General features: G+C 41.0%; 4 protein-coding genes and 1 long non-coding RNA gene across 5 annotated transcripts; 2 read left to right on the forward strand and 3 right to left on the reverse strand.

The window, feature by feature from the left end:
• Positions 1–6,414: 6,414 nt before the first annotated feature.
• On the reverse strand, positions 6,415–8,760 carry LOC148907377 (uncharacterized). The gene is made up of 4 exons (XM_089036851.1): positions 8,279–8,760; positions 7,709–8,195; positions 7,441–7,578; positions 6,415–7,332 (listed from the first exon to the last, which is right to left on the reverse strand). The coding sequence occupies exons 1-4, from the start codon at positions 8,758–8,760 to the stop codon at positions 6,415–6,417; spliced, it is 2,025 nt and encodes a 674-aa protein (XP_088892977.1).
• An 8,814-nt stretch (positions 8,761–17,574) lies between these two features.
• LOC148907378 (uncharacterized) lies at positions 17,575–33,307 on the reverse strand. Its single transcript, XM_089037030.1, has 2 exons — positions 33,229–33,307; positions 17,575–18,186 (listed from the first exon to the last, which is right to left on the reverse strand). Exons 1-2 carry the CDS (start codon positions 33,286–33,288, stop codon positions 17,575–17,577), a joined length of 672 nt encoding a protein of 223 aa, XP_088893156.1. The 5' UTR covers positions 33,289–33,307.
• On the forward strand, positions 24,492–25,070 carry LOC148907379 (uncharacterized; the record flags this gene model as incomplete). Its single annotated transcript, XM_089036414.1, has 2 exons — positions 24,492–24,657; positions 24,889–25,070. Coding segments are annotated over exons 1-2 (348 nt in total), but the record flags the coding sequence as incomplete, so codon positions are not given.
• On the forward strand, positions 25,124–26,319 carry LOC148907380 (uncharacterized). The gene is made up of 2 exons (XR_016121161.1): positions 25,124–25,496; positions 26,237–26,319. It is a non-coding gene; the product is annotated as an uncharacterized LOC148907380 (long non-coding RNA).
• An 8,723-nt stretch (positions 33,308–42,030) lies between the features above and the next one.
• On the reverse strand, positions 42,031–48,087 carry LOC116292530 (uncharacterized). Its single transcript, XM_089037029.1, has 3 exons — positions 47,952–48,087; positions 45,025–45,706; positions 42,031–43,238 (listed from the first exon to the last, which is right to left on the reverse strand). The coding sequence occupies exons 1-3, from the start codon at positions 48,009–48,011 to the stop codon at positions 42,868–42,870; spliced, it is 1,113 nt and encodes a 370-aa protein (XP_088893155.1). The 5' UTR covers positions 48,012–48,087; the 3' UTR covers positions 42,031–42,867.
• Between the last annotated feature and the right edge of the window lie 20,655 nt (positions 48,088–68,742).

Here is a 68,742-nt window from a genome sequence, read left to right on the forward strand (position 1 = left end):
ATGGCGGTGTGCACGTAGCCGCTGCTTTCGAACTTTCCCGCCACAAATGCATCCAACATTGCAGCCGTAGCCCAAGCCACCGACGCTTCCTTGCCGCTGCGTAGGACTACGCGGTGCCCTTTGCAGGGCCAATCGGGGTCTTTGTTCTTTGGTTCTACGTATCCTAGTATTTTGTAGTCGCCCGGGGGTATTTCCTGCATGCGGTGTACCTTCGTATGTGTTTCGAACAGCAGCTCGCACAGCTTGCGGCTACGCCGGCGAGTCCTATCCAACAGCTTTTTGTGCTTTTCCAACTCTTTTTCTATCTTTCGCCTGTCTGCTTCTTTTTGCCGCAGGATGTTTTGCCGCTGCTCCTGCAGCTCTGCGTGGTATCTTTTCGTAGCTTCGACCCACTCGTCGCCTTCCAAATCGTCCCGTATGTCTTCCAAGCGCTGCTGTCGTTTTCTTTTGGATAGGAAGGAGATCCTGCGGTCCGTAGGCACTTCCAAGATGCCGAAGGGACTCTTTTCTACTCCGATCCTTTGTGCCTTCTTCGTACGCCATATCCACTCCACGTGTTCGGTTGCAGGTAGAAAGTGGGCTATCGTAGGTGCGTTCGCATGCACGCGCGTAGGGAACTTGGACTCCGCTAGCACCGTAGGGGCATCTTTGGTGTAGCAGCGCAGCGGAGCTATTTCCACCGGATCCAATTCTTCTACGTCTATGAGAAATATGGGGCATCTGCGCAGACCAAACTCTGCTATGGTCCAAAGTACACATTGCTCCCATTTGTCGTTGCCCCGCACCCGTAAGCCGGCTATCCTACCCGTTCCTGCGTGGCAGTACCAAGCTAGGAATATTTCTTTTGTTTCCTCGCAGCAAATACACAAACATCTATCCAAGTGTTCGGCAAGTGCCAACCACATGTTTTTTGGCGGCTGCACCACAAATATGTCTTCTAGCGGTGCTATGGTTTCCACAATGGCATTGGTGTGTTCTTTGGAGAAATCCTTCGAGTAGATGGATATTTCCACGCGGGTACAACCTCTTTTCTGCACATCGGGGTGCAGGAATGTTCTACGCAAATGGTCGTTCGGACAATCCACGTACTCTGCTAGCTTTGCGCCTACGGGGTTTTGCACTTCTCCAGCTTCGAAGTTGGAGACTATTTTGTTGTATATTTTCGTTCGTTTGCCCTTTTCTACCCAAGTACAAACATGGTTGCCCACCGAGTGCGTGTTGTCCAAAATGGTGCCTTCGCGCCAACCAGCTTCTCCTTGTTCTTTGTAGCCCATTTGCCGCAGTCTGCGCACCAATGCAGCTCTATCCAAAGTACCAGAGAAGTCCTGCGTGTAGTCGACGGAATAGATACCATATCCGTGCGCTTGTAGCAAAGTGGCAAACTTGGCAATGCCTTTCTCTACGGCTTCTATGGGCAACTCGGAGGTGTCTACTTTGGCTACGAATGTGGCTGCGTGTTCGCCGTGCAGGCTATTCCACTTGTTGGACAAATGGGAGACGCGGTCTACTATGTTTCCTTTCCTGCATGTGTGCGCCATGTTGGTTGGTAGAAATATCCCAAACGCTTCCGTGGCTGCAATGGATATTTTGGATACTATTGCCTTCGCATTTCTACACACCCGCCCATACAAATCCTCTTCCGCGGCGAACCCATACACGAATACGTCGTCTACGAATGGCGGCAATCCTTCCAGCGGCTGCAAACTGGTAGTACATTCGTTGTTGCGTAGGTAGTCGCATTTGGATATGTCCGGTAGTAGGTTTCCGTCGTGGGCATTGTCCAGCAGCAAATGTGCTAGCAGCCTACTCTTCGCACGTATGCCCATCTCTTGCAATGTTGTTGAAATAGTCTTTTGGGAGTCCATCTCTATATATAGGGGGAGAAGCAAATACTACGAATGTGGTCCTCGTTGGACAACTGTCGCACTCTTTTTTTGGAAGGGCGGTGAATCGCCTCCCTTCTATAGACATCTTTTGGGGTAGCAATACACATCTTTTGGGACACGCATACACTCTTTTGGACAAAAAAAAGGTAGTCGAGGCAGTTACACAACAAGCAGCCCATATCGACAGTATCTTAGCCTCCATTTACATACTTAACAAAGATTTAACCTTATTGTTAACATTCTGAGACACTCTTTGAAATAGTTTCCAGGCATACTTAACAAAGATTTAACCTTATTGTCAACATTCTACGGGGGATATCCGGATCGACTACCTTTTGGGACGCGGTTGCGAACACAAAAAAAGGTAGTCGAAACATGGTTGTCGAGGCGCGGACAATCCATACACTCTTCTAAATACTTTATAAATGTTAACTTCAAACGGTATTCACCTTCAGGCATCAAATTGATTATCCTTTCTGCTCTTTCATATGTCATTGTCTCGTCCGTATCGCCCTCCATAAACGTTGTAAAGGCAAAGTCAGCATCCAGGCGATCCAACACCTGAGTTCTCAGTTTGCGCACAGTTTTATTTCTAATGCTCGTGATGGCGTCCATCTATATGTAAAGGATATCTTAACCTCCATTTACGGTACCCATCGTTTCGACAACTAGCAGCAGTAAGGGAATCAGCGCGCGGGTAATACCCGACTCGGACGCTGTTACGTGAGCACGGGGAATATCCGTGTAATTCCGAGGGGTGACCGCGAGTCCCCCTTACTGCTGCTCATCAGGCCTCCTTTCGAACTTACTAGCATCCGCGTGCGGAAACATCTTCCTCAAGGCCCTCCAGTTCCAGTAATCCCGGTTGTCGTGATGTGGCTGCTCCTCAATATCATTCCCAAAAGCGTCGTACATTAGTATATATAATGGATGTTATACCATCAGCACCTAAGTTGTACCCAGATGTTCCCTATACTACACCTAACGAACTAAACGCCGAAAACTTTCGTCTGAATAAAGCAAACTTAATCCTGGCTTACTTGGAAGGGCAGACAAAACACTATGAAAAAGTTAGAAAAAAGTACGTCAGAGCCCGGAGTACGCTACATAAGATTGCGATAACTTCAGGATCCATATCTGTCGTGTTAACGGGCTCCGGCGTTGCTACTTCGCTTACTGGGCCGGGAATAATCGTTGGAGTTCCTTTGGCCGGCGTTGGGGCAGCCTGTGGTATTATTTCTGCTGTTGCTACGGGCATTATGAAACAGTTGTCAAGCAAAATATCCAAGCATGACACGACAATAGCTCTGTCAAGGGCTAAAGTAAATACAATTACCGATCTTGTCTCAAAGGCTTTGCGTGACAGAAAGATAGACGACGTAGAATTCTCGCTTATTCTGGCCGAAGAAGACAAATACGAGGAATTAAAGTCGGACATAAGGAATAAAAAAACAGTCGTAAAAGATCTTTCCGAGGAATCTCGCAAAAAGATTTACCAAGAAGCGAAAGAAGAGCTTCAAAGAAAGCTTGCTCAGTAAACATCTGCTTTGAAAAAAGCGTGACAGGATTCTATTTACATATCGAACGTCAGTCTAGAAAATATGCAAATTAGAGTGTAAGACATAAATATAATAATTTTCACATACATAAGCGTCCAGATGTGTCTGGCGTTCGCTTGTGATCGTGGACTTTGGAGCTGGGGAGGCCTAAAGTCCCGAGTTCGAGCCTCGCTGTAGATGCATTTGGACCGGTTGCTGTGAGTGAAAAAAAAAGCCTCCCCCACTCACAGCAACCGTGGGGGGAGGGGTAGAAAGTGCGATTCAACCCCGCGATGGGGGGTTTCGCGATTGGAAAAGTCAGGGGGTGTCTCGGGACGCTGTTCGGAGTTCACCCTCTGGTGGGTCGTAAGAAAGATATATGTGTATGTACTAGAGGGCCTCTGGCGCGGGATGAAATAAGCCCCGTAAGCCCAAAATGCAAAAAACCCCACTGGGGATAGCTTGGTGTTCTGCGCGATGCATTCCCCAGTGGGGTTTCTGGCAAAATAAACGCCAGTTTTGCATTTTTATTTTCTCGGAATCCATCCTAACAGGGGGTGGTTGGGGTCTATTTTGTAAAATATTTCGTAAATTACGTCAGGATAATAAGGAATATCCTTATCCAGCCGACAAAACATCCACTCGGCTCTGCTCATATCAGAAACCTCGGGAATAGACTTACCGGTAATTTCAGACAAAAGATAGGGAATAGCTTTGTAATATTTCCCTAGTTTTAATTTTTTCAGCGTTTTCCGTAGACTTTGTGGGGTTGGCTCTTCTAAATGGTCTATGATTTTCTTCCTTACTTCGTTGTCTAAATATACCGGTCGATAAACTTGGATATGACTCATCCAGTCCCTAAAGTATTTTATTCTCTTATATGGCGTTTTCGTACGACCTCCATTGGCGTAATACTGCTCTCTGGTAGCATTTGGTACGGCATTACGAATATTCTTACCACACTCGTAACACTGTGCTGACGTGTCGTCTTCTATTTGCATTTTCTTACCACAACACCAGAAACCCTTGGGTTTTGGAATGTTAACTTTGGATCTTAGGCAAATTATGCAGAAGTCATTGGTGAACTTTTTACATTCATGCATCGTATATCCAACAAAATATCTTAACCTCCATTTACGGTACCCATCGTTTCGACAACTAGCAGCAGTAAGGGAATCAGCGCGCGGGTAATACCCGACTCGGACGCTGTTACGTGAGCACAGGGAATATCCGTGTAATTCCGAGGGGTGACCGTGAGTCCCCCTTACTGCTGCTCAAAGTAATTACGCAAATTCGTAACGAAAAAGCTGTTCTATTTGTTTATCATTATTCTGGGTCCAACTGCTCACAAAAACCACTAAAATAAAGCAAAAAACGTATTCAATGACTTTTTAAGTCACAAATGTAAGTTTTCACACTTTCTGATTGGTCGAGAACCGTGGTAAATAAGAGTTCGACATACCAACGAATTACGTCAACAAATTACGGTTCGCTCGCTCATGCATGGAGCCAGCGCGCGCTAAAAACCGGGTGCAAGTAGATATTTTTATATATTTCTATTATCATTTTTTTCTTACTTTTTGTTGAGTTTTCACGAGGACTTTTAGACAAGATGGCGGAACCACGTTTATTCTTATTACTATTGACACGTGATAACACAGGCATCCCAATACTCTACAACTCCTCCCCCCTTAGCTACATAACAATGGTTTTCCTAGTGAAAACAATACATGAAAAACTCAACAATGTTCGGTATTAAGTGTTCTTATGCTCATCGTCCAGAACAGTCAAAGTCCTTGAACCTAACTGGGGTCCTAATAACCCGACCAGAGCGAGTAGTCTTTAGACCTTCAGCTGCTTGACTCTGCTGCGGCCTAGGAGCATCAACGGGTTGACTGACATCCAAGGTAGTATCAGCGGTTGATGGCGCTCTTTCACCCTCAGCTCGGCAGTCAGTGCTGACCTTGACATCATGACCACTCAAGTTCACGGCGTCTGTACTAGCCGGGGGCTCTTGCCTAGGTGACAACTGAGACTGGTCACGACGCAGATGTTCAAAATGTCTCCTCCACACTTTCTCCTGTGTCTGGACTTTGTATAACACCGGCCCCACCTGCTCCAGAACAGTACCATGAACCCACTTGGGACCATCTCGATAGTTCCGTATCCAGACTCGGTCACCCTCGCGGAAAACCGACAAAGGCCTAGTTTCATCTTGTAGGTTCTTTCCGTCTACAGTGCTCTTGACACTCGGTTTAAGGAGATCTAACCTGGTCCTTGGATTCCTCTGGAACAGCAACTGCGCTGGACTTATACCGGTAGTAGCATGCGGCGCTGTGCGATACGCCAGCAAGAACCGATCGATCTTGTGTTGGAGCGTTCTATTCGACTTATCTGCTTTCACTGCATGCTTAAAACTCTGGACTAGTCTCTCAGCCAAACCGTTGGTTGCTGGGTGGTAGGGCGCTCCTGTAACGTGACGGATTCCGTTCCCTTCTGTGAACTTCCTAAACTCTGCAGAAGTGAACTGCGGCCCGTTGTCGGACACTATTTGTTCTGGGAGACCCAGTCTAGCAAACATTGAGCGCAGAGCCTCCACAGTCCCTTCCGCAGTAGTGTTTTTCATGACCACTATTTCCGGCCATTTCGTATGGGCATCCACGCAGACTAGGAGCATTCTCTATGTGGAATCGCTGCCAAGGTTGCGCGGGGAACTCCCAACGATGTAGGGGTGCAGATGATGGATTTCTTGCCAGTTCTTGGCAGCCCTCGCACTGTCTCCCAACACGCTCGATGTCTTTATCGATGTTTGGCCACCACACGTGTCCGCGCGCGAGGCCCTTCATTTTAACCACCCCGATGTGTCCCTCGTGAAGGGTTTGCAGAACCCTGTCTTGCAACTTCTTCGGAACAATAACTCTGGTTCCCCACATCAGGATCTCTCCGTGCAGTAAGGTTATTTCATCCTTGCGGTGATCATAAGGGGCGATTTACGGAGTAATCGTATCGTCCTCCCATCCTTTCTGCACTGATTCGAGGACACGGGCCAGAACTGGATCTCTGCGAGTGTGTCTCTTGAGCTCCTTCTCTTTCACTGGGAGATCCTCCACCACAGTCATGAAATAAACTTCGGTTTCATCATGTTTGTCCTTAGGGCTTTCCGCCAGCGGTAGGCGAGAAAGTCCGTCACAGTTCGCGTGCTGTTTGGTGTTTCGGTGTTGGATGGTGTACGTGAAGGCTCCCAGGAAAAGGCACCAGCGTTGCAGCCTTGCGGCAGCGGTAACTGGTACTGCCTTCCCAGGGTCCATAATATATTTCAGCGGCTTGTGGTCCGTTATTAGCTCGAAGCTCCTCCATTCGAGGTATGTCTGGAACCTTTTCACTCCGCACACGATGGACAACGCCTCTTTCTCGATCTGCGAATACTTTTTTTCAGTGTTTGACAATGAACGAGAAGCGAACGCGATCGGCCTCTCGTTTCCATTCGGCAAACGATGAGATAGGACAGCTCCGAGACCATACGATGAGCTGTCGCTGGCCATAACTAGCGGGAGGTCGGGATCGTAGTGGGTTAGTACTTTGTCCTCCAGCAGCATCTTTTTAACAGACTCAAAGCAATCCGCTTCCTTCTTCGACCAGGTCCACTTAACATTTTTCTTAAGCAAATGATGAAGTGGCGCTAGGACCGTAACGAGATCTGTTATGAACTTTGCATAGTACTGGACCATGCCTAGGAACGAGCGCAGCTGTGCTACGTTCTGGGGTGCTGGCATCTCTACGATGGCTTTAGTCTTTTTGGGCGATTGGCGTAGACCCTCCGCAGAAATCACGTGACCCAGATACTCCACGGAGTCTTGGAGGAACTTGCATTTCCTTTTGTTGGCCTTTAGCCCATACTCCTCAAGCCTCTGCAACACCTTGTCCAGCACATCCAGGTGTTCTCTTTCAGACTTACCGGTCACTACGATATCATCTAGGTAACATTAGTACTGTACTCCTGGGAGGCACTGTAATACCTGATCCATCGCTCTCTGCCAGATGGCAGGTGCCGAGGCCACACCGTGCGATAAGCGTTGGTATTGGAACAGCCCTCGATGAGTATTGACGGTAAGGTAATGCTTGGACTGTTCATCAACCTCCATTTGGAGGTAGGCCTGGCGCAAATCAAGAGTTCTGAACTGTTTACCCCCACTAAGACTGGCGTAGATGTTTTCTATGCGTGGAAGGGGGGTATTCGTCGATTTCTAGTTGCGGGTTAGTTGTTACTTTAAAATCCCCGCATACCCTGACGCTGCCGTCTTTCTTTACTGGAGTCACGATTGGCGCCGCCCATTCGCTATAATGCACCCCCACTATCACTCCCTCAGCCTCTAGCTCATCCAGGGCTTGTTCCACCGCCGGCTTGCGTGCTAGCGCTACGGGTCGAGGTTTCCAAAACTTGGGCCGTGCATTTTCTTTTAGCTCGATGTGCGCTTTGAAATTCTTCAACTTCCCAAGACCCTCTGAGAAAACCACTTTGTGCTTATCGAGCACGTCGTCTAGGCTGTCTACCGTTCCCAGTTTTAACAGAGGCCAATTCAAGCGAATGCACTTTAGCCAGTCCCGGCCAAACAAGGTGGGTCCTCCCTTTTCGACAACATACAAAGGGAGAACATGTATCTGTTCCTGATACCGTACTCTTACTTGGGAGACCCCAACGGGTTTTACTACCTCCCCTGTATAAGTGCGTAACTGGAGGGTGGTACTCTTGGTGGACACGCCCTTTAGGTACCTGTGGAAGGTTTTTTTACTTATCACCGACACGGCTGACCCAGTATCAAACTCCATTGATAACTCTTGGCCTTCCACAAGTACCGTGCAATAATGGGTGATCTATCCCCTTTTGTAGACACATGTTTCATGTCTCCAAAATCACTATCCGTCTCTTCTCCCTTCCCATCATCCTGCATTGTGTTCACAGGGGTCTTGCCTTTCTCTTCACCCCTCCTTTTCCTACAGACCTTTTTGATGTGCCCCACCTTCTTACAGTAGTGACACTTTTCGTTACGGAAAGGGCAACTTTTGGGGGCATGCTGCCCATCACAGCGATAGCAGTTCACTTCGCTGGGCGCGGATGTCGGGTTGGGTTGTTTGCTTGCTTGGGCTTTGGGCTGGGTTTTCCTTCCAGGTTTCTTTGCATGTAATTTATTTACTTGCTCTCTGGGGTCAACAGACCCGTTTGCATCGCCCTTCAATGCACTGACGTCTTTATTCACTTGTTCGATCGCCAAGCATTTTCGCATTGCAACCTCAAACGTGAGGTCTGAGAGCTTGACCTTGAGCAGCTCGCTTATCATCTTGGCGTCGCGAATTCCCGAGACCAATCTATCGCGAAGACGTTAGGCTCGCACCGCTTCATTAAAATTGCACTCGGTAGCTAAATGCTTCAGAACTGCGACATATTCATTGACTGACTCACCCAGTTTCCTGGCTCGATTGTCGAATTCATACCTGGCTACCAAGGCAGACTACTTTTGTGGTTTTAGCTGACCCGCAAGCCGCTCGACGATAACATCGTACGTAACTGAATCGCTTCTTAGTGTTTCTGGAGCCACTAAATCCTTTATAAGCTGGTATGTTTCCGTCGGAATATTTGTTAGGAGGATAGCTTTCTTCCTATTTGCGTCCTTAATACCATTGGCCACGAAGTAAAAGTCTAGCTGTTCAGCATACGACTCCCAGTCGCTTCCAACAACATACTTCTGGACTTTCCCAACGGCTTGTATTGGACTCGCTTCATCCGGCATTTTCTCCTTTTTTCCCTTACACACAACTTATATCCTGGAAGCTTTCAGCCAATTTTCCACTCCAGGGACTCTCTAGGATTGTTTTCCTGAGTTTAAGCGAGGAAAAGATCCCGTACTCGTCACCAATTTGTTGAGTTTTCACGAGGACTTTTAGACAAGATGGCGGAACCACGTTTATTCTTATTACTATTGACACGTGATAACACAGGCATCCCAATACTCTACACTTTTTGCCAGTAACGGATATATTTAACACTTATTTACTGGGACCGAAAGAAACATCATGTTTTGTGGTCCCGAGACCGCTGATGTTTCACGAGGCGGAGCCGAGGGAAACATCAGCGGTCGAGGGATCACAAAGCATACTGCTTTCCCGAGGTCCCAGTAAATAAGTGCTTTATTATCACACCAAGTGTCAAAGAGAACAAGAAAATCGGAAAGACTCCATGTTTAATCTGATGTTTCGTGAAAGAAAACGTGTGAATGAATTTTGCAAACGCGCGCTCAAATGTGTTACTTTCTGGTTTCCGGTTTTTATATTTTTTCAATCACGTGACTTCCGGTTTTGTTATTCCCGGTCCATAACATAATATTCCCCTCCCAGAATGGTCGCCAGGAAACAGTCGAATTTCTTCACGTTCACGTGACACACTCTCAACCAATAAAAATTGAGGAAAATTGAACTTTGACACTTGGTATATGATAAACACACATTTATTTTCAAGTAATTAATATTTCAAAAACGAGTGAGAGTGTTTCATTAGGGTTTCCAAACACGAGAAAACATCATTTGATTGAAATTATTTTATTATTTTTGAGTGTTAGGAAACCCTAATGAAATACGAAGCACGAGCTTTTGGAATTACTTCTCTAATGAGTTAATAATTTATTATGCAATATAGATCCAATCCAACTTTATCAGCAACTTTATCCTCGTTGGCATAATTGGTGAATCACTAGACTATAAAGCAAAGGGAAAATTTTTTTCGAAAATGAGGTTTAGGCTTTCATTTGCTTATTTCCCATATATTTTCTATGAAAAAGCCTGACAAAGCAACATTCTAACACAAATGCAACAAAATATCTTTGTACAATTGAAAATCCCGCTACAAACAGGCATTTTATCATAGTACATCAGTTTCTAACTGTTTAAAAAAGGTTTTGAGTGTTTAACCCAAAGCGAAAATTGGGATCAAAACTCATACGAAAGTCTAGTTTTTTGCGCTTTTTGCCATTATTGCTCATTATTGAAAAAAAAAATTTCTCTTAAAATGTTAAAACTCCAATAAGGGAATTCTAGAAGTGTAGGCTTGAAACGTCATAATGCTGGCGTTCTATTCCGTAGGGGCGGTCGAATCGAATTTAAAAATCCGCCATTTTGTTTAAGCTTCCGAAATGTCGAACCAAAAAAAAATCCTAACGAACCCGGCATTACGTTTTATGTTTACTGAATAAATTGAAAACCACTGTATATTCTAAAAAGCTCTCATTTTGTTGCCTCGAAGGCCGGGGAGGGGGGGACTGTTCCCCCCTGCAGAACTAGGTCGACTCCGTCTGCATGTAGCTGCAAACTTAAGATGTATAAGATACTGGCTCAATCTAGTTACACATACATCGAGCCATAAAATTACATTCTTAGTATATAAAGAAATGATAAGCTCCAGCCGTAAAATTTGCTGGAGCCAAAAAGTAAAAGAGTCATTATTAAAAAATGGGCTGGGTGATATATGGCTAGAAGTAAATTCCAATACCTCTCGCCAGCCAAACGCCTTTGTTACTATCAAAACGAGATTTGAAGACATAGAGAAACAAAACTAGCTCTGGGAGATCTTTAATGATAAAAGGGACACCCCTGGCCAAAAGAACAAATTAAGAACGTATCGCCTCTTCAAAGTTAGTTATATGTTAGAAGGTTAACTAATAAATGTAAAAAGTTCAATCACAGAAGAGCCTTAGCTAAGCTAAGAATAAGTAACCATGACCTAGAAATTGAAAGAGGCAGATACTCTAGTTACAAGAAGGCAGAGGAAAGGAAGTGCTTTCATTGTACTGATATAATAGAAGATGAAAGACACTTCCTAATTAAATGTCCTCTATACTCCAAACTTAGAGAAGAATTTCTTATGCAAAATAACATAAGTAACTCCCTTACGGAGGACCAATTGTTCCTGAAGTTGATAGATCCTCCCCATATTTTACAATCAGCTGCAGCAAAATACGACAAACAACAACAACAAAAGCAACAAAACAAAACAAATAAAAATCAATACTTGATATTGCATAAAGATGATTAGGATTAGTAACGCATTTTATTGAAATAATTATATGAACATTTATATATACAGAATATATATGTACGTGTGACGTGTATGTGTGGAATATGTGAATATAGATATTATGCACATACATAAACATACGTATATATTGTAACTTATTTGGAACTAAGTTGATGTGCAGCTTTGTACAAAACGCCAAATAAAATATGTTTGTCTGTCTATGTCGGTCTGTCTGGACTTGCATGCGCTTGAATTGCGTCGCTAGTGTAAGAACCAGGCTTGACACTACTACATGTAAGAACATGCGTAATAGGTAAATCTACCTATTATTACGCATGTTCCTATATGATTTCCGAGCTCATCCCACACGGGTTTCTACCTCATCTATCTAGTATTACTTTTCGTGGGATTCTACCAGCTCACTAGATACAATGTGCTGATGAGGCCCAATACAGGCCGAAACAGCTGTCCACGATTTCTAGTTGAGCTGGCTCATATTTTACGCGACTTGAAGTCGTGAAAGGCCCATTGCCACTCTTCTTCAGTCGTTTCATACAAGGCTCGTAATTTACCTATTACGCATGTTCTTATTTGATTTCCGAGCCCATCCCACACGGCTTACTGCCTCATCTACAACCTTCGCAATTGCAGTTCTGCGACCTGATGTATTCTCTAAGCTCTCCAGCAGCATCATCCCTGCCAATGGAAACCAGTTTTTCCAGAAGATATTCAATACTGTGATGTCCTTGAGCACGCAACAGTTCCTCAGTTGGTGACCCATTCAATGGGTTTGTCATCAAAAACTTAAATTGATTACTGGTGTACCCGAATGCATCAGCGAGAGACTCGATGTCTCCCCCTAAGGGCTTTGGACGATCAAGCAGGATTTTTAACCTTCTCTTTAAGTTTCCTGCATTGGGTGCCTCTCCAATTGTTGTTTTCAAGATGCATCTTATTGGATTCGTTATGTCTAAGCATTCATTCGGTTCAGCTAAATACACAATAATGAGATATTAGAGTTTGTTTGGGCTGGAATTAATATTGACAGTTGTCATAGAAACCAACCAGGCTTTTGTTCAGCTAGGTTGTACGCGCTTGGAGTTGAATTGTGGGTTCGATTCCCGGATAAACCACTCACACACGTGACTTGGGTTTGTTTGATGCGTTGTTCTCTCCTTTGCCAAGAGGAATTTTCTCCCGTAAGATCAACATGTGAGTTGAGTGCTGTGTGTTGTAATGTGTAAATAGCGACTATGTGATGCGGTAGTGTTTGTGAAGCGAACCTCACGGAAGAGCCCCTTACAGGGAGTGATGGCTTTAAAACATAAATCAATAGCCCATTTACATGATGGCGTCATTTGATTACCATTCCCAAAATGCTTAATTAGGCCTAATTAGGAAATACAAATTTGAATAAGAAAGAAAATTCATAAAAAATTTTGTGAATGGTAGTCAAATGACGCCATCATGCAAATGGCCTATTCCGTGGCTTCTTAATGCCAACTCCTTTTAAAAACTCATGAATATATATTCAGGCCCCGTTTACACGAAGTCGGATATGTTTTTATCCGGGTAAAAAAAAGGGCGTTTACATGCGGCTTCGTGTAAATGCTCATTGTTTTCGCATGGCTTTCGACCGTTTACACGAAAACGCTCCAACGACTCGAAAACGCTCATAGGAGGTAAATGAGCATGCGCATAGTTCCTGAGCCTGCGATCTCCTTTGTTTAGTGACGTCAGCGTTTACGAAAATATCCGGTTTCAAGTGTTTACACGGAAACACATAGCCAGCGTTTTCAAAAATATCCGCTTTGAAAAGCGTTGTCGAAAATAGCCGGCTAAAGACCGTCTCCGTGTAAACGGTAGGCCTAAATTGGAAGCGAACATACACGTCACGTGACTGGACCTTTATACCCAATAGTTTTCTTCTTTCTTAGTGTTCCTTAAGTAAAGAATGCATCCAAGTTTATAGATGAAGACTTAAAGTGCAAATGAACCCTTCGACAATACTTTCAGTACTGGTTCTGCATAAAGTAAATAGTTGAATGGTATAATATTTCTTGATTTGAGTGATGCGTCTCTAAGTTATGAAGGGTTATACTTCCAATATGTTAATGATGATGACGTCAGGTAAGGTATTTGAGTGTTTTTGTTGTAACTAGTAATACTAAATGCTGGCCATTTTGAAAATACAAATTCAAAATTGCTTTCATGTAAAACATGAGTAAAATAATGATGCTTTTTAAATACCGTTTCTATGAACCAGTTCAATTTTGTATATTTAATTAAGCCTTAATAGACGTCACACTTATTAGCATATTGGAAGTATAAACCTTTATAACTTAGAGACGCATCACTCAAATCAAGAAATATTTTACCATTCAACTATTTACTTTATGTAGAATTACTACTGAAAGTATTGTCGAAGGGTTCATTTGCACTTTAAAGCCTCATCAAGGTCAGTCTCACAACCCACAAAATATCGTGGACTAGTGCCCCTGTCTTGAGTATTGCATTTTGTCTTAGGCCTTTTTTGGACTGATTGCGAATAACAGTGACGTAAAAACCCCTACTGAAATTTGTTTTTGGAGCCGTTCGATAACCGTTCATGAATTTCTTAATATTCTTTTAAGATCGTAAATGAAGCAGTACAATAAACTCGCAGCACTTATTTTATCGGGTCTAAAACCACACGGCGCAGCGCCTTGTCGTTTTTAACACCATAAAACACTGCTGCTCGGTTATTAATTGCAACGGTTTACCTGACGAAATGGCGACCATGTCTATTTCCTCTAAATCACTCCTTCTTCTACGCTGTACGCCGCGACGTCTTCCACTTGCACGTTGTGGTGTATTTGTGTTTTATTATGTACGATCGTCATATATAATTACATGTCAATCAATGCAAATCTAACATTTCCTCCCTTCTTAGTTATGAATCACTGTGATAGAAAAAATAACTCAATAATAATGTCTCTGAATGTTCATATCTCTTATGACTGTCCTAATATTGTTCATACATATAACGTTTTGGTGGGCTTCTGTGCCTTGTTGGGTATCGATGTCCTTTGCCTTGTCCTTCTTGCGTCATGTTGCTCTTAGCGGGGGTAACTTTCTTGCTTGTCTGGGTTGTGCTGACTGATGGCTGTTCTACTGCTGATGGGCAGACATCTTCTGCTGGTCTTGGTTGAGGGTCGCTTTGATTTTCATCATGCTTCCTTTCTTGGATTTGGTCTGTGTGCCTTCTCCAATAACTTCCAGCTTCTGTTTTGACTTCATACATCAATGGTCCTAGTTGTGTGTTGATGGTTCCATTAACCCACTTGTCTTGTCCTCTGTAGTCTCGAACTGTCACTGGCTGTCCATCATCAAACAAGCGTATAGGTGTTTTCTTCTCAAGTGCTTTCTTCATTTGTTTCTTCTGCACTGTGCTTTTTACATCTGGCTTCATCAAATCCAGACGTGAACGTATGTTTCGACCAAGGAACATTTTGGCTGGGCTGAAGATGGTTACTAGTGGTTGATGATCCGTAACCAACGTAAACTGTCTTCCGTAAAGGTAGGTGTGGAATCGTTTGATTCCAAAGATGATTGCTAATGCTTCTTTGTCAATTTGAGAGTAGTTTTTCTCTGCTTTCGTTAAGGTGCGAGAAGCGAATGCTATTGGTCTTTCTTGTCCATCGACGATATGGGACAGAACTGCGCCGACTCCATATGGTGACGCGTCGCATGCTAAGCGGATAGGCTTCTTGGAATCATGATGACACAATACCAAATCTGACGTGACCATCTCTTTTACCTTCTCGAAGGCTTTGTCACATGCTTTCGTCCACTGCCATGCTTTACCTTGTTCCAGTAGCTGGTGGAGTGGTCTCATTACCGAGGCTAGGTCTGGTAGAAATCTGTGGTAATAATTTACGAGGGCAATGAATGCGCGAAGCTGAGTGACATTCTTTGGTGCTGGAGTATCACGCACTGCTTTAATCTTTTCCTCTGTCTTGTGTATGCCGTGCTCGTCTATCTTGTGTCCACAGTATTCGATCTCATCTTGGAAGAACTGGCATTTGTCTAGGTTGACCTTGAGTTGGTACTGTTGCAGACGGCTCAACACACTATCCAGATTGTTAAAATGTTCGGTATTGTCCTTACCAGTTATTATCATGTCATCTAGGATGCATTGGACTGATGGTATTCCTTGCAGAATCTGTTCCATAGTCCTCTGCCATATTGCTGGTGCAGAAGCGATTCCAAACAACATCCGGTTGAACTGGTATAGACCCTTGTGCGTATTCACAGTTAAATACTTCTTTGAGTTTTCTTCCATCTCCATGTGTAGGTAGGCTTGCCTCAAATCGATCTTTGTGAACTTTTCTCCATCTGCTAACGATGCGAACACATCTTCTATCCTGGGTAACGGGTACTGGTCCACTGCAAGCTGGGGATTAACTGTGAGCTTAAAGTCTCCGCAGATTCTTACTCTTCCGTTTTTCTTGAGTACGGGAACTATGGGTGTGGCCCATTCGCTTGTTGCCACCTTGGATATTATTCCCATTTTCTCTAGCTCGTCTAATTCTCGCTCCACCTTTGGTCTCAAGGCATATGGTAGTTGTCTGGCTTTCAGAAATACTGGTTGCGGTTCCTCTTTGAACTTTAATGTCGCCTTGATGTCCTTCACTTTCCCAATTCCTTCTTCAAAGACTGTTGGATATTTGTTTAATATATTGTCTAGTGCGTTGTTGGTACTTGCAGGTTCCTTATTCAGTGTTAACACGTTGTTTATCTCTTTCCATTCTAACTGTATCGCTGCTAACCAATCTCGGTCAAACAGTGCTGCTGTGCCTCTCTCGACTAGATATAATTCGAGGTTTTTCTCTTGATTGTTGTACTTTACCTTGACGCGTGTGATTCCTAACGGATGAATTTTCTCTCCTGAGTAGGTTTTTAAAACAACTTTTGTGGGCTCAATTTTAGCCTTGCCGACTTGCTTCTCAAATTCATCTTTAGACATAACTGAAACTGCTGATCCTGTGTCAAGCTCCATTGATACTTTCTTTTCATTAATATTTAATGGTAGTTGAATAGGCTTAGTTTTCTTCTCTTTTATCGAATTAATGTCTAAGCTTCCTACGGGAAGTTCATTGTCGCTGTCCGACTCGTCTTCGCTATCGGCATTGTTATCGAGGGCGTGTACATTCCGGCGTGTATGGCGGCGTGTTTGTTGTCTGCGTTTAGCTAAACATGCTTTCTCGATATGTCCTTTCTTCTTGCAAAAATAACATGTAGCTTCTTTATGTTTACATGAATTAGATGAATGACCTGGTTTATCACATCTAAAACACGTATTATCTCTTGGTTTAAGCTGATTTTCGGTTGGTTTTCTAGGCTTTGCTTTAGCTATCTTGTTTACACCAACTTCTTTGTGCTTACCTTGTAATTCAATGGCGTCTTTCGCGGCCATTTCCGTTGCTACGGATATTGCGATAGCTTTTTCCAGTGGTAACGTAGATTCTGAAAGCAATCTTTTCTGTATTCCGGTATTACGGATTCCACATACTAATCTATCTCTGAGTGTGTCGTTCAGGTTATCGAAGTTGCAGTGAATCGCCAACTTCCTTAGTTGTGCTACATAGTCGTTTATAGTTTCTCCTTCGTCTTGCATTCTTGTATGAAATCGGAAACGTTGAGTGATTACAGACGGTTTAGGCGATAGTTGTCTCTCCAAAAGGTGTACGATGGTATTATACTCAAGCTCAGAAGGCTTTTCTGGAGCTGCTAAATTTCGTAAGAGATTATAAGTTTTACTTCCAAGTAGCGTAAGAAGCGCGGGAACTTTCTTCTCTGTTTTGATCTCGTTGACTGTAAAATATTGTTCCAAACGCTCGATGTAGGCACTCCATGTTTCTGTAGCTTCGTCGAATGGTTCTATTCTTCCAATAAAGGCCATTTTTGTTTGTGAAAACCAAGGAAATCTCACATTATTTCAAGAAGAAGTCCTCCGAATTTTTACAATGTGGCCATCCTCGTCGCCAGTAATTGTGGTGTATTTGTGTTTTATTATGTACGATCGTCATATATAATTACATGTCAATCAATGCAAATCTAACACACGTGCTCTTTTTATTATTACGGTTATTACGATTATCACGATGATTTCAAAGACAAGACTTATTAAAATCAAAGAGGTTTTCTGTAGAGAATCATGGTTGTTAGGTTGCAATCCACCGGGAGATGAGGTAGTAGTACCTTCACGTTTCTTGCAATGTTGACTTTGATGAACAGAACACTGCTGCGACAGTGGCATGTCATGTTTCTTGCATTCCTCAATTCTAATGCCTTCACCATTGCCACAGCATTCAGAGCATGGCTGACAGTCATGTGTGGTTGTATCATAGTAATACCCCCGGACACATGCTTTGGAACAATTGGTATTTTCGAATGCCGTGCAATTTTTATTTACTATTTCATGGGACGAGCAAATTCCACACGACTTACAAGAGCTTGGGCCATACTCGTCTGAATAAGTGTTTTCACTGCAGGGAACACAGTCTATGTCAGCAGTGTGGTACAGTTTGCTACCACAAGGAGGAGAGAGACCTCTTCCAATAAGACAATTGTTACACATCAAGCACGATTTCCTCCCCTGAGCATCAACGATGACGTATTGGTTCTTGGAACAGGTCTGTTGTTTGCAATCGACAAGCTGCAAGAAAAACATGCATTTTTACGGAGCCATCCTTTTTCAAACACTTTTGGGATAAAATAAGTAATTTTTTTAAACAGTATTTACAGTTTTAAACACTAACGATATTTTTTCAGTTGAACATGTTTTGTGAAATTTGAAAAAAAATTAAACATTAAAAAATTAAGCAATGGGGGGGGGGGGGGAATTTTGAGAGAGGTTTTGAGCAAATATTAGCCTGTATTTACGTTTTATGAAGCATTTTGATTTTAAAGCGAGCCGTGCGAATTTGCATGCTTTTGAAACGTAGTTGCATAACAAGCTAATTACGTATGCCAAAATCCAGATTGAGTTATTCGATGACTTGGATGAGTATGACATAAACGCTCTGCCTACAAACGGCTTTTAACACTTTTTTTACTTCGAGACGTCACGAAATACTTTATCAGTATTTTTGGAAGCATAACCAACTAAATCCTCCATGCATGTTGAAACCAGGCCTTCCAGGTATCCAGGTATCCCAGCTTACCCTGGAACCAGGGTCTTGTTAAGTTTAGTAAAAATACACAGGCAAAACTTTTAGTTTGCACGTGGAATGTGCGAAATTTTATCTAGTCTCATTTGTTGCAAGATGGCGACGGCAAAGGTTAAAGTATTGCACGGTCCTTCCTATGAAAGATGCAAAGTTTTAAACTTTGATCGAATTGAGTTGCTCGCCATGGGCTTTGATTTAATTCTTTTTTTCAAAATCTCCACCGCGATTAAATTAAAGATTATTCTTCATAGCTTTCACAAAACTGCTTCCAAATTTTCCTTACTGTGTAAATGATAACTTAAATTCTTGCGCAAATGAAGTGAAACTAAGTGGAAACAAGACCCTGGTTCCAGGGTAAGCTGGGATACCTGGAGGACCTGGAGGACCTGGTTTCAACATGCATGGAGGATTTAGTTGGTTATGCTTCCAAAAATACTGATAAAGTATTTCGTGACGTCTCGAAGTAAAGTATTTCGTGACGTCTCGAAGTAAAGTATTTCGTGACGTCTCGAATGATAAACCAGACCCTGGTTGGGACGGTTTACTAGTATCAGAGTCTCTAAAATTCTAAAGGAGAAGAAAAAATAAGATGCAAAATTTCGAACGATAGTGTTAAAAGTTGTTGCAGGCAGAGCGTTTATTGCCATACTTATCAAACTCAATCTGGAAGTCCAATTCCAGTTTCCGGGTTCCCGATTTTGGCATACGTAATTAGCTTGTTATACAACCACGTTTCAAAAGCATGCACATTCGCACGATTCGCTTTAAAATCAAAATGCTAAATTTAAAACGTAATTACAGGCTAATATTTGCTCAAAATCTCTCTTTTATAATTTATAGCTACATTTCGATGAATCGCCATTTTTTTGAAGAAAAATTAAAGAGATCATAACGCTTCGAACGGCAAAGATCAAACCCTGGAATGAGCGTAGCAAATTATTTATTTTGTTTATTAAATCAAATAGAATCTTAAAATAAATATTGATATGTACTTCATGTTCCTTTGTGAGTAGACTTTGAAGCCAAAACAGTTTATATAAATACCTAAATATAGGCTATATATAAGACTATATTGTCAAGTTCAAGAGAATAACGAGTCATACTGAATGAAATATTTGTTTACTATCGCTTATCGTAATTCTGACTCTTGAAACCCTGTTCTCCTCATCGATCTTCGCTTGTTCGTGCAGAAAATACAGTTCGAGTAGATGAATTATGAATAGATAAACCAAAACAAGCTCTTGCCCATGAAGTTCATTGAAAATTCTTAGAAATAATCGCTTCGAAATCATAGGGCTATCTCCTCGGCTTGAAATCCTTGTTTACGAAATTGATAAATATTTCTAGTTCGGCTGTCTTGAATTACAGCAGTCAACGAAATAGAGCATGCGTAGACATAAAACTGTGCCACGTGATCTGCCCTCTCATAATCACTTGACAACATAGTGACATTGATTGACATCTGGTACATGATAATTGATTGGACTATAGACGGGAACCCTATAGCAGATACCCGCAAAGCTAGGTCTCTTGGGTAAGTTCCTGAAGACCCCTGGGTAACTATTGCGCAACTTTGCCATTTTGTCGAGGAGAAAAATACAAAAAAAACAACAAAGGCATTTTATAGCTGGTATACCACAGGTATCCCAGCAAAAATCCTGTATTCTGTCTCCTCCTCGCAGTAAAATACGATCAATGACCAATCTTCTTATATCGTTGGAGAGGGAAGCTCCAGGTAAATATGACCTTCCAAATTTGTCAACTCCATATTTTTTACTTCGCGCTCAAATTGTCGAGAGTTCTGATATGAAACCAGGGCGGGAGGAGGGACCCTCCCTCCTCCCGCCCTTATAAAACTTAAGAACATGCGTAATAAGTATACATACATACAAGTATAGATACACTGTGCTGACGAGGCCCAATACAGGCCGAAACAGCTGTCCACAGTTTCTAGTTGAGCTGGCTCATTTTTGACTTGAAGTTGTGAAAGGCTTGTATGGCACTCTTCTTCAGTCGTTTCATCTAAGGCTCGTAATTTACTTATTACGCATGTTCTTATTTGATATCCGAGCCCATCCCACACGGCGCACTGCCACATCTATCTTATAAAACTTAAAGGAAGAGCCGCATAAAACTTCGCACATTCCACGTGCAAACTAAAATTTTGTGGAGTGTTGGCCTCATTATACCTATCCACAAAAAAGGCGATAAAATGAATATAGAAAATTATCGAGGTATAACATTACTATCAACACTAAGTAAATTATTCACGAAGGAATGCACTGACAGTTGTGTCAGGAATATATTAGCATAAGCTTATGAACCGCGAAAAGAGACTGTAGAGTTCTTGCCTTGTGACTTCCCAACTTCAAGGACCATTTTAAAAATATTAGAATGAATCAACCGACATGACCTTTTGCAGGTACAGATCATATATCCTTGAGAAGACGTAGCTAAATTTAAAAAACAATCGTTCGAGCCGTTTATGAGAAATCGTGGAAAATACAAAACTTCGAAGATTTGCTAAATCTTTACTTAAAAACGCTCTTCGAAAAAAAAAAGTGTTCTCAAGACCAGCAAGGAAATAGTTGACCAAACTTACACAGTTTAAAAACAAGAGCAGAAGCAACAATTTAGGATATTTTTGAATAATTTTATTTAATAGCAATTTTTTAAACCGAGTGCGCAAAAGCGATAAACAAAACTGAGAGTATTGAAATTTTCTCGATATTCTTGCGTTGAAGACTTTGATTTTAATAAAATATACATTAGTACAAACTTCAAACCAAGAGCAACAACGTCAACGCAACGATTGAAAAAGTTCTGTTTGGGGATCATGAAACTGTATCGAAACACCTTAATAAATGTAAAAAAATTCAATCACAGAAGAGGCTTAACTAAGCTAAGAATAAGTAACCATGACCTAGAAATTGAAAGAGGCAGATACTCTAGTTACAAGAAGGTAGAGGAAAGGAAGTGCTTTCATTGTACTGATATAATAGAAGATGAAAGACACTTCCTAATTAAATATCGTCTATACTATAAGAATTTCGTCTATAAGAATTTCTTATGCAAAATAACATAAGTAACTCCCTTACGGAGGACCAATTGTTCCTGAAGTTGATAGATCCCCCCCATATTTTACAATCAGCTGCAGCAAAATACGTTTACAATTGTTTTGCTCTGCGTAGTGAAAAAAAGCAACAACAACAAAACAAATAAAAATCAATACTTGTATAATATTGCATAAAGATGATTAGGATTAGTAACGCATTTTATCGAAATAATTATATGAACATTTATATATACAGAATATATATGTACGTATGACGCGTATGTGTGGAATATGTGAATATAGATATAATGCACATACATATACATACGTATATATTCGTAACTTATTTGGAACTAAGTTGATGTGCAACTTTGTACAAAATGCCAAATAAAATATGTCTGTCTGTCTGTCTATTTTCAACGTCCCCCCCCCCCCCCCCCCCCCCCCCTTGGGACGTAATAAATGATCGGTCCCTAAAAATGACGATAGATACCCACAAAAATATGTTGTACGCTCTCATGTTTAAAAGAAATGCGTTTTTTTAAGTTCACGAAAGCTCAGAGCAAACCAGTGATCGAAACACCTCTATGTTTAAGGTGGCTGCCTACTTTTGAACGTTCGATTTGAGCCCACGATGTGCGCGCGCTCAAAAACCGCTGAAAAATCTACAAGATTTTATTGAAGAACCATACGCGTTTTGAGCTTCAACAGGGCAAAACCCTCAAATTTTGCACGGGACTATATTTTTTGATAGCTCATTCGAAAAAACTCCTAAAAATCTAGGTCATATCAACATTTTAGGAAAAGTTTAAATCAGGAACACGTGAAAAAATAGATTTTTGTAGGGATTTTTGTTCGACTTTATGAGATTTTTTAAGAGCACCGAAACTACAAAATATGACAAATCAATGTATCTCTCTTTCTTTTTGTCGAAAATTTCCATGTATTATTGTAGAAGGATTGACTAGCCTTCGTTCGTGCAATCATATAGTCTGCAAATAACTATTATCTTATGAATCTTAATTTTTTTCTTATCACTTCCGGTGGCGCAATTTTTACTCCAAAAGCTCGTGCGTAGGCTTCCATTAAATGCTGATTATCTCAAAAACAAGCTCGGGACACACTATTTTTCTTTCCAGATTTGGAATCAGCATTAAATTTCAATTCGGAAAATCGAAGTTTTAAAAAAAGCTTAAATCAATTTCCAAAAGTAGGCAGTCACCTTAAGTAATCCTTGCGATTACAGAAAGTTGGCTAGCTAAAAATATTGATGACAGTAGTATTACTGAAATTCTGAATACGCTCAAGAATTATTCATTTCTACATGTCCCAAGGGAAACTGGCAAAGGTGGTGGTGTCGCTGTATTTTATTCGAATCAATTAAGCATTACAATGAACTCGGATCATTTATTCAGATTATTTGAGCACATTAATCTAACTGTTGTCTATGGTAAATTCAACACGCGTCTTATTGCTGTTTATTTATTTTTATTTATTTCAAAGGCCACCGTATACAATTTGTACATTGGCACATGGCCAAAGAAAATACATTCAATCAAAATCTTATAAATCAAGATCCTATCATATGTGATAAATAGTTAATATTATTGTCCTCTTACAGTCAAACAAGCTCACGCGTTGACCCCTAGAGAGTCGACTAATGATTTGAATTTTCGAATTTTGATTTCATTATTCAGTTGACAAAAATTGACAACGTCGAAAACGAAGATTTGAAAATTCCAATCAACTTTAAATTCAATATACGATATTTTGATTGGTTAATCAGTGCTACCACAGCCGGAAGACCAAGAAAACATGGCGGCCAGAAATAGTCTTGGCCGTGTTTATGTGCCGTGAAAGCCTTTACCTGATATTATTCGACAGGAAATTGTTCATCTCAGCAATAGAGGATTGTCCAATAAAGCAATTTCGCGACAATTGAAAATTTCTAGTTGGGGAGTTCAGAAAATACTTCAACTTTATCGACGACATGGAACTGTGTCTCCATTTCGCTCAAGGCGGGAGCGTTCCGTACAAAATTACTGATGATATCCTCCAAGTAATTGAGGCATGGAAATTAAAAAACCTAGTTTGTATGCTTATGAAATAAGAGAGCGACTTCTGCTCGAAGGTATCTGTAATTTAGGTGATTTACCTTCTTCATCACGAGTCGAATAATGAACTGAATTTTCATTTGAATATTGCAATATTGCATTATTCCGGTTTGTACATATAAAAGGAATAATTGACTAATGATTTCATTAATCGAATCTAGGGGTCAACGCTTGAGCTTGTTTGACTGTAATCACATATTTGCAAACGAGGCTTTGGATTTTTTCTGGAGGGTTAAACAAATTCTGGAAAAAATAATTTTCACTTTTTTTTTCTTTCTCTTAATTCATTAAATTTCTGCTTTGCATAACATCAAACAAATTCTTTCTCAGACTCTCATAGCGCGGACATTTCACCAGGAAGTGTCGCTCGTCCTCTATTTCCCTAAGTTCACACCTAGTACATATACGGTCTTCGGGTTTCTATACGGCCTTTTACAACGCCCCACTTCTATCTCTAGATAATGACAACTAATTCTCAGGCGTGTGAGAGCGGTTCTATGCTTGATGTTATGAACGCGGAAGAGATATGCTTCAGGGGAATAATTACATTTAAAGATACGATATGTCCGGAGTTGTTATATATAGACCTTCACCATCCAGGAGAAATAAATTAACAACAACTATGCTTTTCAATGAATTCCCTGATCTATTGGAGTCAATATCAAACCATAAACAGCCACTCCTTATCGCTGGTGATTTCAACTTTCATCTTGGTGATACCTCGAACAAAGATACGATCAAATTCATCGACATCCTAGATTCTGCTAACTTAGTTCAACATGTGTCTGGTTCTATACACCGCAAAGGCCATACTTTAGACCTGTGATCATCACACAACGTGACAGTAACCTGGTCAGTAATGTAAACATACTCAATGATGTCTACTCTGACCATCAGGTAGTGACTTGCAAACTCGACTTTCCACGACCACCACTATCCAAAGTGCTTTTAATGTTCAGATCTACCAAGAAACTAGATGATAAGGTACTTACAGACACTATAAAGAACTCGGTCATTAGCAAATCAAGATCTCTCTGCTATAACAAACACTAACTCAATGGTTGGCGTTTACAACTCGACATTAAAGGATATTTATGACAAGCTTGCTCCTGTCCAAACCAGATTAGTGAACCATCGTCCATGGGCCCCTTGGTATAATGATGATCTACTTGAAGGCAAGAGAGACAAACGTAGAGCTGAACGGAAATATAGGAAGTCAAAAATTACAGTTGACAAACAAATGTACATGTGACAGAGTCAAAAGACACTATTTCGGACAGTAATTATTTAGTCATAAATCTATATTTTTAATTAGGAATGCCTCGTGTACACATAGGAATGTAATTCTTTAGTTAACTGTTTGCGTGGAAAATGCGTAAGCAAGAAATAATTTCCGTACGTAATTACATTACAGTGAGTCATGCCTAGGTTTGGCGCTTGTTTACGTAAGTTCGTGTTTGGGACATCCTGTTTGCGCCTAGGGCGTGCAACATTGCATAGGATGTGTAAGGTCTTAAGAATGCAGGTTTTTCCATAAAAATAGGCCCAAACTAAGCTTAAATCAGTGTAGTAAAAGTTCTTGAAGACGTTGCACATATCAAGACAAGGAATTCTCTACGATGTAAAGGTATGAATCTTTGAAGCCTTTTACACTTATACCTAGGATAGATTTAGGACAAATCTATGTTCATATCGTTAACTAGCCATTATATTTTATAGCTTAGATTATTTATATATTTGTTAAGCATTCGTTTCATGTTGTTGTAATGCTAGTCGCATTAGCGCGTAATTTAGTACAAAGTTATTCACGCAGTAGTAATTTAGTAATCACGCTGAGTGTATCTTGTCTTTTAAACTCTTTAAAACGTTTACTATAGGATCGCTACCGCCTTACTCGCTTGTTTAACCTTTTTACTACGATAAATAGCCTTAACTGCGGGATAAAAGACCTTTTCTTTCCAACCTTTAATTTGTTCGCTACTTAAACTCTACACTCAAGGTCATTGTCGCGACCGCGTGTTCAGTAAACCGTGTAATTCTTAGTTTGTCATAAACAAAGGTTAAAATACTTACCTAAAGCCATAGTTAACCTCTAGTCAATTTTTCCTATTGCTTTTTCCATTGGTTTAGTTCATTTTAAACGGTTTACCGACTTGTACATTAAACTTTGCAACCTAGTAATTTTCACTCGCGTATTGTAAACACTGCTAATCAGTATGCAATATTCAAATTACCTGTGACGTAATTTACGTATTTCCGTTTCTATTTATATCTAGCAAGACTGTATTCTATTCATAACTTTTAGCTATTTAGATAAGCTACAAATTTATTTTATCTCATTGTAAATATTTTTCTTGTTTTCATTAGAGATATCCTGTAATCTCGTTCCCGTTTTTTTTTTCATGTATTGTAAAGTTGTGTGAATTTTTCAATAAATTCTTTTGTCAAAACCACTTGCAATCTGATTCATAGCTGAGCGCCTTGCCGCCGGTTACATACATCGAAGCTTGTGAACGTTACAATCGATTACTAGAGAACTGTAAGACGGTATATTACAGAAAAAAGATCGAAGGAGCTGACCGCAATAATCTGTTTCGACTTGTCAAAAGTCTATTCAAAAATAACAAAAACGTTTTACCATCACATAACTGTCAAAAACTTCTTGCTGAGGAATTTAATGATTACTTTATCACCAAGATTCGTTGCATACGGGATGACATAGAAAAACACAATCCTGTTAAACCGACTATAGATACTATGTCTTCAACCTTACCATCCACTCAACTTAGTGAGTTCCACTTACCTGACTACAATGGTCTTAAGAAACTTATTACTTCCATGTCATCAAAAACCTGCTCTCTGGACCCAATACCGACTCATATTATCAAAAAACATCTCGATCTACTATTACCAGCCTTACATACAATAATTACATCATCTCTATCTAGTGGCTTATTTCTGACCCTACTAAAGATTTCTCAGGTCAAACCTAAGGTGAAAAAGAGCGTTTCCGATAAAAAATCTATATCTTAACTATCGACCTATTGCCAATATAGCCTTTGTAAGCAAGATACTAGAGAAGGTTGTTGCCAGTCAAGTACATGTTTATCTACAAGAGATGAACTTGTTCCCTTCATTACAATCAGCAAATCGTCCGTACATCACTCTACTGAAACATCTCTAGTGAAAAATACTGAGAATGCATCATCATGTATCATCTTCTTCAAAACAACTGGAATTTGGTGTGCCTCAAGGGTCAATACTTGGGCCACTTCTATTTGTATTATATATGGCTCCTTTACAAGACGTCATCTTAAAACATGGCTTAAATTGTATGTTTTATGCTGATGACACTCAAATATGCATCTCCATTAAACAAAAGAGTCCGCCGTCAGAGCTGGAAACGCTTCGTAGCTGCGTAAATGTTGTCATTAAATGGAAAACTGACAACTTCCTTCAAAGTAATCCCAAAAAAGACAGAAGTAATACACTTTACATCACGTTTTATTAAAAATCATGGTCCTCCCCTTCAGTTTCCTGTTGCTGGTAAAACCATAAATGCATCTGACAAATGCTGTGATCTAGGAGTAATCTTAGACAAACATATGAGCATGTCATCTCATATTAGTGAAACCTGCAAGAAATTATCACTAACTTTAAAATCCATCGGGCGGATAAGAAAGTATGTTTCCCAAGAAAGTTTAAAGAAACTAGTTCATGCACTAGTCTTATCTCAGGTCGACTATGCAAATAGTCTGTTATATGGAGCGTCTCGAACTGATCTCGATAAATTACAAAGAATCATGAACTCTGCTGCAAGAATGATTATGGGAATTAAAAAACTGGTGCATTACGTAATCTTCACTGGCTGCCCATCGAGTTTAGAATTAAGTTCAAGATTCTACTACTCGTGTATAAATCTGTAAACGGTTTGGCACCTAACTACCTCTCTTATTGATGTCCGCAGACCTGCACGATCTCTTAGATCTTCTGACAAATTACTCCTTAATCTTCACAAGACCAATGCCGTCACCTGTGGCCAGCGAGCCTACTCGTACGCAGCTGCTGAACTCTGGGACTCTATACCTGATAACATGTAGTTCGTTGCCATCCTAAAAAAGATCCCGGGGGGGTACTCCGCCAGAATTTGGGTAGGGGTGTTCCGCTGGGGTACCCTGTTTATGACAAAAAAAATCGTATTTGTAGACCCTGTTTATGACAACAGATATAATTAATTGCACTGAGTTCCTGTTTCAATTATCATGTCATCTCACGTATCATTTTTTTACGACCATGGTAACCAGTTTCAGTCAATACGAAAGTAGAAATCCTGAATATGACAAGAAACTCAGGAAGAATTTGGACCTTGAGTGAAATTGCATACCCTGTTTATGACAAGAAGCTCGAAAAACCATACCCTGTTCAGCGGATCACCCCGTATAGTCCATATATGGGAGTACCCCCCCCCCTCCCCCCCGGGAAAAAGATACACATTTACATAAGTCAAACCACCAAAACATGTGTTAGCATCTTATAGATGACAGAGAAAGAAATATATTATGATATCCGATGGAAAATTAAAAGGAAACAAAAGAAATCGAAATGCCTTCTTCTTTGTTTTGATTTGCATCATTGCTCGCTCACGCCACGCGGTCGAAGCTCTGACTAACATCGGCTAAATTTAAGTAAAATAACGCTTTCTGAAGCTTGATATTCACGCTACAAATATATTATAGTCTTACCTTTTACATCCTGGAAAAAATTTTTGATATGCCAAGCATAAAACTGGAAAAAAAGAGATTTTTGGAAGAGGTGTCGCGTTACGCTCGAGAAATTTACAACAAATGTATGGAGCTTAGCAGCCTGGACTTGTAATTCCTTGCCTACTCGTCAAAATGGCGCCCAAAACCGTCATGTCAACTATTCAGAGTACCTTCAAAAAGTACTAGTCGATGTCCGGAAAGACATTGCAGACGAAGGCGGTGAATTTTTACCAACATATTTTCACTTCATACTCAAAGGAATGCCAGTAGTATAACGATTACGGAGGATTCGTCCGAAGAAATGAAGAAATTTGCTATCTAGTCTTGAAACTAAATCTAAATAATTATCGACTTTCATTAAAATCACTGGTGTCATGTATTCACTTGGAATGCTTGTTAATTTTTTGTAGGTCATCCCCAACTTCTCGTAGACGACATTCTGAATTTGCCTCACCGTTGGTGCGTTAGCTATGGTAAAAATACCATTTCTGATAAGTCTCTGGCGAATTTCAGTTCCAGTAATACTTCGATTTTGAAGCTTAAAAATTTCTATTAGTTCTAAAACGTTATCGGTTATGACGGTAGGATTTTTCACGCCACAGGAGAAAGCCCCAACTGTACCGTGATCAGCATAGTGTTTCAGGATTTTCAAAACAGACCCTTTAGAAATTTTTAAATTTCTTGCAATTTCTAAAACACTCTCAAGTAAATTATACAAATTGATAATTTCTTCTCTCACATAGTTTGGCAATGGGTGCCCAGGAATATAAAAGCCTCCCAGTTTGTTTTTAGCCATGATTTGACGATAATAAAGCGTGGCACTTCTAACGTTCCGTGTCATAAATATATTTACCTAAATCTTTGAACACAATTTCACATCTTCATTTTGATAATCCAATAATGTGCCGAATATTAGAAAATTGTTTTGAATATTTGATTATTGTTTCGAATATTCGATTATCCTTTTGAACATTCAAATATTGTTTGAAATATTCAATATCTGCGTTCATGCGTGACATTCGTCGAACAAGTAAACTCGAATATCGTTACCAGAACGGCAAGATTTCCAGCAATATTTGTAAATTTATTCAACTTTACTGAATTAGAAATGACAAATCCGATCCAAGATAAACATTATGTGTTGTTGGAAACAATAGCCAACACGTGTCTCACATTAATTAAAGAAGAAATCCGAAAATCGTCCTTATTACAACGTGGTGGTGCAATCCGCCCATCTCAGTGAAAATAGATATGACTCATACCACCCCATCCCCCTCCTAAAAACTGGGCCCGGCTTAATATATAGGTATGGTGCATACCACCCCTCCCCCTACGGGCCCGTGGCAGCCCTACGAGGCCCGTGGTGCCGAACTGGCACTTTCATATTTCTCAGGTCGTATAAACATTATTGAAAAGTCAAGAATAAAATAACAACAATACAATTTATTAATATGTTTAGGGCGCTGGAGTAGATCGTCACACTGGGGAAATTCCCTTGTCAAAGACTGATTAATAATTTCGATTATCCGAATCGTGAATCTTACGTAAACAAAAATTTAACAGAAAAAAAAAATCAAATGCAGAATCGTTTTGAACTGGAACTCATTTTATACAAGTAATTAAAGTCAGTTGGCTCTTCATAATTTCGTGGCTTTTAGCTGCGATTGCGATTACATTGAGCAGTTTTCTCTGTAACTTGTCTCGCAACTGCGCTGCGACAGAAGTTGCTAGAGTTTGTACATGATGCAACGGAGACTTAACCCTTGCTAAAAGTAGAAAGAAAAATGTTATATAGTATAAATATAGTGTAAGTTACATGTTCGGAGAAAATTACTCATGTTTCTTCCTTAGTTTCGGTTTTATGAATTTTTTTGTACAGAGATTGATTTTCGCTATTTTTCTTCCAAAATTGTACAAACGCATGTCATTCCGTTCCCTGCTAGCAGAGTCTCTCTTCTCTTTCTCTCCCTTCTTTCAGGCGGGGAGGAAGGAGACTCTGCCGATGTAGAGCGTTTCCTTTGATACACCGCCGTCCACGATCGTGGACGAACAAAACCAGTTTTAAAACCGGTTTTTAACCGATTACATGTAGTGCACATGAGCAAATGTAACACACCGTGGCGCCAAACATGGTTTGACGAGAGCGGCTGTCAAAATCATGACAGCGTTGCTAAGTTACGCTACGTTTGCGCGACAGAAATAACGTCGTACATCGGCAGAGTCTATTTTTCTCTCTCAACCAAAACAAAAGGAAAATAGACTCTGCTAGCAGGGAAGTCATTCCGGAGTGATTACTCAATATGTTAAATTTCAGGTTAAAAAAGTTTCAATTGATTTTCAATTTTAATTTCTGTTTATTATTTACCAAAGTAGTCAGACACCTTAAAAGACTGCATCACTATTTACCTTGGTTAAGTTATCGCAAAATACATCCTAACTACAAAAAGTTCTGTTCTTCAAGCATGCAATATTCACAAATCTTTGGACAGCTTTGGTCCTTCATCAGATGCACGATATCCAAAACCGTTCGACTTAAATGGTTTGTTTCGATGACAGCTTCGATCGTATTCAAGATGGATAAAAAATTTTATTGAAACCTTGCCAAAATTATTGACTGCTTTGTACGTTATTAAGATGCATATTTTTCTAACTTTGAACCGATTGAAATTAGATGTGTTTTAATTTTGCCATTTCTATGCCGTGTAAAGTTTACTTTAGTTTGTTTTTAGCCATGATTTGACGATAATATAGCGTGGCACTCCTAACGTTCCGTGTCATAAATATATTTACCTAAATCTTTGAACACAATTTCACATCTTCATTTTGATAATCCTATAATGTGCCGAATATTAGAATATTGTTTCGTATATTTGATTATCGATTCGAATATTCGATGATTGTTTCGAATATTCGAATATTCTTTTGAACATTCAAATATTGTTTGAAATATTCAATATCTGCGTTCATGCGTGACGTTCGTCGAACAAGTCAACTCGAATATCGTTACCAGAACAGCAAGATTTCCGGTGCTGTTCAAACAATAGCCAACACGTGTCTCACATTAATTAAAGAAGAAATCCGAAAATCGTCCTTATTACGTCGTGGTGGTGCAATCCGCCCATCTCAGTAAAAATAGATATGACTCATACCACCCCATCCCCCTCCTAAAATTGGGCCAGGCTTAATGCATGGGTATGGTGCATACCACCCCTCCCCCTACGGGCCCGTGGCAGTAACGGGGCCCGTGGCGCAGAACTGGTACTTTAAAAAAATTTATTTTAAAAAAAAAATTTACAAAGCTTTTCGCTGTTGTATCAAAGCGTGGGACAATCACAACAGAGCTAGGCTCCAAACTAGGTGAAAGCCCAGAGATCGAATTAGAATTTAGGAGTTGATTTTTGCGGAAGGAGGAAAACCGGAGAATCCGGAGAAAAACCCTCGAAGCACAAGAGAGAACCAACAAACAACTCTACTCACATACGACATCGAGATCGGCAGGACTCGAACTCGGGCCGCATTGGTGAGAGGCGGCGCATTAGCAGCGCACGCCACCGGTGCTTACCAAAACTTTCATATTACTCAGGTCGTATAACCTTTATTGCAAATTCAAGAATAAAATAATAACAATACAATTTATTAATATGTTTAGGGCGCTGGAGTAGATCGTCACACTGGGGAAATTCCCTTGTCAAAGACTGATCAATAATTTCGATGATCTGAATCGTGAATCTTACGTAAACAAAAATTTAACAGAAAAAAAAATCAAATGCAGAATCGTTTTGAACTGGATGACTCATTTTATAAAAGTAATTAAAGTCAGTTGGCTCTTTATAATTTCGTGGCTTTTAGCTGCGATTGCGATTACATTGAGCAATTTTCTCTGTAACTTGTCTCGCAACTGCGCTGCGACAGAAGTTCCTAGACTTTTTACATGATGCAACGGAGAAGTAACCCTTGCCAAAAGTAGATATAAAAATGTTATGTAGTATAAATATAGTGTAAGTTACGTGTTCGGAGAAAATTACTCATGTTTCTTCCTTAGTTTCGGTTTTATGAATTTTTTTGTACAGAGATTGATTTTCGCTATTTTTCTTCCAAAATTATTTCGATTACTCAGCTAAAAACAAGCTCGGGACACCACATTTTTCTTTGCATTTTTGAAATCACCATTAAATTTCAGGTTAAAAATGTTTCAATTGATTTTCAGTTTTAATTTCTGTATACATACTAACTACAAAAAGTTCTGTTCTTCAAACATGCAATATTCACAAATCTTTGGACAGCTTGCGATATCCAAAACACTTCGACTAAAATGGTTTTGTTTCGATGACAGCTTCGATCGTATTCAAGATGGATAAAAATTTATTGAAACCTTGCCAAAATTATTGACTGCTTTGTACGTTATTAAGATGCATATTTTTCTAGCTTTGAACCGACTGAAATTAGATATGTTTTAATTTTGCCATTTCTATGCCGTGTAAAGTTTACGAGGCAGACGAACTAAAATAGTTGCCGTCTAAATCGCTGTTTCCAGAAATAAACCGGCTATCTCTCTTAATATAATCTGGTATATGATGGTAATATATTTTCACCTACCTTTTTTGCCGAAAGAAGTAAGTAATAAACGCATACTTTCTGATAACCTTGTAGCCACATTCTTTTATCAACTTTTTCGGCCGAGTTTGGAAACGTTGTTTTCGAGTTTAGAAACTTTGAAAATTTTGCAGCTGCATCATATTTTAACACAATTGAATACTTGCTATTTCAGCAAAATTATTTCGGTCATGCATTCTCTAGCCTCCTTCTGCAGCCGTTCTTAGGGTCGTCACGCAACGATTCGTGACGACCCTAAGAACGGCTGCAAAGGAGGCTATGCATTCTCAAGTTAAATATTAACTTAACAAACTCATTGATGATTCATGAGAAAACCCCCCTGCCCCCCACGTTAGATTTTTCTATAAAAGTATGCGCAACAGCCAATTTGCCGCGCCACATCATTGGAAGAAATCGCGTAGTTAAAGTTATTAACCAATAAGAAATAGCTATTCCCACGTCTAAAAACAGCATGGGCCTTAAAAACGAGACTAACTTCGTTTAACAAGTTTTTCAAAACCAGTACCAAAACAAAGCACATTACCTTTTATGGAGTGTACTCTAAAAAAAAACCTGCTTAGAACAAAAGAAACGACGCATTTCCGTAACAAACTTTACAACTCCTCTATGATTGCCAACTTCGTTGGCAATAAATTGTAAACTAGACCCTGTGAGCAGGGTACACTGGGATACCTGGAAGGGGGAAGTGGAGGACTTGGTTTCAACATGCATGGAGTATTTAGTTGGTTGAGCTTCCAAAACTACTGATAAAGTATTTCGTGACGTCTCGAAGTAATGATAAACCAGACCCTGGTTGAACGGTTTACTGATTTCAGTGTCTCTGAGAATCTAAAGGAGAAGTAAAAGTAAGTTGCAAAATTTCGAACGACAGTGTTAAAAGCCAGACATACATTCTTTATTGATCACTTCCCCGTGGGGCTTTTCAGAGTCAATTACAAATAACAATAAAAAAGGAAGATAATTAAAAAATGTATACGGTCAATGTCATTAACGTTGTCCACCGAAAAAAGACATTTACACATTTAGACATTTAGACTAAAAGATATATCACGTGTTTCATTATGTATTCTTTGCCTCGTGTGCGTCAGCCTGAACCTCTTAAATGTAAAAGTCAACTCGCGAATCGAAAATCCAGAATGCCCTGACCATTTAGAGACGGATTTAAGATGGAGAATGGTATTTCAGCATTTGTTTTATGCCAGAACCTTCGAGGAAACACATGGTATTTCTTTTAGTCTAAATGTGTAAATGTGTAAATGTCTTTTTTTGGTGGACAACGTTAATGACATTGACTGTATGACAAAAAAGCTATAATAATATAATGACTCTGATCAACTAGAGTGCAAACAATTAATCCGTGAAACACTAATTACTAAGTAGTACAAAATAGTGCTAATTAAACAATAGAAAACAATGAAATTTACATGAAATTGTGCTATTTAGTATCACTAAAGTTTCACGGATTTACTGTGGTCACTCTATCCCCTTCCCCTACTTAAAATTACCAATTTTAATACATAAAATCTCAGAATTTAATCCGAAAGTACTATGGAAGACACAGGTATTCGGACTCAAGCAAGGGGATAGGGGAAGGGGTTGTTGTGCGTAAGTATAAAGGAATGTGAGAGAATGTCAATGGAGCACGAGGGCATAGGAAGGGAATGAGTTTCGTATGGATAATATAGATGGGAAGGGATGTAGGAAGTAGGTAGCAGCGATAGTAAAAGGGGAAATGAGGAAAATATATTATTTATAGGGGTAAATTCAAGGGCAACGTGAAGGGCAGGTTAAATACGCCGCGTATGGTGATGGCACGCGTGGCGGGGGGCCGTGCTGATATGATGTATCGAAAAATAATTTGCTTGTAAGTTTGTATGATGAGCTCACGCGTAGGTAGAACCGTCGGTGAATGTGTGCTGGACCTAGCGCCCTATCATGCATCTATCGTCAGGGGTGAAGATGCAAGATAGCGAAGAAGATCGACGTGTATATATAAAGACTTTATTTCAACAGGGTAGCCCTTTCAGCAACTAGGCTGATATCCATAGGGGCCCTGTTTCAAGACTCTTAGGCCCAAGGGTTAGGGTTAGGAGTAGGGTGAGGGTTAGGCTTAATTACCCCCTGACGATTTAGATGGATACCTCCTCTATTGAGAAAACTATCGTCAATATTGTCGTTGCAAATAAAACTTATGTTATTGCTTTCGCAATATTTCTTCAATAGTTGGTTTACCTGATTTACGTTGTTATTAATTACTTGATTGTTCTTTCGACGTATAATGGAGGAAAAGGCTATTTCAGTACTTGAACTTTCCTTCTTAACGTTCTCAATTAATTTAATAAGCTTGTTCTTGATCACCTTAGGTTTGTCGCTGTTCAAATTATTCGTTCCGCAGTGTATTATCACTTTCTTAGGCTTTTTCCTTATGGAAGGTTTGATGAAATCCTCAGTGTCCTCCACTGTGGCACCAGCATACGACATACATTTGACTTTTTGATCTCTTGACAGTTTATCTCCTTGGATGTATTTTAGCATTGAGTCGCCAATAACGAATACTTCGGGTATTTTAGAGGGTTCGTTATTTTGATTTTCGTTTTGAACGGAGTTTTGGTTCATCTCTCTGGTTGTCTGTCGTTCTTTGCGTTGTTGTGCAACTTTCTGCTTCTTGGGTTGTGAATTAAGAGTGCTTCCATTAAAGTTAGCTTCGTCAGAGTGATATACGGACGTTCTGTTAAACATTGGACATGGAGGAGTATTCCAATTTTGGATTGGAGCTGAATATCTGGACGAGTATAATAATGATAAAAGATTGAAAGACTGATGGATGGATGGATGGATGGATGGATGGATGGATGGATGGATGGATGGATGGATGGATGGATGGATGGATGGATGGATGGATGGATGGATGGATGGATGGATGGATGGATGGATAATAATAATAATAATAATAATCTTTATTTAAGCACGGTAACTCTATCAATATCAAGATAAAAAAACTTAATGTTGCTCTACCTAGAGGCCGTAAAAACTATATTAACAAATGATAATTATGTAAAATATACAAATGCTACACTGATACAATAAATATACAATTGAAATAAGATAATAGGTTAATTAGATATATTTCGTAGAACTAAAACGATTAAATATTAGTTGTCATCAGTGCAAAACCTATAGCTTTTTATTTTCTTTTTAAATACTTTTAAGGATCGTTCTTCTTTTAATGACTGAGGCAGAGAATTCCAAAGCCAGGCTCCAGTAAAAGCAAAACTATTTCTGAAATAGTCAGTTCTGGCTTTTGGAATTTGTAAATTTTTAGAAGAACGCCTTAAGTTGTAAGATTGAGTACCAATCTGGCTGGAAAACATATCTTTTAAATAAGATGGGACGATATCATTGACGATTTTGAACATCATAATGGCCTTTTGTTGCAGTCTTTGTTCATTTAAAGGTATCCATTTGAGTTCATTAAAAATTTGACTCGTTCGTACGCTTAAATACGGTGCGCCAGTAATTATACGGGCTGCACGGTTTTGTAGTTTTTGTAACTTGCTAGTTAAAGTTTCGTCGATACTGTCCCAAACTAAACAGCAATAGTTAAAGTAAGGCTCAATTATGTTCTTATAGATTTTGATTAGATAGGGCCTACTTAAGATTGGCTTAATTTTCTTTAACGTGCTTAGGTTACATGCAATCTTCTTTTTAATGTGCTCAACATGAGAACGCCAAGTCAGATTTTCATCAATATAGACGCCGAGACATTTTGTTTCTTTAGATCGTTTTAACGCGGTACCGTCTATAGTCAGACATAAGTCTGTGTCATCTAAAGTAGAAATTCTTTGACGGGAACCAATTAACATAAATTCTGACTTTACAGCATTCAAAGTGAGTTTGTTGGCACAGAGCCAAGAAGCCACATGTTCTAAGTCGATATCCATTTGATTATTCAGGTTATTAATTCCACAGTCAGAAAATGATAAAGTCGTATCATCAGCATAAAGCCTAGTTGTACTATAGTCGAGGCAACGCGGTAGATCATTAATGTAGATTAAAAAGAGAACTGGGCCCAAAATTGTCCCCTGAGGTATACCAAAAGAGATGGGACGGGCTTCGGAAAGTACTCCATTGATTGAACACTGTTGCGATCTGCCAGTCAAATATGACTGAAACCACTGTCGGACTGTGGCGTTAAACCCATAATATTCTAGTTTTGCTAACAATATACTATGATCAACGGTGTCAAATGCCTTCTTAAGGTCTAAAAATATCACACCATTGATCATTTTCCTGTCTATATTGAAGTACCATTCATTTGTTAGATCTAAAAGCGCAGTTAAAGTTGAGTGATAAGGTCTAAAGCCCGACTGATGGGTATCTAGTAAATTATGTTCGTCAAGATATGAAATCAGCTGCTCACAGATTAGTTTTTCAAAAAGGCGGGAGATAGCAGAAGTAACTGAAATAGGTCTATAGTTGCCTGGGTCATCTTGTTCACCAGATTTAAAAATGGGGGTGACTTTAGCCACTTTCCATTCCGACGGAAAAATATTTGTTTTAATCGAAAGGTTAAAAAGGGTAGTTAATGAATTACAGATATGAGGAGCCGCTGCTTTTAGAATAATATTTGGAATTTTATCAAGACCAGTTGCTTTAGCAGTATTAATACCTTGCAGAAGCTCAAGTACTCTAGAGGAATCGATCAAACGAAAAGTAAACACATGGTCTACTTTTTTAACATAATCAGCGAAATTTACATTACTGGCACGTTTAGAATTTATTTCTGAAGCTAATTTACCGGCAATTTCTGTGAAATAAGTGTTAAGGACATTTGCTACATCCTTTGGATTAGTAACAGTATTTTGCACAGTCTGCCTAATTTCGCTGATTTCAACATTTTGTGATCTCTTGCCCCTGAGATTATTTATTGTCTTCCAAGTTTTCTTGGATGGATGGATGGATGGATGGATGGATGGATGGATGGATGGATGGGTGGATGGATGGATGGATGGATGGATGGATGGATGGATGGATGGATGGATGGATGGATGGATGGATGGATGGATGGATGGATGGATGGATGGATTGTAAACCAACGCTTAGAATTATTGTAATCATTATATTTAGATAGTTATATTCATATAGATTTCAGTTTTTACGTGGTTATTAAATCATCGTATAAATCATCATCGTTTAGCTTCAGTAAATTCTCCCTCTCGCGGCGAAACCGAAGTTTTAGAGTGCAAATAATATACCCGTGAAATAGATAGCTAGCTGACTAATTACTAACTTTGTGCTATTGGTTGCCTAAGCTAATTAGTCAAAGAAATAGGCGAGCCGTGACGCGTAAACTGGTGCACGTGTGCTACCCAAGGGCGCGCATTTTTGAATGTTTTTGGGCACGCTTGCGAAAACTGAAACAATATTTTATTGTACATGCTTTTCCTTCGTATAATTTGACATTTGACAACTTGATTCACGTTTTATGACTTGATATTCAGCTGATGACTGTATAATCTTCAAAATGTCTAGTGTTTAAGTCATTGCTTTTTCGTTCTTCTTGACCACACTGCGGGCAGAAGCAAAAGTGGCGTTCTACGAAGCTCAAAAAAGTAGGGCAAATACGGTTCAATCGAAATGGCTTTTGGATTAGCTAAAGCCAATACGCAGTAGACACCTGGAGCACTGGAACACAACATGCACATTGGAGTAATTGATGCCTTTTCTCGCCATTTTCAAGGAACAAGTAAGAAGATTTTATGGAAGATCTTGGCGAATTTATATTTAACTGGCTTTGTAAATTATCTAATCAATGACGACTTTGATGTACTACAAATTTTAATTGTAAAAAATATAAAGATAAAAATGGTAGAAAACACGTTCATTTGCGTGGTGGGTCTTTAGCTATAGTTGTTTGAGTCTTGATTTGTTTTAGCTTATAAATGCGTATTGTCTTGATTTTTAGCGCGATAAAACAACTCAGCATCATTAAGGCATGGCTCTCAGATGAAAAACTGATTAGCTATATCATAGCCAGTTTTCTACGAATCTTCCCCAAACTTGGCAAGTTAATGTCTTTTGTAAAAAGAAGGAACCTTAGAGCCTTGGTTACCATGGAAACTAAGTCACGTGACCACAAGGCCGCCATCTTGGATTTTTAAACAAGCCGTTTGTAAACATACCGAAACATCTTTAAAAGTCATGAAAATGCAGATTACTATTCATATTTACAATGCCTATATGGATCTAATTGGATATCTTGGAAATTATTTTAACTTTAATTTTTAGAATATTTTCTATTTTTCCAAAAAATTAAAGATATTCTAAAAATTAAACTTAATATAATTTCCAAGATATCCAATTAGATCCATATAGGTATTGCAAATATCAAAAGGAATATGGATTTTCAGGACTTTTGAAGTAGTTTCAATGCGATTACAAACGATTTTCTTAAAAAATCCAAGATGGCGGCCTTGTGGTCACGTGACCTGGTTTCCATGGTGACAGATATGCGGTAATTGCTTGCCTTGAAGAATTACTACTACGAGCCAAATTTGGGAAAGATTCATAGTAAACTGTCAAAGATATGAATAAATGACTGATCACTTTCCATCACTTCCTCAAAAGAGCCATGCCTTAATCGTATCATGTGAGTAAGAAGGACCTTCCCTACAGTGTCGGCAGATTACAAGAGATAAGTAAGACTTAACAAAACATAAACACTATCTCGAAGTTTATAACTAGAAGTGTCCATCTTCCTATATATAAAACGTCCGATGTGTTTTACGTCTGAGCTATTTTTATTAAAATTGACGTCAGCACCGGAAGTGACCAAGCAAGCAGGCAAAACAAACAAAATGGCGGACTCGGGGTTCCCCGGGAGGGAAAAACTTTTCCGCCACTTGAATGTGCTTGAAGCAATAACTAAAAAAGCCACAAATAAGTTAGAAATCGACAGAAAACACCAAGATGAAAGAGAGAAGGTCGAAAGTATATAAGGAAAAAATTGGAAAACAATTCTGAATGGTCGGCAAAGTACACCGCAGAAGTTGCAGCTACAAACAGCGGCCAACAACAACAACAGTGCACATCCCAACAACATTGAGGAACCAGCAAAACAGTACAGTTTTTCTTTGGATTCTCCGTTCCTCAATTTAAATTCGTCTTGATTTTCATGCTCTTCTAACTTTTTTTATTCATATATGTGTTTATGCATCATGTTGTACACAACACCGTTCAAAACTGTAACAAAACCATGTATTTCTCGTGCAATGCTTTTGCTTTCGCTAAAAATGCCACAAAGTAACTCTCTCTCGTGTCAGCCCCTGGCCTAAACGTTTCGATATATTTCATGCAGTCTACACACAAATGGCCTTTACCTTTATCTGCCTTCTTTATCTCTTTTTTCCTATAGATTTCAAGGCATGTTTCTTTTTAAAGAAGTGCTCCATTGCTCTGACCAATTCAGAAAACCTTTCCTCGTTTACGATATCAATGTAGATACTTTTCTTATCACTTGCTGCCAATGCATTTAGGAGCTCTTTCTTAATTTCTTCCAAGTTTATTCTTCCATTTTCTATTAATAAGATTAACTCATTATCTTCCACTGTTCTTTGTTTTGCTGTATTTTATCGAGAAACTTTGTTTTTCGCAACTTTACGATTGGTTTTCCACGGTGATTCAACATTACTTGAGCATTCACTACTTTCCGTATCACTATCGTCACTATCGATATTACTTGAAGATCCACTGTCGCTTAATTCATCCGAAGACTCTGCTTCACTTTCATCGTTCACCAACCCAGACTTTTTGTTTACACGGACGTCGTTTACACTTGCTTCAATATAGCGTTCATCAACAAAAGTAATTTCGGGACATTTTGAAACCGCCATTTTTGTTTTTGCCAGCTTAAGTTCACAGCCATCCAAACAACAAATCAGCGCAGCGCAAGTTATTTCGATGAATCTGATTGGTCGAGCGTCTCTGCATGGTTACTTCCGGTGCTGACGTCAATTGTACTAAAAATAGCTCAGACGTAAAACACAGCGGACGCCACCCCAATATCTGATGGACACTTCTAGTTATGAACTTCTGACACTATATATTGCTAAGATATCTAATATCCACCGAGTCCCAAAACAAGATATCAAAATGAGTTCAACGATGGAAGAAACTGATCAGCAGATTTAGGAAAAATTGCAGGGGCGGATCGAGCTGATGGGGGGGGGGTGGGTGCAGGAGTACGCACCCCCCCCCCCCCCCCTGGTTCGACTTGGTGCCCCTAATTGGAAGATAACCAACAATGGTTTTTCCTTTTGATTCTAAGGGTTGCACCCCCCCCCCGAGTTAATTTTGTGCGCAGCACCCCTCCCTGAACAAAATCCTGGAGCCGCCCCTGAATTGCAAGACAACAATGATGATAAACTTTATTTCTATTGCGCACTTAAGCTATGCTCAAGGCGCTTTACAAAAAAAAATAATTTGTATGAATAATTATGTTTACACTGTACTGTTACATAAAACTACAATATATTAAGCTAAATAACAATTAAAGTGGATCCTAATACAATTATATGATTCTATTATATCTATAAAATATCAATATAAATTCTATTCAAATTCACACTATTTACACTAACAACATAACAAGTCTACCTTAAAATAATTTGCCATTGCTAAGATAATTTGTGAAAAGATATGTTTTCAATTTTATCTTAGGGAGCTTTCATTTTTTAGGAGGTGGGTGGGTCGGAGGAATCACGGGGGGGGGGGGGGGGGGTCATTTCGGATTTGCCCAGGAAACAGGGCAAATATTAAAAAATAATTTTATCAAAAGTTATAGTGTTTACCATGGGGGGAGGGGGGGGGGTTTAACATTTTTTTTAATGCTTGCTTCCTGTGATTCCTTCGGCCCACCCCACTCCTAAAAAATGAATGCTCCCTTAAAACTTGAAACAGTGATAATGTTAAGTAAGTCGTGTGGCAGTCTTGGAGCTAGATTAGAAAATGCTCTATCACCGTAAGCTTTAGTTTGTGATCTAGGTACTTTTAATAGCTTATTTGAAACAGATCTTAACGATCTAGAGTATTGTCTGTACTTCTCTCTTAAACAGTCAGGTGCTTCAGCATTGAGACATTTAATAACGACCAGTAAAATCTCATAGTTCTGTAATAGAACGTTGGTTCAAGTGCAACAAAGTAAGTTTCCGTTCTCTAGAAGGATAACTCGTTGCCAGAATATTTATAGAAAACCTTGTAAAAAGTCAAATCACCAAAATGACTGTAAAACTAATGGAAGTTGTAAATAAAACGTCATCATGCTTGCAGTCTATTTATCTTCTTTGGCTGCAATGTATTTATGTAATAAATGCGCTTTCGTCGCTTTTTTTCATAGTGAGAACATCAAGGGCGTAGCCAGGGGGACCTGGGCACCATTGCCACACCCCCACCAACCACCCCCCAACCTTCTCTCTGAACATGAAGCTGCGTCTGCTTGAATTGCGTCGCTAGTGCCAGAACCAGGCTTGACACCATCTACATGTGTCTCTAATCTGGCAATGAATTACAATGTGATCAAGTCTCCCCGATTAGTGTGTTACTTGTGAAGACCGACAATGAAAATCAACTGTTTTTACAATCTTCGCACTCGCAGTTCTGCGACCTAATGTACTCTCTAAGCTCTTCAGCAGCATCGTCATCCCTGTCAATGTAAACCAGTTTTTCCAGAAGATATTCAATACTGTGGTGTCCTTCAGCACTCAACAGTTCTTCAGTTGGTGACCGATATGGTCTTGTCGTCAAGAAATGTATTTCATTACCGGTGTACCCGAAGGCATCAGCAAGAGACCTGATGTCTCCCCCTAAGGACCTTGGTGGATCAAGCAGAATTTTTAACCTTCTCTTTAGGTTTCGTGCATTGGGCGCCTCTCCAATGGTTGTTTTCAAGATGCATTTTATTGGATTCGTTATGTCTAGGCATTCAACTGGTGCAGCTAAACATATAATAATGAGATATTAGAGTTGCTTGGGCTGGAATCAATATTGACAGTTGTCATGGAAACCAACCAGGCTTTTGTTCAGCTATAGGTTGTACACGCTTGTAGTTGAATTGTGGGTTCGATTCCCAGCTAAGCCACTCACACACGTGACTTGGGTTTGTTTGATGCGTTGTTCTCTCCTTTGCCACGAGGGTTTTCCACCGTAAGATCAACATGTGAGTTGAGTGCTGTGTGTTGTAAAATAGTGAATGTGATGCGGTAGTGTTTGTGAAGCGAACCTCACGGAAGAGCCCCTTACAGTGAGTGATGGCTGTAAAACATAAATCAATAGCCCATATGTTACGGTGGCCCACAAGTCTCACGGCAAAACAAACTAAACTTACGGCAAAACAAACTAAACTCACGGCAAAAGGCAATAAATTCACGGCAAAATAAACTAAACTCACGGCAGAATAAAGAAAGCCACGGCAAAATAAACTAAACTCACGGCAGAATAAAGAAAGCTACGGCAGAATCAGAGGAGGGTGATCAAGTCGCGTGTTTCAAGTCGAGTTTTTGTTTTGCCGCAGAGACTTGTGGGCCACCGTACATATGCATGATGGCGTCATTTGATTACCATTCCCAAAATGCTTCATGAAATTCCTAATAAGGAAATACAAATTTGAGTAAGAAAGAAAATTCATGAAGCATTTTGGGAATGATAGTCAAATGACGCCATCATGCAAATGGCCAATTCCGTGGCTTCTTAATGCCAACTCCTTTCAAAAGCTCATGAATAATATATATTCAGGCCCCGTTTACACGAAGTCGGATATTTTTTTATCCGGGTAAACAATGTGCGTTTACATTCGGCTTCGTGTAAACGCTCATCATTTTCGCGCATGGTTTTCGACCGTTTACACGAAAACGCTCCATCGACTCGAAAACGCTCATAGGAGCTAAATGAGCATGCGCATAGTTCCTGAGCCTGCGATCTCCCTTGTTTAGTGACGTCAGCGTTACCGAAAATATACGGCTTCCAGTGTTTACACGGAAACGCATAGCTAGCGTTCTCCATGTAAACGATAGGCCTAAACGGATAAAAAAATATGCGTTTGGGAAGCACGGGTGGCGTAGCGGTGTGAGCGCTCGCCTCTCATCAATGCGACCCCAGTGCGAGTCCCGCCGGGTTCGGTGTTGTATATGAGTAGAGTTGTTTGTTGGTTCTCTCCTGTGCTTCGAGGGTTTTCCGGGTTCTCCTGTTTTTTTCCCCCGCAAAAATCAACTCCTAAATTCCAATTCGATCACGGAATGAGGGCCACAGGCTTGTTAGCAACTGGCTATTAAGTGCTACCCTAGCGAAAAAAGGACGGTTTACAAAAATATCCGGCTTCGTGTAAACGGGGTCTGAATTGGAGCGAACATACACGTCACGTGATTGGACCTTTATACCCAATAGTTTTCTTCTTTCTTAGTGTTCCGGCTTTAAGTAAATAATGCATCCAAGTTTAGATGAATACTTAAAGCCTCATCAAGGTCAGTATCACGTACGATCATCGAAGACCCACACGAAATATCGTCGACAAGGGCCCCTGTCTTGAGTATTGCATTTTGTCTTCAGCCTTATTTGGACTGATTGTGAATGACAGTGACGTATAAACTCCTATTGAAATTTGGTTTTGGAGCCGTTCAATAAATTCGCAGCACGTGTTTTATCGGGTCTAAAACCACACGGCGCAGCGCCTTGTCGTTTTTAACACCATAAAACACTGCTGCTCGGTTATTAATTGCAACGGCTTACCTGACGAAATGGCGACCATGGGTATTTCCTCTAAATCACTCCTTCTTCTACGCTGTACGCCGCGAAGTCTTCCTCTTGCACGTGCTATTTTTATTAATATTATTACAATTAGTACGATAATCAGTGGGCCGGTAATTCCAAGACCTAAAATCAAAGCGGTTTTCTGTCGAGAATCATGGTTGTTAGGTTGCAATCCACCGGGAGATGAGGTAGTAGTACCTTCACGTTTCTTGCAATGTTGACTTTGATGAATAGAACACTGTTTCGACAGTGGCATGTCATGTTTCTTGCATTCCTCAATTCTAATGTCTTCACCATTGCCACAGCATTCGGAGCATGGCTGACAGCCATGTGTGGTTGTATCATCATAGTAATAGCGCCGGACACATGCTTTGGAACAATTGGTATTTTGGGATGCCGTGCAATTTTTATTTACTATTTCATGGGACGAGCAAATTCCACACGACTTACAAGAGCTTGGGCCATACTCGTCTGAATAAGTGTCTTCAGTGCAGGGAAAACAGTCTATGTTATCCACAGGGAGGTGCACTTCGCTACCACAAGGAGGATAGAGACCCCTCCCAGAAGGACAATCGTTACACGTCAAGCACGATTTCCTCCCCTGAGCATCGATGCTGACGTATTGGTTCTCGGAACAGGTATGTTGTTTGCAATCCACAAGCTGCAAGAAAAACATGCATTTTACCACAAATGTAAATGTTCTCGCTTTCTGATTGAGCCGTGGTAGATGAAATAATAATAATGTTAGTGCTAGATTGGAATTTTACGCGTTTTCCCTTGTGCATTTTTTCGCCTTTGTTTTCAGACTTTAAATATGTGCGTAATTTAGACTATAAGTTAAGTTCACTCAAGCTCAGTTAGTAATTTTTCAGTTCAACGTCAACCGTCTTAAGTTATACATCGTCGGTTTTGTAAGTATTTTTTCTATTTCTTTTGCTTTCCGTTTGCTTTAATCGTTTTCTGTCTTATCGTTAAATTGTAATCTTTCCTTTATTATTTAGGAACTGTCTAACGCAATTAAATAAACGAAACGAAGAGTAAAACGAGTGTATTTTTTACCGCCATACCGCACCAATAAATAATAATAAAGACTTCATTCATACACGGAAAATCATCAGCGAAACTCAAACTCCGAAGAATTATAATGAAACGTGGCTCAGTTTGCTCTTAAATTCAGCTAATGAACCAGCGCTTCTTACTTTATGGGGTAACCTATTTCATAAAACGGCACGACTATAGCTGAAAGATCGTTTTAGAACTATAGTTTGCCTTCATGATTATGTCTCATATTTAGTTATATGTGGGAGGAACAATTCATTCAAACTCGCCGGGGTGAATTTGTTTATGGATTTATACATCGTTATTGCTCTTAAGCTTTTTGCGGCGGGTATGAAGATTATCCCATTGTAAAAAGTCAAGGACGGTAGCAGTCCTAGTTTCATTGTTACTTCTGGTGATCACTCTGGCGGCACGATTTTGCAGCTTTTGTAGTTTGTCCGATAAATAGCTACTCAGTCCATCCCACACCTGGCAACGATAGTCCATGTGCGGAAGGATTAATATATCGTGACTGCAGTTTTCGTGGAGATAAACGGTCTCACTCTTCTTAATGCACTGATTCCTGAAGCGATCTTTTTAGAAATTTCGTCGATATGACAAATCCAAGAGAGTCTGTCTAAGGATTTTGCCTAATGCCGAAAGCTTTTGCCATGAGGACATACTACCAAGGACATACCAACTGTATGTCAGCAAATTCGGTGAATCGCTCTCGATCTATGATTTAATAGTCATAATTTAATAATAATAAGAATTAATAATAATAATAATAATTAATAAGAATAATGAGTAGACAAGAGAATAACGAGTGAACTGATTAAGAGAACGAGCGAGAGTTAGAGAAGCATTGAACGAGTTGTAAGTGTGGAGTAACTAAGTCTGAGGCCCTAAGACAAGAGCTTGACTAGTTTAGTTCCAGGAACTTATGTAATTATTCTGCGATACATAATAGATGTGTTGCAACTCGCTCAGAGGAATCAACATTCCAATATCGTAACGCAATGTTGCAACGTCACAGGGAAAAAGGATATCGAACATTCCGTTTCACTGTAATTAAGTTAAATCAGCATTGCCTAGGCCTTTATGCTCGCAATTGTTGTGAGACATATTTGAGAATATTATTCGTAATAAAGTTTAATAATGATAATAATAAAGAAGGAAAAGATAAGTACGTCACAACTGTGGAGAGTCCCTTGACAAAGTTCGATGATCCAAATCTTAAGTAAACAAAATTTTAACGATAATAATTTTAAAAAAATCCTAAATGCAGAAACGTTTTAAACTGGATGCCTCATTTTATACAAGTAATTAAAGTAAGTTGGCCTTTTATTTTGTGGCTTTAAGGCACGACTGGCGAAACTTATCTCCCGTTTTTTTCAAATTGCGCTGTAGGTTATATATTATACGCTGCTATGATCAATCAATTTGTATTTACATTCACATTCACATCACAAATTCACATCCTAAATACAAAAAGTTCTGTGTTCTTCAAACACGTAATATCCACAAATCTTTGGACAGCTTTGGTCCTTCATCAGATGCACAATATCCAAAACCGTTCGACTTAAATTGTTTGTTTAAATAACAGCTTCGATCGTATTCAAGATGGATAAAATAAATCGTATTTAAAATGCATACTTTTCTAGCTTTGAACCAATTGAAATTAAGTCTATTTTTCTCATTTCTCTGGTAAGATTTACGAGACAGACGAACTAAAAAGTCGTCGTCTAAATGAGCGATCATTTGTGATTCATGTATTATTCGGTCTCGTTAGAATGATCACAGCTTCAAGTAATAAACCGGCTATATCTATTAATGTGGTGTATAATGGTTATATTTTTTTCTCCTACCTTTTTTGCCGAAAGAAGGACGCAGAAAATGTACACTATCTGAACAACTTGTTGCTTCATTCTTCTATCAAAATTTTCGAACTTTGAAAATTCTACAGCTTCATTACGTTTTAACACAATTGAATTGCTGATTCAGCAAAACTCCCGCTCATGAATTCTCAGGTTAAAAATAGTAACATAAATAAGTTTAAAATGTAAATCCAAATACGGACTTGTTACGCTGCTGGGGGAAAAACAGTTATCGTTATGGAAATTTGAGTTCAGGTACTTAGGTAAGGTTTCTTAGAAGTCTTTTTTTCTTGCAAAAATTGAATAGTTGTTCAAACCTATGCATTACTTATCAGGGACCGGGGAGCGTAATGGGACGTTTGCAATACGACGTCATTAACCTTTACTACCAGACTCCCTTGCAAACTTTGTTTTGTTCAGTTGATGGGCACCAATTGTCTTGCTATTCTCATGAAGGAATACAAATTTAAGGTGGGATTATACAAATCAAATGAACATTTTGTTGAAAAAGCATGACAACAAACACTTTATTGCATGTTATAGAGAAGACCACACTGACAAAAAAAAAAAAAAAAAAAAAAAAAAAAAAAACAAGAATGGTTATTCAGGGGATTTGGATTAACCTATTAATTTATTAACCGACGCGTACGCTTACGTAAGCGGTCACGAGGCAGATATAGGATACAGTACTTCTTTACGTACGATTGGACCGTTGGTCACAGCAGTATTTTTGGCGTATATAGACGGGAAAACTGAAAAAGTCAAGCCAGCACATAACAGAACAGATAAGTAACAGTTTAAACAGTTTCTAACGGCTAAAAAAAATACCAATAAAACGGAGTCTAACGGCTAAAATACCACCAATTTTTGCCCTAGCGCCCTTGTATTGACAAAAGAAATGCCTAGTTTGTTTTACTATATAGTTTGTTTAGGACTCAAACCAACAAAAGGTGAGTTTTTCTCACTATTGTAGATTGAATTTTGGTACTAAGTAAAACATATCAAAAAAAATCTACAAGTTAGAGAAATTAATTTTTCTTTTTCTTTATCTCTTACATTTTTTAGTTTTATTTGGTTTAACTCCTAGAACCATACATCGTTAGATTTCCTTCTTGATTTCGTGGCTTTTGGCCAAAAAACAAGAAAAATATCGTGTCTGGAATGTGTACCATGAAGCCATTTCGGCAAATTGAGAAAATCAACTGTTTGATTCAAAATGCTCATTTGTGTGTGTGTGTGTGTGTGTGTGTGTGTGTGTGTGTGTGTGTGTGTGTGTGTGTGTGTGTGTGTGTGTGTGTGTGCGTGTGTGTGCGTGTGCGTGTGTGTGTAATACTACTTTAAATAAGAAAGAAAATTCGTAAAGCATCTTGGTAGTGGGAGTCAAATGACGCCATCATGCAACCGTACTATTCTGATTGGGGGAAGCTAACGGCCACGGAGGGATAGAGCACCGAGGGGGCATGGGCAGTTAATTTTTGAAATGGAGACCCTCGCAAATGCGATTAAAGTGTTTTAAGGTGCTGAAATACGAGACACAACAACGTCCAACTTGTCGCGCAACATTGTTGCGGTGCAAGTTCGAAAACATTGTTGCTCGATTTACACCCTATCTATCCAACTTGTCACGCAACTAAATCTTTTGCTGCAAGTTGGGTGGCCCCTAAACTGTGGAACGCTCTTCCTGTTGAAATCAGGAATGAACTGTGTATCGGGAAATTTAAATCACTTGTTAAGGACGGTGCCTACTAATTGAGAATCAATTATTTTTTTAAATGACTATGTGAACTATTTTAACCTATCAAAGGGTTGTCAAATTCTGGTTAGAAAAGTAGGGTTCACCATGCATTTAAAAGAAATAATAAGGGTTAAAAATCGTTAAAAAGTGATGACGTCATGGTTTTACTAAAACCAGGAAAAACATTTTTGTTCAAAAGATTTTGAGAAATTTCTAATTTAAATCGTCCTAAATGACTGACACTTTGTTTCTTTACTAAAATATACCCAATTCTAACATTACTTTAATAGTTGGCTATAATATATATAATTTTTTAGCTTCGTGCTCCCTATTCTCGATCAGTAGGTACATAAAGATTGTGTCCATATTCTTTTCAAAACCAATTATTTTTTATAAATTTCATTTCACGAGGCTAATTTAGCATTTACTCCATCATTTAAACGAAGAAAAAATAGGGGTATCCAGGCGTTTTTAAGAGATACGAAATTTTAAAGAACATTATTAGGGGATAAATCTTATGCCTAATGCGTGACAAGCGTTACGCAGCATACAAAACGGCGTGACAAACTCTGTTTTTGGCGCGTTTGCACGTCAAGCTAAACATGCTGCTTCCTGCCATGCAAGCAAAAAACACAGAGAAAAACTCGATATTTATAAGCTTTATAGTTCCCGGAAGACTATTGGGTTTGAAGTGAAGTTATTATCGACTTTTTACTTAACAGCAGAAAGGAATTTCTGAAATATTTGGTACGTAATAAGATGAATTTTTAGATTGAAAACTCCAAAGTAAAAGAATTTCATGATGAAAGTGTTTAGCGACCAAAAAAAGATTTTCAAAACTATAATTACACACCTAGATATTAATAAATGGTAAATTTTCAATTTCATATGTATTTCTTGTTTGTTTTTATTCAAGTTTTATAGGATTAAATCTAAAGAAACGGTAAAAAACTTCATTATTGAAAGAATTTGGTTTTTTAGAACTATGAGTCTGCCATATTTTCAAAACTTGTCCAAAAGAACTTATGATTCTTTGTCAATAATACTTAAACCTTAGCAAATTATTTCTTTAACAAGCCTGAATTTTGAAATTCCTCGAATGTAGATGCGCATCTACATTCGAGGAATTTCAAAATTTATTACTCGAATTGCACGAAATAAAACGTTTATTTTCAATAAAAGTTAAACAGAAAACGATCTTAAATAACCCAGGCTTGTTAAAGAGATAATTTGCTAAGGTTTAAGTATTATTGAAGCAGCAGGTAGGGGGACTCGCGATCGATGCCAAAGATATACGGGTTTAACTCGCGGATTTACGAAGACGGGTACAGCAGATTTATCGCAAACGGAGGTTAAAATATCTTATAAATATACGATGCACGAATGTAAGAAGTTCGTTAACGACTTTTGCATAATTTGTCTAAGACCTAAAGTTATCGTACCTAAGCCAGAACCCTTTTGGTGTTGTGGTAAAAAATGCAAATAGAAGATGACACGTCAGCACAGTGTTACGAGTGTGGTAAGAATATTCGTAATGCCGTACCAAATGCTACCAAAGAGCAATATTACGCCAATGGAGGTCGTAAGAAGACCCCATACAAAAGAATAAAATACTTTAGGGACTGGATGAGTCATATCCAAGGTTTACATCCGATATATTTAGACGATGAAGTAAGGCAGAAAATCATAGACCACTTAGAAGAGCCAACCCCACAAAGTCTACGAAAGACATTGAAAAAATTAAAGCTAGGGAAATATTACAAAGCTATTCCCTATCTTTTGTCTGAAATTACCGGTAGGCGTATTCCTCATGTCCCAGATATGCAAAGGGCCGAGTGGTTATTCTGTCGGCTGGATAAGGATATTCCTTATTACCCCGACGTAATTTACGAAATATTTTACAAAATAGACCCCAACCACCCCCTATTAGAATGGATTCCGAGAAGATGAAATGTGCAGTCGAAATCCCCCTACGTTCTTTTCAAAGCAGATGTCTACTGAGCGAGTTTTCTTTGGAGCTCCTCTTTTGCCTCCTGGTAGATCTTTTTGCGAGATTCCTCGGAAAGATCTTTTACGATGGTTTTTTTATTGCCCGACTTTAATTCGCCGTATTTCTTTTCCTCCGCGAGGATCAAAGAAAACTCCGTGTCGTCTATGCGGCGGTCCCGCAGAGCCTGAGACACCAAGTCGGCGATGGTGTTAGCCTTTGCTCTTGCTAGGGCTATGTGTGTGTCGTGCTTGGATATCTTACCGGACAATTGCTTCATAATACCTGTCGTAACAGCGGAAACGATGCCGCAGACGGCTCCAACGCTGGCCAAAGGAACGCCAACGACTATTCCAGGTCCGGTGAATGAGGTAGCAACGCCAGTGCCTGTTAACGCCACGGACATGGAGCCGGAAGTTATCGCGATTTTATGTAGTATGCTTCGGGCTCTGGCGTACTTTTTCCTGACCTCTTCGTAGTGTTTCGCTTGCCCTTCCAAGTAAGCCAGTATTAAGTTCGCTTTATTCAGACGAAAGTTCTCGGCGCTTAATTCTGTAGGACCTATGGTGGGAACATCTGGGTACAACTGAGGTGCTGATGGTATAACATCCATTATATATACTAATGTACGACGCTTTTGGGAATGATATTGAGGAGCAGCCACATCATGACAACCGGGATTACTGGAACTGGAGGGCCTTTAGGAAGATGTTTCCGCATGCAGACCCTAGTAAGTTCGAAAGAAGACCCGATGGGATTTACTATAACGGCTCCAGGATGTACAGCAATGCAGACTTGGAACATTCAAAGCTGGAGCAAGTAGGTGATCAGGTGCAGCGATTGACGATTGTACGCCCCGTTCATAAAGAAAGGCCACCAAAACCCGAGCATAAAGCACCTAATTTTCCTAGAAACTTATTGTTAACCACGGAAGATTACCCATTTTACGATGCTGAAGGTGGTGTAAACAACTTCGAAAAGCTGGTAACGCATTTGAAGATTCCAGTGGGTCAGCAATCATTTGACGTAGTAGTAAGGGATATCTTTAAAGAGACGATGTTGAAGCATACGTCGGGTAAAGAGGCCAGGGAATGGTTAGCAGGGCCCAATATGCGGTATTGGCCGCAGCAGTTAGACTTTGCTATTTGGGCTGCCACTAAAGGTTGTGGTGTTGCCGCGGACATGTTTCACATTCCAATTATGCAGTTTCACGCTGCCTTTACGGTAAGGAGGTTGTTGAAGGAGCTTAACGCACCCCTACCAGGAGATGGAGCATTTAATCCAATGAATAACCGATATGACGCCGCAGCCCTGGAAAGGTTAATTAATGAGTTCAAACCACAGCAAAAAGACTTTCGTTATAAGGAGGGTAAGACGCATGGGCTGGGTATAGTTTACGTTTGGGGCGCCAATGGTGAGAAGCCGGCTGACTACGGACATCAGGAATACCCAAGTAATGAGTTAGAGCTCAGTGATATGGGTGGTAATAAGGGTAATAATTCATTAATTACCAGGATTCAAACGAACTACCCCGGCACTTGGGATCCATTTGTGTTAATGAAAGGAAAAGGTTTAAGGAACCTAGCCAGGATTAACCGTAGCATTGAAGCATTCGTGTACTGCATCCTGGGAGCGCAGGTAAATACCCGCAACCCCATTGTTGGATCCCAAGGCGCTTCACAGGAAACGCAACAAGAATTCCTAACTTTATTTGAGTCTGCAATAATAGAAAATGACATATCTAAATCGGTGCAGAGATATCAACTTGCAGTGCAGCAGTCTAAAGTGCGACTGGATTACGCTTTGTCGCCTGGTTGTTGGTTGATGCCAAGTAATTTGGTTATCAACGCCAATTCCGTCGTGGGTTACAACAATAAGCTGCAGCGAGCTACTAAGGATATGATGTTTGGGGCGAACGACGTGAACTCTGACACTCTTAGAAGCATCCCCCATTTCGTGGAGAAGCCTAAGAAGGAGCACGTAGAAAAGCCCGCACCAAAGAACGTAAAGAAGAAGGTTTTGCCTGCGATACCTGAGGAATATGACCATAACTTACTAAAAGCCGGCTTAGCCGCCGCAGGCGTTGGTCTGAGCTATTATATATGGCGATGAACAACCCCTACGTAGGTGGAGTAGATTGTGTCTATACGACTTACACAGGCGAGAAAAAATACAACCAGGCATCTTGGGTTGATGTCACGGGCATGTCCGTGAATTTGAATTACTCAGGAAAGAAATTGATCCTTTGTAGTATTTGCATTGGCACGAGCAGCCATGCCAACGTGGGCTTTAGGTTCTGCGATGACAATGGCGTACTGCAGCCTATGAGAAGTAAGACAAACAACAGGGTGCCTGCGCATTTTTCCGTAGAGCCCAACCCCAGCAGCCTTGAAAATCATTCCGTTTGGACTTTACACATGGTTGCCGATTGCCACGGGAAGGTAAAGCTGCAAATACGCGTAGACGATACGGGAAAGGTCACGGTAAATAGCATAGAGGATCAAAGAGATTACGTTTATAATCACAAGAGCATCAGCACTCTTACGGTAATGAGTCTATAGAAGGGAATTTATTCCCTGAAATATATGAATCCACATGCGAAGGAAGATTGGTTCCTTCATTACTTGGAGGAGAAGGACTACGTGAATGATAAATGGTTTGATACCGGGCTGTGGGTAAAGGTTGGAGGCCTGGGATTAATCATGTGTACTATTAGTACTTCGACGGGGTGGTCGTGTAATGTTGGGTTTAGGATCGTTGATGAGAGTAACCGACCATTACAGCCTTACAGAAAAAAAGACAACAATAGGAACCCAGTTCATTTCTCATTTGAGGCCAACGGAAGTACCCCAGAAGATTTGACGCCCGTAACTTTTCACATGATAGCTAATTGTCAATATGCGAAGTTACAGATTCGCCCCAGTGATAAGATTACGTCGGGCGCCGATGCCGGGAAGCTGGGTCGCGTTCGGATAAATGCCGCCCCGACTGATGCCCCTTCGACGGATGACACTTGGAATCATAAGCCCATTAGCACCATGAGCGTGCTGCCGCTAGTTCCGCATTATCAAGGCGGTGCGAATACTATCTTTACTTATCCCCAGTCGAGGACGCCTCGGGCGCCCGACGACGATAAGCCACCAGTAATACACAAGGATAAGATTAACCCTTCATCTTCTTCAGGAGTACCACCCCAATAGCGACAACCAAGATCCAGACGTTATTCCCCACGAACTTCAACAGTTCGCCGCCAGCCCTAAGTGCCAAGGAAACAACCGAACCCAGCAGCCCAGGAAGACCGGCTGCCATCTTTTTTCCCAAGTCCGTCAGCCCACTGCCTAATTTCTTTACGCCCGCGCCTGTAGCCTTAAGCGTGGATAGGATGACTCCTACTACGCTCGAAATAGCAACCGCAAATGCCAGTGGAACGCCATACTTCACCAGAGCTCTTTTTACCTTTTCCTTGGTGGTAAGCCCCAGCTCCTTTTCCAGGTTGTCCTTTTGCGCCTGTAATTCCGCAACTCTCTCCTGAAGGGCTTCTGATTCCCTTTGGGCAGCCTCCCTTTCTTCTTCGGTACGAGTTAGGTCCGCAATTATTTCCTGCTTTTCGGATATGTTTTTTTCCAGGTCTTCGATGGCCTGAGTTTTTTGCTGGATTTGCTCTTCTTTAATGTTGATTTCAGCAACTAACTGCCGCCGCTCCACCAAAGAACCCTCTATGGTGGTTTGTAATTTCCTAACTTCCTCCTGACTCATGTTTAGGTCCTGCAGAGCAAGGCGAAAAGCCTGTCGAGCTGTATCCCTTTCATCTAAAGCCTTTTCGGCTTCTCGTTTAATTTGCAGTATGCTTTCGTCTTTACTTTGACCCAGCCGCAACAATTGTTTTTTATAGCTTGACTCCCTTTCCTTTAGCGTTTTTTCTAACGCCGCCGTTGGAGCATGTGATTTCTTAGCCTCCTCCAACTCCCTTTCTGCTTTATCCCGATCACGCAAGGCCTGATCTAAGTGTTTCGTCATTTCTTCCATTCTTACGTCTCGTTGACTAAACTCTTTCTCAGCATTAGCGAGTAGTCGTCTTTGCTTCTCGTACGCCGCCTCTTTTTCTTCCAGCGCCTTTTGCAGTTCGATAGCGCGCCTTTCTAGCGCAACCTTTTCATTCAGGGTTTGCAACCTTTCTAACATGCTCCTAGTAGCACGCTGAAAGCCTCTTAATCTTGAGACGTCGCCCCTAACGTTGCCCTCCTCATCAAAGAGGGGTTGCGGTTTTGTCCAGCGGTCTTTGTCGGGAAATCTTAAGTCTTGGACGCTTATGAGGACTTTGTTTCCCTTTTCCGTAAGCTTTACGTCGTCAGCATCAAAGTTGTCGTAGCGCTGCGTTAGCTCTTGCATTGCCCACTCTACGGTTTCCCGCGCGGCTGCTTCGTCTGTGTTTTGAAGTTCCAAGTACTCGGGGACGGGGCTGCCGCGGTTCCTTGATTGCCACATGCGATTCAAGGCTGCCTTGAAGCTTTTCCACCTATTGCCATACTTGCTTATCAAGGCCATGTCGTAAAGCAAAGGCTTTGCCCCCGCGTTTTTAGTCCATTCATCAAATTCTTCATCGTTAATATCGACTTGGCCTTCTTCGGTAAGGGGGTCAAAATCCGTTCCTTCTACTTCCATTATATATGATAAGCTCAAAGTTAAATCCCAACGTATTACCTAAGCAGGTTGGCGGGCTGAAAGCAGAACGCACCTTTCACCGGGTCACCTTTACACCTTCTAGCGCAAAGCCGGGGGAGACGCTGTACGTAGGCGTGCCCCGTCTAACAGATAACCTAGTATTGGTTCCTGGTACCTTGGCTTTAAGGTTCGACCTAGCAATACAACCCAGCACCAAGGACAAGCGCTATACCGTCAATAATGTGGGTAGGAACCTCGTCTCTAAGATGAGAATCAAGTTCGCAGGGGAATCCCTCTTGGATTTGAATAGGTACGATCTGTACACCACGTATAAAGACTTATGGTTGACGGCCTTCGACCGTGAGCAGAAGATAGAGCAGGGAATCGGAAGCGTTATCCTACGTCAGCTTCGCAGCGAGACTAACCCCGCGCCTACGGACTCCAGTGGAGCAACCGCAGTAGCAGACGCAACAAGGGTAAAGACCGCCTATGGTAGCAAGTACGTTATCCCTTTGGATTTCGAAGTGATTACGAGTCATGGTGTGTACTACCCCAGGCAGTTATCTGAGTTACAGTTTGAAGTAACCTTGGCAGACACTACGAACGTCATAGGAGGAATGGACACCGCAATTAGCGGGGCCGTTGATCCTTATTCTATCACTAATCTAGAATTACAGTATGAGACCGTGTACAGCGAAGAGCTGGCCCGTAGCGCTGGCATGGAATACAGCGCCGGAAAGGCATTCTTATACGACCACGTAGTGATGTATAAGACGTTTAGCTTCTTGGATAAGACGGATGAGGTTATCAACCAAAGCATTAACCTCCCCCGAAGAAGTCTTACGGGGTTGATGCTGGTGTTTGCCAAACCCTACGAAGCCGGTAAGCGCGACTCCGAGGCCTTTCACAACCCCAACATTACTAACGTGGGGGTCAACATAAACGGCGTTCCAAACAAGGTCTACTCCCAGGGGATAAAGCCCGCAGACGTGTACAGAGAGGCCATGCGCAAGTTTGGCGACCAAATTAGCCCCGAGGAATTCTTTAAGGATAAATATGCGCTGTGGATTGATATGCGCACCATTAACGACGAAGACCTACATGGTCAAGGCCTCCGTCTAGTAAATACGCAGGATGGCATAACATTGGAGATCAAACGCACCAAGAATGCCTCCGCGGGCGACGGTGATAAAATAAACTGCTACGTCTTCGTCGTGTCTGACGCGCAGTTAAGCGTAGAAATGAACCAATTGAAAAGCGTTGCCTACTAGGACGGCTGAGGAATGAAGTCGTCAATGTTAAAATATTTCTTGAATATACAATGCTTCGCGTATTTGAAAGCAACGGTACGAAACTGCAAGTCGTGCAAGGCGATAAATTGTACTTCAAAGCAAAGGAAGTAGCGGCCGCATTGGGCTACGAACGCCCAAAAGATGCAATTAAGGTGCACGTTCGCGATAAATACAAGGTAAGGCTTAGCGAACTTAGAATGGAGGTGAATCGCCTCCCTTCCAATTCACACCCACATTCCCTGTATGTGAACGAATCCGGATTGTATCAGTTGATATTCTCCTCGAAGATGGCAAAGGCAGAAGAATTCCAAGATTGGGTCCTCGAAGAAGTCCTACCCGCGTTGAGAAAGACGGGTAAATATGCGATGGACAAACGCTTCGACAGCCCGAATAAATTAGTTTTTAAGATAGAAAATGAAGCTGACCTGCATGCAAAGGTAGTCGATTACATGCGTAGGTTTTACCCTGAATTCATCATAGCGCCGGGTCTTGGCGAACTTCAAGATTCTGACAGCAAGCGCATAACATGCTGGCGAAAAGGCTACCAAGCCGGTCAACCCGACCTTTTAATCCTAAATGCGCATAAGAAATACCGCGGGTTATGCATCGAGTTGAAAACCCCAAAAGGAAACGGCGTATTGTCTGCAAAGCAATCCAAAAAAATTGCGCAGCTTGACGTAAATGGTTACCTAACTATGGTTAGCAACGATTACGACGTCATCTGTCGTGCCCTCATGGATTATGCGGACGGCATTCGTATTCCCTGTAAGGGCTGTGTAAAGCGGTTTAAGTCCTACGCCACTTTGAAAACGCACCTAAAGATATTCCATAGGTATAATGAAGCTCAGCTTGACTCACTGGCGTGATCTTGTCCACGGTAAAGCATACGAAATAAAAAATTACGTCGTCTTCGAAGACATCGACCGTTTACGGTTAGTCCTCAAAGACTTAGAGGGCAAGGAATATTCCCTTTGGGCGCCGGATTGCGTGCGGTACGTAATTCAGGGCGAGGAATTCACCCACTTACGCAGCTATGGTAAGGTAAATGGCCGATGGAAGTTTGACATTGAAAGAAGAGTCACTCCATCTCCTCTTTGTAGTTAAGCGCCCGCTGCGCTTTAGGATCCGCGGAGCACCAATGCCCCACAAAGGATCCTTCGGAGAATACCCTGTCGCAATGAAGGCAGGTGTATTTTTTACGCGGCGGCTTACGAGGGGTAATGCAGTCGGCAGGTAGTTCGCAAGTAATACAGTCCATATATTGAAAGGGTAATTAGAATGCCTCCCAGAAAGGCAGCTGCGCTAGCATATACCTTTAAAAGGGGTCTTTATTTTTATTTATTATTATTAAATATCCTTAATTCATTATTATCGAATATTCTTAATAATAATAAATAAAAATAAGAATGGGATTTGAGACTCTTTGCGCAAACCCTACTTTGCTATTTTAGGTCCTTTCTAACTTCTACGGGCTTTCCTTGCTGCCTCATTGCCGGCATGCCAAGCTTCGAAGCGATCTAAGTACTCCTTGAAACCGCCTTGGCCGTCGTAGAGGCACTGCCAAACATGCTGGTCACTTCTTTGACAGCCGCAACGCTCGCAGGTTGCCTCCCAATATTCCCTATCTTCCCACCTTACGCCTTCGACGCAGTCAAACTCCGCAAAGCGCTGGTCAATTTCCTTCTTCCGGCGCGTTAACTTCCTTTGGGTTTCCTTTGGGCAACATCGTGCAGCAACGTCGCCGTGTTCCTCACAGGCTACGCTCAGCAGGTCGTAATTGCCGCGGCATCGATGTCGGTGCCATTCATCGTTCTTGTCCTCCTCGCATCGCTCACATACGTTCTTTAGGCAAACGCGGTTTTCTACGTGATAATCCAACATTTGCGCGCTGCTAAAGAGTCGATTACACTCCTTACAACGCCTTTCGCGTGCCTTCTTAGCGCATACCTTCTTTTTCAGGTGGTATTTTAACATTTGCTTGCTGCTGAACTCCTTGTTACACCGCTCACACTCCATATATAATAAGGATTTAATAACCCTTATATGGGATACCGCATAAAGTCCTTAATGGACTCTTTTGCCCCGGATACTATTTCAAAGAGTGTCTCAGAATGTTGACATTGTTAAGGATGCCTGGAAACTATTTCAAAGAGTGCCTTAGAATGTTGACAATAAGGTTAAATCTTTGTTAAGTATATGTGGAAAGCCCGTAAGGATTAGTAGGCGGCTTAAGATAGTAAGGTAGGGTTTGCGCAAAGAGTCTCAAATCCCATTCTTATTTTTATTTATTATTATTAAGAATAATTAAGGATATCTAATAATAATAAATAAGAATAAGAACCCCTTTGAAGGGCACGTCTTAACAAAGATTTAACCTTATTGTCAACATTCTAAGGCACTCTTTGAAATAGTTTCCACGCATCCTTAACAATGTCAACATTCTGAGACACTCTTTGAAATAGTTTCCAGGCATCCTTAACAAAGATTTAACCTTATTGTCAACATTCTACAGGGGATATCGCATGAAGTCCTTAACGGACTCCTTAGCCCACGTTGCCATCGTTATCAGCGCGCCAAACCGTTCTGCACGCTTCAGACCGCACATTTCATCGTACAATTCCTGCACGCGCTCCCGCAGCCGATCGATCTCCTCCCTTTGCATTTCTATGGTGTCTCTTTTATCTTTTGCGTCGGTGGCAATCCTTCTAACTGCGTCCACTGGGTCCATCGTATATATAATGGATCCGAACCATATTCCCTGCAATGCCCTGATAGTAGGACCCACCGGCTGCGGAAAGACCCAATTCGTAGTGGAGCAGCTATTAGGACCCTTTAGATACCGTTTCGACTACGTCGTGCTATTATGCCCCACCTACGTGAATAACCGCACCTGGACGGGCATAGGAGTGAAAGATGACGACTTCTTTGTAGATATCTTAGACCCTAACGAGTTATCCAGCCATTTGAAGTTCTGGCACAAACAATTCCCTAAAGATACACAGACACTCCTCATATTGGATGACATCGCCTGCGGGGATGACGTGAAAAGACGCACGTCCGAATTAGTAAAGCTCGCCTTTAGCGGCAGACACGACAACATTAGCGTTTGGTTGCTCTCGCAGCAGCTTACCAGTGTCTCTAAGCCTTTTAGGGAAAACATAGGTTCACTTGTCGTATTTTATACTCCGAGCAAGTCTGACCTGGAAACCATCTTAAGCGACTACGGCGGTGAGATATCCAAGGAACAGTTACACGAATACATGCGGCACCTAAAAACGCACCAACATTCCAAGATGATCTTCTCTTTGAGGTTTCCGTATTCCATTAACATATATGGACATTGAGCAGCTCTTAGATGAAGTCCCCACACAGTTAGACGAAAGTAACCGCAAGGAACAACTCAACATCCTTGTGTCATCTGGGAAGTGTAAAGAAATGATAGGCAAGGAACTTACCCATGAGCAGGTTAATAAGTTGTCAGAAGAGGAGGTTAAGAAGTTCCATAAGAGGTACGAGGCCGCCCTCGCAAGTAAGACCACGGACGCCGTCGCAGATTCCGCTATCCGACTTGCGACTAAATTGCTTGGACTTGCGCTGCCCATAGACGACGTGGAGCAACTACGGAAGGACATAAGAGATGACTATGTCATATCCCAAGAACTTAAGATAACCTGCGGGTGGTTGTCTTTGAAGTGCGGTAAGTTAATGGCAGTCGCCTCTGCGGCACTTCACGTAGCTCAGCACGTTGACTTGAAGGAGGTACTGGTGTCTTGGAAGGACTTCAAGAAGGACAGAGAAGTCGAAAAGGTCTTCCAGGCAGCACTTGCTGAGGTACCTGATCAAGTCGCCTCAAGTACCTAGTTAAGTCATTCGTAAGTACTTAGTCAGGTCATTCGTAAGTACTTAGTCAGGTCATTCGTAAGTACTTAGTCAAGTCGTTGTCAAGTCACCTCAAGTACTTAGTCAAGTCGTTGTCAAGTCATTGCCAAGTCATTGTCAAGTCGTCATCAAGTTACTTGTCAAGTCCTTCAAGTCCCTTAATATAAGATGAGTGGCACCGAAGAACAACCACCCGTAGAAGATACCAAGATTACCAAGGCTAAATCTCCAGGCAGAGTCGCTGCCGGAAAGAAGCTCGCGGAGATGAATAAAAAGAACAAAGCCAAAAAAGAAGAAAAGGTGGAGGAAAGAGAAGAGGAATCCTTCATTAATCCTGGGTACGTCATTGGCGCGTTAGGAGTCGCTATAGCAGCAGGCAGCCTCTACTTACAATGGCGGGCAACGAAAAAGGTAGAACCACCAACATATCACGCGCCCGTGCACGCACCTGTGGAGGTTAGAAAAAGCAAAATCCCTGAAATGGAGTAAATTTATCACCACGTGCCGTGGCGACCTAGATTTTCCTTCTCGCTTTGTAATATAATGTCAACCGCGTTATTGAAAACTGTTGAAGAAGCAGCTATCATTACTTCCATCGTTGCGGGTATTGGTTGGGTAGGTAAGAAAGTGCTCAAAGAAGACTTTACTGAAGACCCAAGCAAGAGCTTCGCTAATTTTGCTAAGATGACCGCTGCCGTAGGCGGGGCTATCATGGCAAAGAATTACCTACAGAAGGAAAAGTACATTCCTAATGTATAAATGGCTAGCGTGGTCGCAGGTAGAGTTATTGCAGCTTTAGCATTCACTGGAGCTAATTATGGTGGTCAATATTTGGATAGATTGGTCAGAGGCGACAAAAGCGGCGCCGCCGAAAGGAAAAGGCATGATTTAGCGCTGGAGAAATATCAAAGGGACGTGGCAGCTTGGAATGAAAAAAGACAAGCTTACAGGGATTGGTTGGACAAGAACTACCAAGACAAAATGCAGGCGGATAAGAACTTCGAAAATACAGACTACGCCTTTAAACTTTATGCGCAAGCACACCCCGACTTTAGAATGAGAAAGCCTCAGTTCAAGAATTACTACCAGCCTTCTAAGAAACAAAAAGATAGTGAGTTGGTATTCGTGGGAGTTGCAGGGCTGGCGGGAGGCGTGGCTTTGGCGTATTTAGTCTAAGCTTGGCGCTTTGGCGCCTAGAATATAATGATCGTCTTTTTGGAAAGCGATAAAAATAACTTTACCACTTATTTAAATCCCCCCATTAAAGCCCATAAGGTTCGGCTCATAAGTTGCTCTTTGTACAATTCTTGGTATAACCTGATTAGGGGCATAGCCACTGAGCATACAGGAGGATCTAACTATCAAGCCGTATTGCTGCCCGATGGACATTATACACCAATCACACTGGCCAAGGAATTAGCAAAACACGGTTATACTCTCACCACAGGATTGCCGCACGAAATGACCCTCAAACATAATATGTCAAATTATTCAATGACTTTTGGAAAGTCTGACCCATTGGGATCTTTATTATGTGCCTCAGGCAAGACGATTACCAACACAGCCATACCTGTGAAATGGAAAGTCGCATCCTCTTACGAAGTCTATTGCGATTTAGTCCATAGTTACAACAATGGAGAAAAGTCTTCTCTTATGTCCAAATTCCTACCTAAGGGTAATCCATTTGACCTGGTAGAATACACTCCCATTTCTTTAAGCTATGACTTGTCTAATTTGGTAGAAAGCATAAACATCACCATTAAAGTGGACGGAAAGACAGTGGATTTTAACGGGCGCAAGATCAATCTCGTTTTGGAATTCATATAATGGGCCGCGTAGAGGACAAACTCAAAAGGATTTACTATGGGCCTGAAGGCTATTGGAAAGGAGCGTCGGCCATCAAGAAACTCGCGACCGCGGCCAGGGTATCAGATGAAACGGCTAAGAACTGGCTAAGAAAACAAACCCTCTGGCAGGTTTATCTTCCCGTGCCCAAGTACATTCCCAGACCCAGCTTTACCGTAAATACCCCTAATGAAGTTCATCAGGCGGACTTGCTTTTCTTACCGCACGATAAGGTGAGAAGAAAGACCTATAGATACGCTTTGACCGTAGTTGATATCGCAAGCAGATATAAGGACGCCGAACCCATAACCAGCAAGGATTCTGGGGAAGTCGCGGAAGCCCTAGGTAGGATTTATAAGCGCGTTTTGAAATGGCCTAAGCTGCTGCAAGTGGATGCGGGGACGGAGTTCATGGGCGTGGTTACTAAGACCCTGAAAGACCACAGCACTAAGATAAGAAGAGCCGAAGCAGAGTACCACAGGGGTCAGAGCATCGTCGAAAGATTCAATAAGACCTTGGCCGAGCGTCTCTTTGGGTACCAGTATTGGAAAGAGCTGGAAGATCCCTCCAAACGCAACAGGGAATGGACTCAGAGGCTCCCCCAGGTCGTCGCGGCTTTGAACAACGAGGCGGCCAGGGCTACGGGAATGAAACCCAAGGATGCTATGAAAAAGAAACACGTGGAACACAAGTCCTACGTCAGAAGTTCGAGGGCGGTTGGATTGAAGGAAAAAAAGCTCCCCCGCGACATAGTGGTCAGATACCTCTATCAGCCGGGGGAACTCGAAGGTGGCAGCAAGAGAGCCACGGATCCTAACTGGTCTTTGGAAACGTATGAGATTTCGAAGTCCGTCACCAAGGAAGGGCAACCCGTGTTGTATTACCTAAATGGCCCAAGTCGCGGATTTGTCAAGGAAGAACTGCTCATAGTCCCCAAAGACTCAGAGTAGTGCTGCTCCGCGCGCCCGATTACACTCTAGGCATGTCAGTCTTACGTTACCTCTGCAATGGCCGCGCTTGTTATTTATGCGATCCACGGAGAACTGCTGATCGTCATTTGGGTCAAACCTCCATAGTAGGGGTATGTTACATTTGGCACACCTTGCCCCTTTCTTATAGACGTCGTCCACGCATAGGTCGAACTTTATCCCCGCATAGCGGGGATCTTTGCTCTTTTCTTCGTCGTGCCGCTTGTAGCGAAGGAGTTTCTTAGCAATGTTCTCTTTGGCTACGTCTTCTGGGGTGCGGTCGTAACGCATTTGTGGCCCCCAGGCTCTTTTTAACTGTTTGGCATATTCTACGCGGCTTACGGCGGTGTAGATAAGGTTGCTCCAACACAGCCGCTGGTCTATGACCCATAAGGTTTCTTTTATGGTAAGTCCCTGCGCGCTATGGACTGTCATACAATAACCTAAGCGCCAATCGGGGTGTGAGGTAATTCTTTCTACTTTTTCTATGGGCACCCAGGCTTTATCGTGAGTTACGGCATTCTGCAGTTGGATGTCGGTGCCTGGCACCCATACGTCTCTTTTTTGCATTCGGGTGTCGTGGGGTTTATAGCAGACGGGCACGGGATATGTAGGGAATCGCTCGCGGTGTATATTCAGCAGGTCTTTCTGTATGCGTGATTGTGCTGCGCGCTTGCTGCTCAACACCAAATCCTTTGGATGCCACGCGTGAAGGAATTCCTCGTATTTCTTTGCTCGTACACGTTTGCGAAGTATCTTGTTTTGTTCCGCGTCACTGAGGCCCCGAAGTTCCGCCTTTAGGTTTCTTACTTGATCCTTACTGCGGTAGTCGGTGTTAATTTCTTCTGCATAGTCGACCATTTCTTTCAACCATTCGTGGGGCATCTCTCCGCAAATAGGCGGTGGCTGGCAGGGGTCGCCGGCGAATATCACTTGACATTTCCCGCGTAGGAAGTCTACGAACTCCTGCAGGATTTCTAAAGGAACGGTGCAAATCTCATCCCAAAGTATCACCGGGGGTATGTCGTGGATGGCTTCTGGTACCCACTTTTGACCATTCCAGCGGAAGAAGCTGTGGTACGTCTGCGCATCGTAACCCATCTCCGTTAATTCTCGCTCCAGACGATGCGTTGGTGTTAACACCTTTATCTTTGGAAATAGTTTCAAGACACGCGTAGTTTTACCACTGCCACCGGTTCCGTAGAGGTAAGAGAAGCGTTTGTAAGATATTGGATTGGCAACCGACGGTAAAGGCTCCACAGTGGGCGTTATTGAACCATGTGTGTGTTCCCCGTGGTATTCTACGCGTTCTCTCCAGGCCTTTATTTCTTCGTCTTTGACGCGCCATTGACCGCTCTCTGCAAGTTCGTCCTCTGTATAGAATTCCTGCATCTTTTCTAACACTTCTGGCTTTACATACAAAGAATCCGTGGCTACGCGTGGGATATCCTCTTTGTCAAACCGCAACAGCATTGACAATAGATTAATGTGCGCATATGCTAACATGCTGGCCCGAAGATGGTAATATTGCGGGCGATGATCTTGGTAATAACACAGCGCATTCCATTGCCGTTCCCCTTGGCCTTCTATGAAATAATTCCACTTCTCTACGGACACCATGGTTCCTTGCTCATGCGCGCGTTTTATTAAGAAGCTCAACTCACCGTCGTCTGTTATCAAACGCCGTTGCATGTGTTTTTCTCCTTCCTTAGCGCCCTGTGTGAACTTTCCTATGACAACCCGCGCTGTGGGGTTGTGCTCTGGGAGCCATTGTGTGAAGGCGCTATGGCAAAGTATGGCTTCATGCGCTGTGTATGTGAGGAGTTTACGCTCTTCGAGAAACTTCAGCAGGGGCACGGGGATCCATTCTTTCTCCTGTAGATGTTTCCCGTACCACGCGTAAATTATTGGATGTAAGTCTTCTGCCAACTCCCATGTGGTTAGTCTGACGAATCCTGTTGCTGGTGCGTCGTATTTACAGTCTAACGCGACACGAAAGAATTGTGAGTCGGGATGCCCGTATCTATCGTAATACTCCTTACAATCCCCAAGGCCTTTAAAACTGGCAGGGTAGCAATGTTTCATATCCAGGGATACGTATTGATCTTCGTCGTACTCCATGTTCCACAGACCTCCATGGCCGTGTTCTACACAGGCTTTGGCTATGTCTCCGAATTCTTTTGGGGTGGGTTTCCAGCCGTTTCTTTTCTTTGCGGCCAGGAAGTCCAAACTGCGGGAGCTAAGGACCTCATCTGAAAAGTCCTCACCAAGGGTTTCGCAGGCGCTTTGGATGCGCTGGTGTTCGCTCTCGGGCCGGTAAAGAGTGCCGTCTTGCGTCATGAATTGATTTCCTTCCGAATCCATTAGCCATATGGAATTCTCGTGGATCAAATCTATGAGTGGTGACCCCTTGTAGACCTTTGTCTCCTTCTTTCTTGGAAACCTAAGTTCTCTCCATGCGTGCGCGTTGTGTTGATAGATAACAATAGGCGCTCCCCGGCCTCCATACTTTTTCGTCCCTTCGTAAATGAAACCGTCGGTGATGTCCTTCACGTGTATGCGGCGTTCTAAGGCAGTTTCTAACTTTTTGATGTTTTCGATGGAGCCTCCAGTTTTACGAGTAGAATGCTCCCATTTCCTGATGGCTTCTCTTCTTTTTGGCGTAAGCTTACCACCCCGAGAGGAATCCTCGAAAAACTCCCTAACCAGCTTCCCAACGCAGTTACCAGGATGTCGCATTGGTCGCAACTTCTTAACGTCCGGCTTCTTAATCTCGTATGCACCGTAAATGACCACGGTAACCGGGTAAGCGACCTCGTAGAAGAGCATGTCTATTCCCTCAAGTGCTCCCGGTCGTGTGTGCTTATTCAAAACGAACAGGTTCTGCTTACCAGACGCTCTGATAGGATTACGACCCTTTTCTATTATCCACTCACCGTCTAAGTACTTTACGAATGTCAACTCCAAACGGTAGTCACCGGCCGGCATTCTGTTGATTATCTTTTCAGCCATTTTGTGATTCATAGTTTTGTCTGTCTTTCCCTCCATAAATGTAGCGAAGACAAAGTCAGCGTCTGAGTTATCCATCACCTGATTTCCGAGCCTGCGCACAGTTTTGTTTTGAATGTCGTTGATGGTGGCCATGTATATCTAAGGAATATTTTAACCTCCGTTTGCGATACCAAAATAACTTTAGGTCTTGGTAAAATACCCGTAAATCTGCTGTACCCGTCTTCGTAAATCCGCGAGTTAAACCCGTATATCTTTGGCATCGATCGCGAGTCCCCCTTACTGCTGCTATTGACAAAGAATCATAAGGTTTTTTGGGCAAGTTTCAGTGAAAAAATGACAGACTCATAGTTCTAAAAAACCAAATCCTTTCAATAATGAAGCTTTTTACCGTTTGTTTAGATTTAATCCTATAAAACTTGAATAAAAACAAACAAGAAATACATATGAAATTGAAAATTTACCATTTATTAATATCTAGGTGTGTAATTATAGTTTTGAAAATCTTTTTTTGGTCGCTAAACACCTTCATCATGAAATTCTTTTACTTTGGAGTTCTCAATCTAAAAAATCATCTTATTACGTACCAAATATTTCAGAAATTCCTTTCTGCTGTTAAGTAAAAAGTCAATAGTAACTTCACTTCAAACCCAATAGTCTTCCTGGAACTATAAAGCTTATAAATATCGAGTTTTTCTCTGTGTTTTTTGCTTGCATGGCAGGAAGCAGCATGTTTAGCTTGACGTGCAAACGCGCCGAAAACAGAGTTTGTCACGCCGTTTTTTTATGCTGTGTAACGCTTGTCACGCATTAGGCATAAGATTTATCCCTAATAATGTTCTTTAAAAATTCGTATCTCTTAAAAACGCCTGGATACCCCTATTTTTTCTTCGTTTAAATGATGGAGTAAATGCTAAATTAGCCTCGTGAAATGAAATTTATAAAAAATAATTGGTTTTGAAAAGAATATGGACACAATCTTTTTGTACCTACTGATCGAAAATAGGGAGCACGAAGCTAAAAAATTATATATATTATAGCCAACTATTAAAGTAATGTTAGAATTGGGTATATTTTAGTAAAGAAACAAAGTGTCAGTCATTTAGGACGATTTAAATTAGAAATTTCTCAAAATCTTTTTAAAAAAATTTTTTCCCCTGGTGTTAGTAAAATCATGACGTCATCACTTTTTAATTCTTTTAAACGCATGGTGACCCCTATTTTTCTAACCAGAATTTGACAACCCTTTGATAGGTTAAAATAATTCACATAGTCATTTAAAAAAATAATTGATTCTCAATTAGTAGGCACCGTCCTTAAGACATATCTTTTTAAATGAGCTTTTACTTAGAACTTTATACATCTTTAAAAACCTCATAAATAATTCATGAAGGAAACAATAAAA

Source organism: Actinia tenebrosa, unplaced genomic scaffold, assembly GCF_029948245.1.
Source record: "Actinia tenebrosa isolate PJP-AT-01 unplaced genomic scaffold, QUT_ActTen_1.0 PGA_scaffold4__44_contigs__length_22323623, whole genome shotgun sequence".
In the NCBI taxonomy this organism is placed as follows: domain Eukaryota; kingdom Metazoa; phylum Cnidaria; class Anthozoa; order Actiniaria; family Actiniidae; genus Actinia; species Actinia tenebrosa.

What these genes read in the sequence shown, in the direction of transcription:
- LOC148907377 (XM_089036851.1), bottom strand. Translation starts at nt 8,760, where the DNA reads ATGATAAGCGAGCTGCTCAAGGTCAAGCTCTCAGACCTCACGTTTGAG. An exon ending in AGAAAGACGGCAGCGTCAGG is followed by an intron (nt 7,579 to 7,708) that starts GTATGCGGGGAT and finishes GATTTGCGCCAG; the next exon opens with GCCTACCTCCAAATGGAGGT. An exon ending in GGCAGAGAGCGATGGATCAG is followed by an intron (nt 7,333 to 7,440) that starts GTATTACAGTGC and finishes AAGGTGTTGCAG; the next exon opens with AGGCTTGAGGAGTATGGGCT.
- LOC148907378 (XM_089037030.1), bottom strand. Translation starts at nt 33,288, where the DNA reads ATGTGGCTACAAGGTTATCAGAAAGTATGCGTTTATTACTTACTTCTT. An exon ending in TACTTCTTTCGGCAAAAAAG is followed by an intron (nt 18,187 to 33,228) that starts GTAGGTGAAAAT and finishes TTTTTCTTGCAG; the next exon opens with CTTGTCGATTGCAAACAACA.
- LOC116292530 (XM_089037029.1), bottom strand. Translation starts at nt 48,011, where the DNA reads ATGAAGCAACAAGTTGTTCAGATAGTGTACATTTTCTGCGTCCTTCTT. An exon ending in TCCTTCTTTCGGCAAAAAAG is followed by an intron (nt 45,707 to 47,951) that starts GTAGGAGAAAAA and finishes TTTTTCTTGCAG; the next exon opens with CTTGTGGATTGCAAACAACA. An exon ending in CATGGTCGCCATTTCGTCAG is followed by an intron (nt 43,239 to 45,024) that starts GTAAGCCGTTGC and finishes TTATATGTTTAG; the next exon opens with CTGCACCAGTTGAATGCCTA.